The 70,051-nt window shown below is 36.6% G+C and overlaps 4 protein-coding genes across 4 annotated transcripts; 2 read left to right on the top strand and 2 right to left on the bottom strand.

Moving 5' to 3' along the window:
• Positions 1-2,232: 2,232 nt before the first annotated feature.
• On the bottom strand, positions 2,233-3,474 carry LOC146137990 (uncharacterized). Its single transcript, XM_083394301.1, has one exon. It carries the CDS (start codon positions 3,472-3,474, stop codon positions 2,233-2,235), a length of 1,242 nt encoding a protein of 413 aa, XP_083250427.1.
• Positions 3,475-18,287: 14,813 nt separating this feature from the next.
• Positions 18,288-44,715, top strand: LOC146137989 (vacuolar protein sorting-associated protein 54-like). Its single transcript, XM_083394916.1, has 19 exons — positions 18,288-18,592; positions 19,617-19,776; positions 21,201-21,383; positions 26,097-26,262; positions 26,383-26,472; positions 26,598-26,791; positions 26,914-27,108; positions 27,416-27,631; positions 27,835-28,342; positions 28,765-28,883; positions 29,307-29,452; positions 29,968-30,113; positions 31,536-31,645; positions 38,377-38,472; positions 38,846-39,020; positions 39,631-39,789; positions 40,899-41,066; positions 42,904-43,053; positions 43,887-44,715. Exons 1-19 carry the CDS (start codon positions 18,421-18,423, stop codon positions 43,938-43,940), a joined length of 3,207 nt encoding a protein of 1,068 aa, XP_083251042.1. The 5' UTR covers positions 18,288-18,420; the 3' UTR covers positions 43,941-44,715.
• A 1,790-nt stretch (positions 44,716-46,505) lies between these two features.
• On the top strand, positions 46,506-58,633 carry LOC146137988 (uncharacterized). Its single transcript, XM_083393585.1, has 17 exons — positions 46,506-46,797; positions 46,972-47,010; positions 47,092-47,259; positions 47,543-47,703; positions 48,405-48,567; positions 50,002-50,159; positions 51,224-51,278; positions 52,350-52,475; positions 53,274-53,321; positions 54,351-54,518; positions 55,067-55,230; positions 55,720-55,888; positions 56,323-56,480; positions 56,803-56,899; positions 57,241-57,333; positions 57,711-57,839; positions 57,971-58,633. The coding sequence occupies exons 1-17, from the start codon at positions 46,749-46,751 to the stop codon at positions 57,991-57,993; spliced, it is 1,968 nt and encodes a 655-aa protein (XP_083249711.1). The 5' UTR covers positions 46,506-46,748; the 3' UTR covers positions 57,994-58,633.
• A 114-nt stretch (positions 58,634-58,747) lies between these two features.
• Positions 58,748-66,674, bottom strand: LOC146137987 (astacin-like metalloendopeptidase). Its single transcript, XM_083394496.1, has 15 exons — positions 66,603-66,674; positions 66,183-66,213; positions 66,009-66,117; positions 65,536-65,694; positions 64,164-64,289; positions 63,754-63,841; positions 63,393-63,570; positions 62,753-62,896; positions 62,484-62,686; positions 62,088-62,244; positions 61,310-61,474; positions 60,471-60,622; positions 60,188-60,292; positions 59,849-59,963; positions 58,748-58,848 (listed from the first exon to the last, which is right to left on the bottom strand). The coding sequence occupies exons 1-15, from the start codon at positions 66,672-66,674 to the stop codon at positions 58,748-58,750; spliced, it is 1,905 nt and encodes a 634-aa protein (XP_083250622.1).
• Between the last annotated feature and the right edge of the window lie 3,377 nt (positions 66,675-70,051).

The raw sequence follows: 70,051 nt of genomic DNA, 5'->3' as shown, positions 1-70,051 counted from the left end.
AACCTGACATTAGGCCGTATTCGTCGAGAACATTAAAAACTCTGTCGAAATCTACCTGATCACCCTTAAGGAATACCAAGGTGTCATCTGCAAGTAGAGATACTTTAAACTCATTATTAAAAAGCTTAATACCAACAAATTCATCAGCGCGTAGTGCTGAGGCCAGGCACTCTATGCACAGTACAAAAAGGGTAGGGGAGAGTGGGTCGCCTTGCCTCACACCACGTTCGATTCCGAATACCCGGGATAGAAAGTTATTGTTTGTGATTTTACATGATGGGTTGTTGTAGCAGCACCGCAGCCAGTGTAAAATGTTGTTTCCAAAACCAAAGCTTTGCATAGCTTCATATATAAAATCCCACTCTACAGTGTCAAACGCCTTATATATGTCTAGGGATAGCACGGCTCCCGGGATCTCGCAAGAGTCAGTTAGATCCATAATATCAAATAAAAGTCTGAGATTATCTCCTATAAACCTACCCGTGATAAAGCCGTTTTGGTCGTGACTTACAAGATGTTGTAAGTTTGCCTTAATGCGATTGTTAATTACCTTTGATACGATTTTATAGTCGGTATTCAGCAGCGTGATTGGTCTGTAGTTGTTTGTAAACAAATGGTCTTTTTTAGGTTTAGGAATCAACGTTACTACGCCCTGAGATTGCGTTGGGCTGAAACGACCCGTTTTTTCGGTATGCGACCAGGAGTCGAGGAATATATCTTTAATCTCAGGCCAAAATGCTTGATAAAACTCTGCCGGAAACCCATCCAGCCCCGGGGATTTGTTTTTTGGCATACAAAGGACCGCTGTATGTAGTTCATGTGCAGTTATAGGCAGTTCGCTTGCGGCAAACTGTTCCGTGTTTAGTTGCGGAAGATTTAATTTAGCTAACTGTGATTTAATTGCCGGCAGTGAGTATTTATTGTTGTTGGTCTTGTAAAGCTGTTCAAAATAACTTGTTAGCTCTTCCATTATCTGCGTTTGATCTGTGCATATTGTGTCTCCCACATTTAAGCGATTTATTGCCTTTTTAGCGGTGTGTCTTTTTTCGAGATTGAGGAAATATTTTGTATTTTTTTCTCCCATCTCTGCCCACTGTGCTCTACTCCTTATAATAGCCCCCTTTGTTCTAGTTTCAACTAACATGTCAAGTTCGTTTTTACGTTTTGTTAGTTCATCATTTTTGTTGAATAGGGGTTGAGTGGAAGTCGTTATTTCATGTTCGAGATCTCCGATGGCTTTTTCTAAGTTATATTGTTTGGCCTTAATTTGTTTTTTAAACTCAGAGCTATATTTAATTGATACCCCACGTACAACTGCTTTTAGAGCGTCCCACCTAACATGCGGGTTGACATGACCTTTTGGATTGGTTATGTTATAATCTTTAATTGTACTACGAATTACAGTGAGGTACTTTTTATCTCCTAATAAGTTATTGTTAAGCTTCCAATAACCAGTTCCGTGTAGGCTTGGAGCTAATTTAATAGAAATTGTCACTATTTTGTGGTCTGACATGATTCCCTGGACAATGTCGGTGGTAAAAACATCACACATAAGTGTTTGGGAAACCAGAAAGAAATCTATACGCGTTGCTACCTTTGGATTAATTTGAATCCTGGAATATTTTGGGGTTGTTGGATGCAAGACACGAAACGCGTCATGCAAGCCTAGCGTGTTCATATGCGCTCTTATAGTAGAGCGTGAGTTGCGGTTTGCGTGCTGTGGGCCTGTACTCTTATCTAATTTTTCATTTAGTATAACGTTAAAGTCACCACCTATTATAAGGTCAGGGCTGCTTGACGTCATTAGGTTTGAGAATACGCTATCAAAGAATGTCGGACTGTCAGAGTTTGGGCCATAAATATTAGTTAGTGTAATCTTTCTATCCCCAACTATCAACGAGGCAATCAAGAACCTTCCAAGTGGGTCAGCGATTAAATCTGTTACTGAATACGTTAGGCGCTTGGAAAACAAAATAGCCACACCTCTACTACGTTTAGTTCCATGTGCCCATATGACTTCTCCGCCACATTCCATCCGCCATAATTTTTCGTCCGCGGGGCAACAATGTGTCTCCTGCAGCAACGTAATATGATATTTTTTGTCTCTGATAAAATTAAAGATCGATTTACGTTTGGTACCATCACGAATACCGGCAACATTAAAAGAAGCAATGTTAATAGGCATAAGTATAAAGATTAAACAAAAATAAAAAACACTTACATCTAAGAGAGTTACACCCGCTCTACTCCTAAGTCAATGTCCCATTCGTATTCAAAGCCACATGCACATCTATATGGGCACCTAGGTTCGATTTGCTGTGCTGACTTTTGTCCACAGCTACAGTTAACAAGTTTAAACTTACACAGGTGGTTAGTACATTCCTTGCTCGTAGTGAGCTTTGGAACCGCATTAAGTGTTTTGCATACACAAGCAATAGAGTACCTTTCACACTGGATGCATTCGAAAACGTCTCCGTCCACTTGAAATTCCGGCTGGATTTCCTGGCAACATGGCATCCACCGCATGCTGGAGTGGCATTTTGGGCAACAGAATTCCCTTTGCTTGGCTGGGACCAGGTACATAGCATCTTCGCAACAGGCCTTTACTATATTGAAATCACTCTTGCACTTGTAACAGTGAAAGTGCTTGGAATCCGGAGCCATTGTGCTTTCCGTTTTACATTTTGAGCAAATCAAAGATATGGTGTCTTCGCAGAGGCTCTGCGATTTGCTATCTGGCAAAGCTGGAGGGCTCGTGCGGAGACGTTTCTTGAAGTTTGCTGTTGAAAACTTTGTCTTGTTCGATGCTGCTTCGTTTCTTGAATCTTGTTGGGAGTCGTCTTTTCCTTCGCCAGCCTTCAGGTGTACGTTCTTATCAGTTATCATTGGAGCGGCTTGTCCGTTATGCAAGTGCTTATCAGCACAAGTCTGATCTGCAGGTTGTTTTTGCGTCAAAGCAGTCGAACCAGGCGAGAGAGGCGTTCTAATTTGCTGTGCGCTGGCAGCTAACGGCGCTTTCCGTTGTCTGTCTGTATCCTGGTTTAGGAGTTCTGGAAAGTCGTTCAGCCTTTTCGGACATTTTACTTGTTTGTGTCCAGCTTCCCCACAGTATTTGCATGTAAACTGCTGCCCATGGTAGGTTACATAAAATTCTAACCCATCCACGTAAATGTAGCTCGGAATGGGATTTTCTTGTACATCTGCTTTATTCATGGTTGCAATTCTCATGCCTGACAGTAATCCCTGTTTATCTTTTCTATGAGTCATCTTTTTCACCTCGCCAAAATGCGAGCTTAGATTTTCTTCGATACTTTCACTAGAGAAAGGAATTGGCACCCATCCGATACCCACATTAATAACATCACTCTCGAAAAGACGCACATTTCGTAGATATGACACTTTGGCAAGCTTGTTCTGGAGCTCTAGTACATTTTCTCGGCTTGTACACGTTACTTCAATTTGTGTTCCCTTCATTTTAATGATATGCAGACGGACGGAGCGTACCGTTTAATTTCTACTATTGTTGTTTCTTGTTGACAAAAATAAAAATCGCCAACTAATCATGGTTTAAATCAGGGTGGTCCAAGGTTGACAGCATCGCGGGCCACAATATTTCTTTGATATACTTCGCGGGCCACATAAAGCAGGCTATATATGCGACATGCGTGCTAGGAGCGATCAACGATTTTCGTTTTCGTAGGTCATGAAATGTTCAAAGATGACGACAAAAAGCATCGTCAAAAAGTAATGTGATAATGAGAATGCTGGCAAAATGGTGCGCGCGAGGCGCGAAAAAATTGCCTATTTGACGAAACAGAATACTGCATTTATAAGCGTACAATGTTTTTTAACTGGATAAATTTTTCTAGAATTGAACGATGGAAATCCAGGGCATTAACCTTTAGTCACATGCCAGTGAAATCCTGTAAAACAATACTTTGCCGAAGCGCTATATATTTCATCGTTCATTTACCTTAAAGTGATGGCAAAAAAAGTAATTTATATAGCGTCGTACTTTTTATATTATGTTTACTGGTCCATTAAAAAGACGTGAAACAAAACGCTAACGTAACCTACAAGTTAGAAATGTGCATCGTAGTCACTTTAGCTTTGCAGGGTTTATTAGGTATAGAGTTTATAGACAGATCGTCAACAATGCTCTTTGTGGACGCATCCGGCATTTCAAACCTATGCGATAAGCATTTATTACGTCACAGTTAAAACACGACTTTGTGAATTATTTTTCACGAGGACGATCATTTTGTTAAAAACATTTTGAACCATGGATCGTTCAATGTTGAGCTTACGTTATTTTTCTAATGGACCTCTCCGAACTTTCGATTCAGCCTTGGCCTGGGCGCGGAGCAAGGGCATTATAGCAGCACGTATGGAATGTCCAAGCTGTAAGATCCAAATGGAACAAAAAGTTTTGCGATCGTCCCAAGACGGATTGGTTTGGCGCTGTCCAAAACGAGTAAGTTAGTTAATAAGATAACTATTAAATGCCCGTGGTTATTAGACTCTTCAAGCGTATATTTTAAACTTGATTTAATTGTGTCAAATAACTGCATTTTTGGTTGTCATTAGATATAACGAGATTACGCACACTATCCTAAAAAAACATGGATGCTTTTGTTAAACGATGGTATTATGTTCTTGATATCTAGTAATTTGTTATGAATTACATCGGTATCCAAACTATCTTTTTAAAACCTGTACTTTGGAAACCAAGCTTTGTTAGTGTAAACAAATTGTTTTTTTTATAGAATTGTAGAAAAATTTTCTCTTTGAGAAAAGGATCCTTTTTTAAAGGATCCAACGTCGACCTGGAAACACTATTCGAGTTGGTGTACCATTGGTCATTTAAAGCATCAACTATAGATATTCTCCGCCACACTGCCCTGTCAAAACAAACTGTTACATATTGGCGAAATTTCTTGAGAGAAGTATTACTACTATGTTTATCGTTTTGTGTGTTTTTGCGTACGTAGGCTATGTGTGTGTGTGTGTGTGTGTGTGTGTGTGTGTGTGTGTTTGTGTGTGTGTTAAAGTTTTATAAATATTATGTTTTTTACAGATTTGTTCAGAAGATTTAATGGCTACAAGGGCCATGATAGGCGGCGTCGGCCACGTCGTTGCAATCGACGAATCGCTGGTGGCTCGGCGTAAGCCAAGCGCCAATGCGCAGGCACGGCCAATACCCCAATTTGGCGGCGTCGACATTGATACCAAGTGAGTTCATTTAATAACATCAACTTACCGTATACACATGTTTGTTGCGATATCACTGCATTTTATTCATGTTTTTCAAGAGAATGCTTCATGCAAATTGTCGAAAAACGGGACCGCGCCACCCTACAGCCAATTATATTGGAAAAACATCGAGCCAGGCACCACAATATGGTCCGACATGTGGCGCGCCTACGACAACTTGTCGTGTAAGTTTAAAACAATGTAGGGTTTTTAGCTTTAGCTGTTGCGCTATATTCGTTTATAAAAAATAATTGATGAGATAATACTTTTTTCCAGCTATAGGGTTCCAGCACGAGATGGTGAACCATTCAATAGAATTTGTATCACCAGCTGGCGTTCACACAAACCATATCGAAAGTTTGTGGTGTGCAGCAAAACGCTACATAAAAAGTGTGAACGGCGCTCCGGCACATCTTATTCCAGGCTACCTAGATGAGTTTATGTAGCGCCGGCAGCGCGACCCGGATCGCTATTTTGAGGACATTTTGGCAGCCATCGCCAGAAATCCTAAATACAGTTTTTAAATGTGCAAAATTTTGTTTTACTGTCAAACAGATAATCCAACAGCTAAGTTCCATTATAAGGTAGTCAGAGATTTTAGTATAAACCTCAAAATACTTTTACTTGCGCACGTCAATGCAATTTCCTATGCTAGGCGGCCGTAGATATTCCAGCCACATTACCCTCAAAGAATGGACTCTGTAAAGAAAGGCTAATGCACTAAGCACTCATAGTTACGTTTTAGGAATAGAATAAGGCTACCCCAAGACTCGACCAGAGTTTCTGTGCTGCCACCTAGTGGTAAGAGATTTATAATATAGGGTACGCTAAGAGTTCCGCTAGGCGTCGCACCATGCATATAGGGGTTTGTTTTTGCTCTCGCTGTACAGAAGAGGGTTGGCTCTTTCTGACGGTGTGTTTATCATTAGGGTAGACCCAGCACAAGGGCAACTACACAATTCTAAATTTTCAGCTTTATTGTTACCTTTGGAATTTACATTTTAAAACCTAAATTTTGCTACTTTACCTCCTGCCGCTCAAAAAAAAAAAAAAAAAAGTGGTAGGATTCTAGACCAGCGCCAATTTCTCTTTTTGCAGCAATTTTTCAAATTTTTTGTCGGTTTTGTAAAATTTTCTTGCGATTTTTTTCTCTTTTTGTAAATTTTGTTTGGCACTTTTTCTCTTTTTGTGTAAGTTTGATCTCTTCTGAACATAACACTCATGATTTTTTTGAATAAAACCAAAAAAGCCTAAATTTTCAAACTGGCAACCCATTACTCCTCTGATGTCACTTTACACTGAAGCATATCATGTCGCATGAGAGTATTTTAAAACGTATGATACCTAAGGAGGGTTGCAATGAACACAAAATGGCACACTGGACCTTAAAAGCAATACTAAAATGAAAAATAGAACCAAAGGTAACTTGTAGGGGAATCACTAAATACCGAAAGGTACCGGATGGAACCCACAAGATTTCAATAGGGCCTAATGTAACTCGTTGGAGATTCACTTAATACCAAATGCTACTGAATGGAACCCAATAGGACCTAATGTAACTCGTAGGATGATCACTAAATACCGAATGGTACCGAATGATACCCGAATGGAACCCAATGAAACTCAATAGAACTCATAGGAGAATTACTAAATACCGAATGGTAACGAATGGGACACAAAAGACCTAATGTAACTCGTAGGAGAATTACTAAATACAGAATGGTACCGAATGGTCCTGAATGGAGCCCAATTGAACCAAATGTGTCTAAATCGGAATATCTATAACTGGCTTGCTTAGTCCGCCGGGTCTTAAACGAGAGTTATGGCAATACTCTTAAAAATGACCATAGCAATTTTCACTTTTAAACAGGGAGTCGAACCGGAACCGAACCGGAACTTTATGAACCGGTTTTGGGTCAATTTTTTCCGAACCTGAACCGTGTTTTGTAAGATTGTGAGGAGCCGAACCGGAACTGAACCAAATAATTTGAAAGGAACCTTAACCTTAACTGAACCCAACCTGTAAACAAAAGCGGTTCACTCCAGCATGACGCCACAACTAAATTTTACAGAGTTTGTATATTTTACAGAAGTTACGCCATGTTCGAAATTTTATGAAAAAACATGAATTTTTATTAAACAAAACGTGGATTTTTTTATTTTTTAGATATATTAGCCTAATAATGAGCTAGGCTGTTTTTAATACGTCACGTAACTTAGATTAAATGACTTAGGCCTACAATTCAAAGATTATTCTCTACATTTATTGACCCACATTTTTAAATTTCACGCAACTTATATTGTACCCGAACCGAACTTTATGAACCGGTTTTGAAATAACCACGGTCGAACCGGAGCTGAACCGGAACTTTTAAATTGCTCGAAACCGAAACCGGATCTGAACCGGATTCCGAAAAATTCCTTGAACCCGAACCGAACCTGAACCGGAAAAGTCAAGCGGTTCGACTCCCTGCTTTTAAACGGTCGCGGCATGTTTAATCGCTTCTTACGTAAGAAGCATGTTTAATCGCTTAAAAGTTAGGCAGAGTTCTTAAAAGTTAGGCAGAGTTTATCAAAATAGCTATTATATCTACAAAGACCCGACTTCGTCGTTTTAATACGGCAAACTCGAGATTTTATTTCAGCTGCAAGTGAGACTGATCGTTGTTTTGCTAAGTGCTGTGAAAGAAAGTAAAGACAGTTAGTTTTGTCATCAGTTATTGCGTTCCATTCGGTACCATATTCGGTAATAGTGATTCTCCTACGAGTTGCATTGGGTTCCATTCGGTACCATTCAGTATTTAGTGATTCTCCTCAGGGCTGCGGAGTCGGTTTAAAACAACCCGAGTCCGACTCCGAACTACAAAATAAACCCGATTCCGACTCCCGAGTCCGACTCCCAAATCCGACTTATATATATAGATATAAAACCAGCTAACGAAAAGCAAATACCCAATATAAATAACCAAGTTGCCCTGTGCTGTATTTAGTTTTATCGTAACTTTAAAGAAAGAAACAAAAAAAGAAAGAAAAATACAACAACATAGCGATTATTATTCGTTCATACGTAAAAATAGGATAGATTCCACCAGATCTTCTTTCATTCAGCTGCGCCAATCAGACAGGATGAATTTTAATGCGCTGAACAATCGTTCGACGCTCACTTGACTAACTGGTAAAGCTTACAGAACCATCGCCAACTCCTGTAGTTCGTGAGGAAGGTATTGGATTGTCTCAAAAACGGTTTTCCCCTTCATTCGACCCAGCTCTTCCATGGCCGTCCAGGCCTGTTCCATGCCTTTCTCTCCCGTCGCGTGTCTCAGCTTGGCTGTAGAGAGGGCTTTAGCTTATCTGTCGAGAGCCTTTTCAAGTTCATCGCCACTAGAAGCAGTGGAAGAGGTATCTACAGGTTCGTCGTCAACTTCGCTGTCAGATTGGACTGCCGCAGCTGACTCGACACGTCGAAGGCGACGCAGTATTTCCAATCAAACCCGCTTCCCGGTCCTACGCTTTTCATCGCATAACAGAAGCCGGTACCGCAAGTCGAGCGACACAGCTGCTGAAAATATTTCGTTATACTCCAACATAGTTACCTCCCTGAGCTCTAGACTATCCAATATCTTTTGCAACAGAGTGTGTTTGCCCCAACCGACCGAGCTTCATTTTCAAGAAACACCATTCTTTTAAAAACGTGCCGGGAGTCAATTCTGCGGCTTGCAACCGTACCGTTACGTTGTAAGGTTCTTCCAAAAGGCCCTTGAGGGTGGCGACCCGTTCCCACTTTTGTTCATACATGAAAAGAGCAGGAGCCGCGTCGCCAAGCTCTTCGACGACTGGTCTCGTGCGCAGAAGACGCTCTAGCATGAGGTAGGTCGTACCCCACCTTGTTTCCATATCTAGAATTGTCTGAAGGCCACACCTTTTCTTCAAAATTGGGGCTAAGTTGGCCGTTCGTAGTTTTTTCACGACAACTCATACCCTGTTTAAGAGTCCTGCGGTCGGCTCGCCTTTCAAGTCATCCCTTATCCCCAACTGTAGAGTGTGTATTACAAAACGCATGTGATATATTTTGCAATTGAAATCTTCGTTGCTCACAGCCAAATTGAACTCGAGCCCAGTGTCCAAGGCTTCTTCCTCTTCGACAAATGAATCCCTGTTGATTTCCTCGTTCACCTCTACCTCCACCTCTACCTCCACTTCAACTTTTGGTTCGTCCCCGTCCTCATTTAAAAGCTGCACCGCCTTCGTCATGTTTGAAGCGTTGTCGACGACAACCGCTTACACCTGCAGTCCTGCAACGTTAAGCCGATTCAATGGAATATATATATATATTAAAAAAGTTTAATCTCGAAATTTTTAAACCCTGACTGCAATAACAAACTTGTTTTAAAATACAGTCTAACTTTGTATTAAACAAACATCGTCTGTGAGCGTTAAACTTCATGTTTACGAACAACCGTTCGATACGTACGTACGTATTCGAGTGCGCGTTACATGTACATCATAATACAATGCACGCGTCACCATACATTGCACTAGCATGTATACAAGTCTGTAAAGTAGGGAGAGATGTTCTTCTCCTTCCACGGCCGCCAGTTCAGCTCGTAGACGCGCTGTCAGCTCGTAGACGCGCTGAGTTCCATTGGGTTCCATTAAACCGTTCGATTATAACGTCACAATGCACCAAATGTGGCGTGATGTCTGCTACTTAAGGCAGACTATTATTATTCTACATTAAAAGTTACAAAATCAACACATACGTGTTTTTGTGTGGCTAAAAAACAAGCTCAAAACTTGTGTTTAACACTTTTGGGCATTGGCTGAAAAGTAACTTAAAATAGCAGACATCATTGTATTCGCACGACTGACCTGGGCTTTGCTTAAAGAAAAGAGTTGCATGGTTGCCTCGATCATGTCCTTCGTGTCTCGTCCAGTGTGTCTGCCTTCCGAGTCTCGTATAGACAGCGTTTTAATTTTCACTTTATTATCACCCCCAATGTACTGCACATTTACGGCAAAGTAATTTTTTTTTTGGCGGGTGCATCCACCAACTTTAAGAAAAACCAGCCTTCCACGCAACTCGACTTTTAACTCTTGGATTCTTGCGCTGGCTTCACCGGTGATGAGATTCCTGATAGCATCTCGATCTAAAGCAACTCCCAGCTTCTGTGCCATGTCTTCCACAAGGCCCTTGAACCCGGGACTCGAGAATTGTCACCTATGCAATGAAAAGAGTTAAATTTAGGGTTTCATCCTTTTGGGTTAAAATTTTCAGATCAAGAAAGAAAATTACTTCTTACCAGCGGTAAACCGTTCTTCACTACTAAACTTATTATGTGTTTCTTCATTTGGATGTCATCCATGTTTATGTTGATTTTTTTGTTGTATAAAACGACGTCAGCTTAGCTTGCGTCTCCACGGCCCTGCTGGTGTGTTTTATTTTTTTGTCCTTTGTGGACACAGCATTGTACTCTACATGGTGTTTTCTCTTTAGATGTCTCTTTAAATTTGAGCAGACGTTGCTGCTGCTCGCACATGAAATGCTAACTTTGGTACAGCAGCCAGCAACGTCGCGCATCAATTTGTCCTCGTCTTCGCATTTTTTAAAGTAGTTGTAAACAGCACTGGATTTTCCAGGCCCTTTTCTTTTTTCGGTCATCGGTCCTAATATAACAATCAAATATACGAGTTCCATTGAGTTCCATTAAGTTCCATTCGGTACCATACGTTATTTAGTACCACCCAATTCCTAACTGCTTCAGGGTTTGCGATTTTAAATTGACACCCTGTCAGTGTCACCAAATTACTGACACCTGTCACCGATTTGTTAACAGCCTGTCAGTGATTTGGTGACACCATATATAACCAACGACAAACCATTATCATTCTGGGAGGATTTTTTTAGAATTTATTTTTGTCAAATTTTCTCTATTATTAATTTTATGGATAAAAATTGTTTGTTTTGTTTTATTTTGTTTTACCCTGTTATTATTAAACCTTCCTTCCTTTCTTCAGCTTATCTCTGATACCGGTAATATTTAGCCTATTTTTATAGGTTTAAATTTATTCAATAATTAACCAGAATGACGAAAATTAGGTTAACAAACGACATATTTATAGGCCTATCGCAAAATACTTTTTGGCGAATTTTTGGTTAAGCGACGATTCACGAGTTGGGAGTGAATCGTCGCTTAACAAAAGGACCAGCGAATCCCCACCGTGCGCTCGCTTCTTCAGGGGCGCGCGCGCGACATATCGTAAGACCCTTAAATTAAGTATACTGCCTTAATAAATTTTAATGTTTTCAAATATGTTTGACGTACTTAGACCTTGGGTTCCAGCGGCTTGACAGCGGCCAGTTCATCACATGTTTATAAAATATCTTGTTACTGAACGTATTCAACGTTCCCAGTAAATACATAAGCTTAAAACTTATTGCAGTATGTTTAACCATGCAAAATTTAGGCAAACAGGTTTTCGTTATTTGAAAGATGTATGACAAGCTTAGTCAAGTGCTGTGTGCTATAGTCGCACTTTGGTTGCATATTAAATCCAAGAGGCGCGCGTGCGACTTTTCGCAAAACCTCTTGACGTAAAAGGGTAAACGTTTCCAAACATTTATAGGGCAATAACCTGCGTGACCGTAAAAATCACGTCAAGAACATTGCCTTGGTAAAAATAAAATGTCATTTGGCGAAGTTTACACTTTATGTTTAATAGCTTTTTGCAGTTTGTTCAACCACGTAAAAGATAGTCTAAGTTCGCAAAATAATGCGTTTATTGAGCGTTTTCCTTAACATTTTTTCATGAGGCGTTTAGACACTTACACAGACAGCAACCCTAACCGAGTATAAACCAAGCAACTTTTGGATTGAGTTTGCAAAATATCGCGTTTATTGCAGCGGTTTGAACACAAAGTAAATTTACTTTTCAAATGGGATTTTCTTTCGTTGGATGCATGGTACCTACCGTGATTACGTATTTGCTTAAATTTCGCGCAATTTAAACAAATCATGCTACGACTTCAGGTTTTACGTTTGTTGATGATTTCCGATCGATATATGTCACGGGTTTTCGTTACGTAAAATATGCGAGACGTCACGTGTTTAGTCAAGGTTGTGTTTTTAGTATCTCTATTTAAAAAAGCACAACGTTGCAATTTGGTTTGATATTAAATACCCCAAAATTTTTAAAATGACCGGCTATAACATGCGGCTTCAGCAAGCTTATACAATGCCAGTAACACGTGAATTAGTGATTAAATAATCACAGCGACACGCGACATGACAGGATTCAAAACACATCACATGATTTGAAATTTCTATTTAGTGACACGTAGTGCAAAAAGGCATAATCAAATTTGTTATGCCATTTAAAAAAATATGTTTGCAAATAAAAAAAGTTTTTCGTAACGTTCTTTATTGGGTCTATGCTTTTTACCACATTTATCTTCCATAATCATGGGCTACAACAAGAGGCTAGTAGTTTAACGTAACAACGTAATGTGTGTATATTTCAACAGGTGAGACATGACCACCGTGCTATCTGAACCCCACTAAATCGAAACTAAACATAGCATTTCAAAGTGTATACTGTCAGGTCGCTTAAAGATTTATTGTACATTCACATAATTTAGCATAGCTCGCTTTCAATAAAAGAGCTTACAGCGCAGTAAAAACGGGTCTCGCAAGTAAGGCATGCATCAGTTGACTGTAGTGTTTAATCCAACAGCAGCGTGAAACTACATAGCACAAGAGCGACTGCGATGGAGATTAGCTGAGTCGAATGTCGGCTAGATTTGCCAGAACGGCCACGAAAGGAAATGAGTATCTAGGTGAAATATTTAACACTTTACCAGGCGAACACGCTATAATTACAAGCACAAACAGACATGCGTCGTTTCTCTACATGTGCAATAGTGACAAAGAGCCCACAGTATGATGGATTGTTTCATTTTGCTTAACCAGACAAAAGTCAATTAGACTTCGAACATTATTGTGGATATTGTCGGTGTCATTAATTTTTAACCAGCAAGAATGGCTCGTAAATATTCTATTTAACCTGGGCAACGCCGAGTATTTCGTCTCGTAGCTACGGTATTATATATATTTGGGTTGGCTATAATTTCGAACAGGAAAAAGTAGTTGCAAAAGTGTAACATTTGCCGTTTTTAATTGTTTGTAAGGATGTTGTTCACAATTTCGTCTGGTACTCATTAGAAGTTTCGTTCTAAGGTTCTTCTATTTATGTTCTCACAGATTGTTCTACTTCAAGCGACAAAATGTGGGTATCGAAAGCTAGAAACGCTTAGATCTGTAGGACCAAAATTTGCCAGCTATATAAAATTGTAAGCCATATAATTAGACTAACTAAAGTAAAAAGTCAATTATTTTCATTAAATTTTGAAATTGCCTGTACGCTCTGATCTGTTATCTGATTGCTCCAAAAATGCGGACGAAATGAGATGTTTTAAGCTTTACAGGCAAATAGAACAGTTCGAAATGATTTAATTGTGGCGTACCAATCTCTTAACTGCATTTTTGGATTGCATTTTTTAGAACCTTATACCTTTGTTGTAAGACTTGATCGAAATCGTGCGAAATATTTTCCTAAAATCTAGTCTAAATACGCTAAACTGCCAAAAAGTGCTGTCATTTACAAAAAGAGGACTAATTCTGTTCAATTTTGTGATTGTGATTACGAAAATTGCTGTGAAATAGTTATCGTATAGAGGCTCACACCAGAATACATTAATTTTGCAAAAGTCCAGTAGACACAAATTACATTCTAAGGTTATACTCGTTAATAGACCAAAAAAGGCCATTAGTATTTGTCTATTTTTGCGTTTAGCTACAATGAACAATATTTATTATCTAATTTTATACAATACATTGGGTATCCGCCAGGGGATTACTGCATTATATAGTATAGTATAGAAAAAACATCTGCAACCTATAGTAAATCCATCTCCAACCAATAGTAAATCCCTGTAAAATATTGCTGCTGCCACCACAACACATCTTTGGCTAAACAAGCAGAAGTGAAGAACCTGGTTAAGCATTAGTCATGTTTTGAATAATGTGGAATGATAGGTTAAAAAGCGGAAATAATTGATCGTCAAAAATAATACAGCTAATTTGAAAAGACAAAAATAAATTAATCGTATCTGTGAATCAAGATAATGAAGAAGGGTGGTTTGTAGGCTCCCGGTTGTGGGGAACGTTTTGAGTAGCCCTACCCGACCACTGGATTACAAACAACTATATAGGCATAGGTGCTTACATGAGTGCAAACTTGCACTTTCTGTATTGCCACTTGTATTAATTTAGAAAATCTAGATAATCTATAAGTTATAAGAACATTTCCATCAAGGTGTAAAATACAATGGAAAATGTGATACTGATATGGCAATAGTTTGGTTACTTTTTGCTCTTTCTGGTTGTTTAGTTTATTATTTCACAGAATGCCACAGAGTAGCAGTGAAGAAAGACACCAGAGACGACACGTTCACAAAATCTAAAAAAAAACATATTTACACAACCCCAAAATGATTTTTGGTTTATTATTGGTGGTGTTTTTGTGGCTGTCAGGTCGAGTTTTTTTTATTTAACTTCTCGTGGGTATAAAACCTCCGACTGGTGCAATAAAAAATCCACATTATCTTGTTTTTCAATGGCCAGGAACCCACCCTAGAGGAGTGACAGTCCTTCCCAACCGATTTATTTACTACCGCTTTCTTTGTCATGGCAGATTCTTTAAACGCCACCCATGTTGCAACAAACACATGGAGTCTGGGATGGATTTAAGATGGTTGATTTGGAGGCTACATAACATCTAAAAATATGAAATGAAAAATCAAGTCATAAAACATGTAGCCTATAGCTCAAATCGAGTTTAAATAATTTCAGAGCATTTCTGTCGAGGCTTAACCAATTCCGCGCGGAGAAAGAAATTGAAAGCTATATGTGAAATAGCCAAAGATTTTAACTTTTAAGCAAAAACATGATGAAAAACACATTTAAAACTTAAAGCGAACAGAAATATAAGCTACCATAAAGTAAAACAAGATTAGCACGAGGCGAAATTTTATACAGAATTTCGTTAATTGGCAAAAAAACAGAGCATGGCCTGTAATTTAGTGTTGATCTTGATTATTGGTTAATAAATATATTTAACAAAATAATGTAAATAACTAGAGGCAAATAAATACTAATACCAACCAGGGGTCGGCAACCTTTTTGTAGTCGCGGGCCAAAACCAAACTCAGAAAGGTATTTGCGGGCCGCACAAAATGTTAACTAAGATTTGTGTTGTTATTAAAATGTTAGAATAACTGTGAATCCGGCGGGCCTCGGATCTTTTTTGCACTTAAAAACGCGTTTAATTACACTTAGGGAGGCAGTAAGGTGTTGGCGCAAAGCGTGAAAAAAGCGTTTGTTTGGTTTAAAATTTGAGTCCACACGTCGTCATCCATAATACTAATGATAAGTGTAATAAAACTACTTTGAAGAAACGTAATAACTTTAATACTTTAGGGTTACCATTTTTTCAGCACCTAAAAAGAGGATATTTTTTTGGCCGACAAGTAAAACGAAAGTAGAATTGTTACGTTTGAGTTTAATGATGTTTTACATTTCCTTGGTAGTTGCAGGCAAAAGTTACAAAAACAGAAACAAAAAAAAACAAATAAAATTTATTTTCTAGATTCAGCTTTTGAGCACTTTGCGGTTCTTTGAACTTTTGCCAATAAGGAATGATAATTTTTAACGAGATCGTGAAATTGTTTACACGAAATATTATTGGAATTTTATACAACCGTCAAGATGCTCCAAACTGATCCAACTAATAGGCTGTCTCTTACTTTGCAACAATGTGACTGCATCAAAGAAAAAATGCGTTTGCTTTAAAAATTGGCCTTTTTACATGTGACGTTGTGTTGAAATTTTTCTAGCGCCATGTTTGCAATAACATTTTTTTTTTTTTGGTATAACAGTATTTATTTAAATTTCTTGCAAGTTTTTATTACATTGCCGAAAATAAAAAATAAAAAATGTCAAAAAATTTAAGCAAATTTTACTGCGCAATTTGTCTGGTGTGGCTGCGCAATTGCGCAGTTGCGCACCTTAGAGGGAACACTGATTGTGAGGAACGATAAGTCCAAAGTAGACCCTTGGGAGAAAGTTTTTATGTCAACTTTTTCCTCAACCTGTTAGCTGATGGCGCCCTTCCGATCCACGGCAAGGCTCTCGAATAAAAACTCTTTGCGTTATATAACACCCCTTGAGGTGAAATGATGTATTTCTACCTACGTTCTGGGGATGGGTGAAATACATGGCTGTGGCGCACGGCACGGGCTTCGGCCAATTTAGCTGGAATTTCTTTTTAGAAAAGAAGTTGAATGTTTAAGTCGTATTTGGGTTGTTTTTTAACCGACTCAGCAGTCCCTGTTTTTCAGCAGTCTCGAAAAACTTTTTGCCAAATCAACACCATTGATGCGTGTCAACAAAAATGCAAATGTATTTTACTTCAGATTTCCAAGAAGGGTCATTCAACCATACCATTGTCCAATCGTTGTTTAACTTTTTTGAAAAGCAAGTATATTTGTTATTTACCTTTAAACGTTTTGCAATAAATTATATATTTGACAACTGTATAGCATATTGACCTAAACGAATTTTTTACACTACATTTTTTAATAATATCCTTGGTTATACGACGTTTTATATTTAAATAAAATAAAGTTGACTTTCTTTAATCAAATTCTGAGATATAAAGCAGGGGCCGGCAATCTACGGCCCGCGACCTCTTTTTTAAACTATACACAAGGCCATGCGTCATACTTTTAACTTTTAGAACCATACGAAAATGCAAAAAATGTTCGCGCTTCGTGCGAGTCGTCTTCTTTCACTTTAAACTACATGTTCCTTTTGAGGCAGTCTTCTAAGACCAAAGGGTCGTGCGCATAAAACCTATCTAAGTGGAAACTAATCGTAGCATGGAACATTGGAACACTGTAAAATGTACGTTTCTCCAACTTAATCTTTATAATCCTTTCTCTGATGAATTCCGTCTTTTATGAGAAAAATTACACCAAAGGGTATCAGATATGTGTCTAATTTTAATTTTGTGTGTGCGCAATGCGTTACGTCTTCTTGCAAATTAAAAGGCAATTTAAAGTTTTTTTTAAAAAAAAAACGCATATTTTTTCGCGCTTTGCTCGTTAAGTTTTGACTCTAAAATACATATTTGTATTCAATTGCATAAAACATTTAGGTACGACCTCGATTCAGAGTGATTAAAAACCACACGTTTTTATAACAAAATTTTTGTGAGAATTTATTACGGCCCGCCGAGAACTTGCTGAGATTGGTTTGGCCCGTGACTAGCAAAAGGTTGCCGACCCCTGATGTAGAGACTTAGATTTAATAATAAAAAGGCCAGTGCCATAGTCTGTATAGAGACTTTAGCCGGTGCCAGTTTTGAATCCAATACCAACAAACATTATTTGGGTTAGGATGCAGGTTAGTGTAGCGTTATTTGTTGTCAGCTGGACAATGCTTTCGCACTTATACGTGAATACGTCTGTGTTTTTGCAAATACTGTGTCGTGGCAGATTTATTTATTCGCATTTTGCATCAAAGCAATGCTAATCGCACTCCAGTGTTGTTATTGGCATTTCGTTTCGGCTTCATAAAGTCATCGGGATTGGATGTCAGTTCCTTTCGGGACTCACTAGAGTTACTTACGGCTACAGGCTGAGACCGACTGACTATTGCTATTGTATCTTAACTTGGCCCAAATAGAACTTCCTCTTAGCTATCGACTTGTACTGTTTACAGCGTTGATTATAGTGATTTTACATTGTAGAATATAGTGATTTTACATTGTAGAATAGCAGTTTTGGCATATAATTTTGTCTGAAAATATATTTATTTTTGAAGTCTTTGGCAGCCACAAATTGTGCAATTTATTAAAGTATGTTAGTAGTATGCTATGAAGCTTGACAATTTTATTATTGTTTTCCCAGATTTAGAAATTATCAAAACCATGGTTCAGATGAAGTTATGCTTACTTTACTGTTAAGCAGATATTTATACTCAGTGCGAACAAAGTTCATAAATATATACGGAAGGTAACCTATTTTGTCTTATCCGACTTAATTCAAAGATGACTTCTGGTGGGTCGCAGAAAAAATCTGAGAATGTAAATGATAAACCCTGGACAGTTCATGATGCTCGTGTTAACTTGGCAGCTCTTCTGAATGATCCTAGAAAGTCAAGAAGAGACTATGATCTATTTACAAAAACATGGGGTGAAACTTTTCGCGATTTACCACCAGGTAGGTGCACTTTGGAGTGGACAAATAGTAGAACTACACTAATAGTGTAGCTACTAATATCACAAATTTGCAGTTTAGCAATATGGCAGTGCTGAGACTTGTTTAGCGATTAGGGTTACTAAGTGTAAGGCGCTTGCCCATAAGGCGTAGACCGGCCGCTGCCGAAGTGTCTTATGCGTTTCTTGTATAAACATTAAACACCTGACCTTATTACTTCTTGAACTCTAGACAAAGTCACTTCACTTCATTGATATTGCTTATTGAGGAAATTGACAGTTACATTTCAGTACACTTAATAAGGTAACACAATGATTTAAGCCCTTAAAACAGGGGACAAAGATGAATATCAGATTCACCCCCAATATATAAAAATCTATAAAAATGGAAATAAATAATTACATCAGGTATAATTAATGCAACGGGTGCCTTTGCTTTTTGACAACGGGTTGTTGTCATTCCACTTTGGTCTAGTTTTGTCTGTTTAGACTGGACAGTTGTGACTTAAATAAATTAAAAAATATTCTTTTCCAAAATTAAAATAATTTTTCTGGTACTTTCTCTTCTTTTGAATATGACATTTTTAAGAATAAATTTTTATAATCTTCCAGGGCCTACATGCACAGAAAGGAAACTTTAAACACACTGTCTGCTCGCAGACATGTTACCTAAATCTATGCCGTGACGGCCGAATACGCTGATGAATCGAAACAGCATGTGACATAACAATAAAGTAACTAAGAGATAAGGTTGTTGCCAATAAGCTAAAAAAAAGTTATTTAGCGAAGCATTACGCTGGCGATACATAAAGATAAAAATTTTTTACCCCAGGTTAGGAAAGGCTGCTTCAGAATAAAGCCAAGTAGAATGGTGCCAATTAAAATCCCATGGCAATTAGCAGAGACTGATCAATTTAATTATATATATTTCACATGCCTTGGACACCAGTGACCTGCTAAAGTAATTAATAATTGCTGTAAAAACTCTTTATATTATTATATACTAATATCTATTGTTTTGTTTATAGGATCGACAATCAGAAGATCAAAATGGGTCCCTAATGTAGTAAAAGGTCATTTTCAAGATTATCTGGATAACACAAGTGACAGATTGTTACGGCACGACAGTCAAACACTTAAATCAAGTAAAGCAACCAGTAATGAAGAAAATTCTTATTCACAAACAGGGTTAATATTACCATTTATTCAATAGATATGACTAAAATTAAATTATAATTTGTTTTGTATGTTCGAAAATAGAAAAGTATGCCATTGTTATTTTAATTGGATTTGTATAAATATCTAAGGAAAAATATATATACTATAGTATATACAGTACTAGCTGAAATGTCCAATGGTGCTTAGGTTAAATAGAGTATTTACCAGTTTAGTTCTAATTGTTTTATTACTACTTTAGTTGTCCCGGCGATATAAGTATATCCATGCAATAAGCGTGGTAATTTGCAAACTTAAATTTTAAGTGGTTAAAGTAATTTTTAAAAACCCGTTACTAGAGATCAACCGATATCACTTTTTTGGACCTATACCGATACCCGTTTTTTTACAATTTTTGTCAACCGATACTGATTTTTTTATATACCTGGGAAATGTTAAAAACTTGAATTAATTTAAAGTAAAATCCAAATAACCTTTTTGATTTATATATCTTTATTAATTATTAAACTAGTATTTTGCATATTAACTTGGCGTGATGCTAAAATTTAATATTTTTTTTATCAAAAAGTTATTTGTTGTACAGAAAAAATTAAATCATATTTTTGTACTTTTTTTTTTTTTTGTATTTTTTTGTAGCCCTTTAATCGCTGTAGAAATATGGCCTGTGTGGCAGCTTTTGTAACAAAGGGCTAGCTGCATGGGGCTTTGGTCATATATTCAAATGTTACGGATAGCATAACATCTTTGTCAGAGAAAAAATGGCTAAATAATGCATAATTTTTTTTGAAATGCAATAACAGCTTTACTTATGCCTAAGCGTTTTACTACATTGCGCTATATATGTTACACAGATAAAAATTGCAAAACATGTGATGTGTTTTTTGCAAATTGCGGTTATTGGAAGGCGTGATACCTTTATTGTAAAAATGCAAAGGCCCTGTCGTGCGTATCGTTGACTAAATGCATACCCACAATAAGAGTAACACCTTACAGGAGAAATTTCAAAGCATGTGATGTGTTTTTTGTATTTTGTGGTGATCAGAAGGCATGTAGTCTCCGTTGTAAAAAATGCAAGTTGCTGGTCAGCCTTGTTTTGCGCAATTTAAGAAGAGCCACTTACAAACTTGCAAGTCGCACGTTGGCATACCCGTGGATAAGCAAAGCACAGTGTAATACCGCCGCTCTTTGTTCAGTCCCTAAGAGAAGACTAAAGCGCACCAGAAGCGAATACATGCTAACCGACCTCCTGACTGGACGACAAATAGATATAAGATATATTATTCATATTAACAAAAGTTTTCTCTAGGTGATTTAATGAATTTTTTTTAACTTTTTTTTTTATTGTTAAATATAAATACTTAAGTTTTTGACATTTTTTGAGCTTTTGTGATTTTCAGAAATTTACTAAAATGTTCTCAATCTGTCATTTTTTCCAGAAAAAACAAAGTGGTGATGAAGTCTGTTATAGCTGCTCAGCATGAGAGAGATGCTATTCTCAAAACACGAGCAGCTGTCGATGCACTTCCACAAATATTTCTCCAATCTGATTTTGCAATGGAAAATCCACTCACATTTACAACAGTATTAAGTTCTAACAAAGCCTCAACTGATTTGACAAGGTTAGTATATTGTTTGATTTACTTCAGTACTTATCCACAATGTCAAGAATAGGAAAATATGTTAAGAATAATTCGAATTGTACACATCAGTTTTTATTTGTAAATTGTGATATAACAAATTTATATAAAATTCAAGTGTCTTAGTTTTGTATCAAGCACAAACTATTTAGTGCAAAATATCTTCTTTCAAGTTTTACTGTATAGTAAAATGGTAAAATGTGTAGCCTGGCTCAGTTGGTATATTTAGAAATGTTATTTTTCTTCATTTTTTGACAAAAAATGCTGTTTCAAAGAGTTTTAGACATCATTTTCCAATAATATTTTATATAGTGTTTCCTTAATGCAAATCATTTTCCTTAAAAATAAACCATGTTCTATTTTTTGTCTAAATTTAATTTGTCATTTCCTTTCGTATTCTTCAATATTGTATGGTTTACAGCAGTGGTTTTCAACCTGGGGGTCGCAACCCCCTAGTGAGTCCTTTGCCTTTTCTCTGGGGGTCGTGAAGACGACAATTAAATACAAATCATCGTTGATAGAAATGCTGACTTAAGTGAGTGTTGTTGACAATGAATGTTCAAACAGTGAGCCGCCGGGAAGCAAGTTGCGAGATAGACTTTGTTTTTTATTTTAGCAATATAAGCTAACTATTGAGTTCCCGATATTAATCGTAGGTAGCCTACGGCAGTGCTTGTCAACCTTTTTTGGAACAGTACACACGTCATACTTTTAAGTTCAGAACTTGTTCACATTAGTCCTCGTAATTTGTCAAATAACTATGTGAAAACTTTAACCTATAATCAAGTTGCACTTATTAATACTGTAGATGTTTATCCTCAGACTCATTAAAGACAGAAACTACAAGCTAAAAAAAACTACTAACCGTTGTGAAAAAAACATAGTTATTATATCACAATAATGATTGTTACATCACATTAACGATTAAATACTAAACTTTAGTCTAATAGTGTTATCGAATAAAATCATAATGCAACAATTAAATATATATTTTAAACAAATTTTAAAACAATCGGTCAAGAATTGTAATCGTTTTAATTTATACACTACAACTTAGGGGTCGCGTAAGTTTTCGAAAACTGGAAAAGGGTCGCGAGAACAAAAAGATTGGGAACCACTGGTTTACAGTATAAAGCATAAGAGAAGTTATTATGATAAATAAGACTTTCATAATTTAAGATATATTATAAACTGAAAATTTACATATCTGTTTGAGTATGTCCACAAAAGTGTCTGTATATATATATATATATATATACAATGTAGCACTCAGGGCGTATCTAGAAATTCAAAAGGGGTGGTCCCGAATTTTTAATTTCCCCACTTTCCTTCTGACATTAATGACTAATGACTTCATAAAACAGTGATGGTATTGACGTCATAACATTGGTAAAACCCTAATAAGGAACAGCCAATTAATGTTTAGCGAAAGCAAACCTTAAAACTCAAAACTAACACTTTTTTACTAACTTTTATTCGCGTTAAAGCGATACATAGCAAGGCGAAGATGACCAAAAGAAATAAATCAAAAATATTCACATTATTTCTTGGTATGCTTATCCATATCCAAGCATTTGCTTCCTTTACATGCAACATAATTTGATATTTAGTATACAGTATAATATTTTACAAGTTCTGTTTATGAACGCGATCCACTGATGCCAAGCAGCAGCTCAGTTGATAAAATGCAACATTTATTTATAGTGTAGTCTTGCACAAAGCCACAAGGTCACATCCTCCCAGAACTAGTATATAACGGGGCACAATAGAAACAATTTTCAAGCCATAGAGTTGCACATTTGTCACTATATTCTGTGGTTAAGTTTTATTTGTAAGGAATTCAGCTGGTGCAGCTGCAGTGCTACTTTCTGCTTGCTAGACAGCGTTAGCTGGATTTTTAGAAGGTTGTTGTCTACGCTAAAATTGGGGCAGTGGAAAATCTTTTCACATATCTGCTTATGACTGTTTTCTCTGCAGTATTTGTAAGTTATAACTTGACCATGATATATGTCACTTAGCATTCATTTCCATCAATCATAACATAACTTGGCATATGGTTGGTTTCCAGATCGGATTTTGGAACCGTCGTGTTCTTATACTAGAAAATAGCCTCTTTTTATTCTTTCTGTGCAAGATTTGTTGCACCGTAATGACGAATTGCCCTTCGATCGCAGTGATATGCGATATTCTAATTTACAGATGGTAATTGGACCCAGCCGATTGCAATGGTAATATCTACGCTTTAGTAGTGTCTAACAGATTATATTTATGAGCCTTTGCAAAGTTTTTCGTATTACTCCACGCTTAGTCTAGTTTTATAAGTCATCAAGCCTTTCATTTTTGTCATTCCATACACTTTTTCAATAAGAAGGTTGATTTATTTGAGCAACTTTCACTGTCCGTCTCTTCTTAATGCTGCTTGTGCATGTAAAACCCTTATGCAATTGTTAACTTTATTTTAAACTTAAAACCTAAACCAGTGGCGTATCCAGGGGGGGGGGGGGGGGGGGTTCCGACCCCCCCCCACTGGTTTAGGTTTTAAATTTAAAATAAAGTTAACAATTGCTTAAGGGTGTCGTAGCTGGCTCCTGGCAGAATTGTCGCCAAAAATTTGGGGGCTTTTTTTCTTGTTCCTGCACTCTAAGGGTGCAGACGCAAAAATCTCTAAGCCAGTCAGCTAGATGAAAAAAAGGATGCTTCATCAACTAAGAAAAGGTTGCACCATTATATTTTACATGCACAAACAGCATTAAGAAGTTTTCGTAAGTGACATTATCGTTTTTTGTTCGTTTTTGGCAGAGTTTTACTCACCGTCCGAAGCTGCGTGTTTTAATGTAATTGGGTCACACTTCTTAAGCTAATCGAAACCAAAATCAAACGCAAAACGCCGTTTTTCGTATTTTGTTTAGTCGACCGTAAACGCTAGATAGTTTTTCTCTTTCGCCTTTTGTTAATCGTTCGGGTTGGCTAATCAGCAAGTGTGTGTTCGACAATTAATAATAGAAATAAAGCGGTTTCCACTTATTTCTCCATGAAAACGTCGAGTTAGACGGTGCAACTAGATCAGCGCTTCTTTACCGTTGCGCCGAGGAAAGCTTCCAAGTGCGTCGCGGACAAACCAAAAACGTATTAAAAAATATTGACATATAACATTTTTTTATTTTCGGCAATGTAATAAAAACTTGCAAGAAATTTAAAAGAAATGCCGTTATACCAAAAAAAAAATCACGCTTGCGTCGCTCGCCAGGTGCGACCATACTTACAACGGTTATCAAACGTTGAACTAGATTAACTAATATTAAAGTTATACCGTTTCTTCGAAGTAGTTATATATGTCGCGCTAATCGAAAAACACCTGGGAAAAACGATCTGTGTTTACTATTGCAGGTGGCGACAGACGTGCTTAATTTAGCTAGTCCCGTACATGGATCTACCAAAATCAATCACACCTTTTTCACGGCCTTGGTTTAGTTTTTCGCCTTAAGTTAACGATTGCACACTAAGCGGTTTCGCAGTTGGCGCCTGGCAGGATTGTCAACAACGCACGTGATCGCTTTGCGTCTAAATGTTCGCTTTTGCTGGACGTTAATTGGCTTTTTCGGATGTTTTTTTTTTCTTGTTTATGACGTCATTACCATCTCTATTTTATGACGTCATATCCGTCACTATTTTATGACGTCATTACCGTCAGACGGAAAAATAACGGGGAATTCCCAAGTTGAAAATTCTGAACCCCCCCCCCCCCTTTTTGAATTTATGGATACGCCCCTGACCTAAACCAAGACCGCAAAATATGTTTGATTAAGTTTGCTACATTTTAATTCCACCATTGGCAGCGTAGTTTCCTAAGTTCAATGCACATACTATGCAAAACTGCACGCCTTTTGCCATATGCAATACAATTAAAAAAACGAAGAATAATTTTCCTGGGTGTAATGCCACGATTATCGCAACATCTGCACCGCAGCTGTGCGCCAAGTCAGTAGTTGAGGAAAAGAATCATTTTCACGTTTGTCGGGTGGTATTAGAAGATAAAAGCGACCCCGAAATGTGTCACAACGGTCAAAGTTGGGCCACTTTTAAGAGAATTTGTCTCAGTTGAAGAGGCCGTTGTTACACCAACACCAGATAAGCGCAGACAGCGAACAGCCAGGAACGTTAACAGAGCCTAACTCGACGTTTTTAACACAGAAAAAAGGAAGAAGTATTTAGTGTTCTCAATTATGTACTGTCGTTTGTTTATTGGTTTACATGAAATTTTTTTGCGAATCGATTAAACGATTCTATTCGCTGAAGTGTCGCATGTGCACTTCCCGATCAACCAACCTGAAAGATTAAAGGCGACCAAGAAAAAAATTATCCTGCATCTATTGCGTTTTAGGTTTGATTTTAGTTTTGCATTAGCTTAAGACTATTAACCCAATTGTATTGAAAAACATTCCTGCTTTGGACAGAAACCTGACAAAACCACCAAAAAACGATTTTAGAACTTGTCAAAAGTGGGCGTCTGACCATCAACCCCCACCTGGATACCCCATTGGTAGAACTAATGTATGTGCTAAAAATATATGAGCTATGAGCTATGGGTATTGGGTAGCAGCTCTTGGTGTTGGAGGTCATAAGTTAGAACATCACTGCTGGCTGGTTTTTCTAACATGGCCTTACTGTTAGATTTTAATTGATTCATTTATACAGTGCTTCAAGTGATACTGTAGCTATAAGAAGAGGAGTGTCTTCATCAAAGTTGTTGCAAGAAAAATTGAGTCACTACTTAGACATGGTTGAGATGGCAATTGTTCGACAAATTTCACTTAGATCTGACGCATTTTTTAAGGCAATGTCATCACATGAAAAATTGCACGTAAGCTAAACATGCTTTCATTATTTTTTTTAATTATACAGGTATCATCAGTTATTTGCAAAATTCTGCAATGATTCCGGACATATTTTTTAGATAATTTTGATATTCATTGAATTGCAGGAATATCTAAATGCTACTCAAGTGAATGTCAAGCATCTTCTGACTAAAATAAAGCAAGTTGATCAAAATATAGTACACAATTCTCTTCAGGTGATTTTGGTAATGTAATTACATGTAATTATGTAAACTTTGTCAATTCCCAATTTTGATTATTCAACATGATATCGTTACTGTAGTACTCCTTTACTAACTACATGTAAAATTATTGTGGTAAGGTTGTTAATCTTCATCAATCAAAAGAAAACTTGACAAGCCTCATGGAGAGACTCCAAATGATGGTCACTGTTCATCAGACACAGCCAACTATTCAGCTACTTCTTTCAACCAACGAATATGCTGGGTCTTTGGACCTAATCCGAACCACCCAAGAGGTGCTCCACCAAGAACTAGCTGGTCTACAATGCTTTAGGTGTTTTTTTTTGAGTTATTAATTATATTTATAAATCTACATATAGATAAATACTCTGTAATCATTTGTTTTATTCGGAAAAATATATTTTTCCAAATTTCCTGTTGCACCCTTCAATACAGACATCTAAGTAGCCAGCTGACTGAGATGGAACGTGTGATTGGTCACATGATGCACAAAGAGATGGAGGAATGCATGTGTCGTGAGATCCACCGACCAATAGATGAGGGACACGTGTGCCTGGAGCCGCATCGCATCACTGCCATTACCCTGGGGCTTCTAAGACAGGGACAATATGACTTCTTGGACGGCATGAGGTTTTCAACATGTTTTTGGATATCATTGCAAAATGCTAAGTTTATTTTTTAGTAAAGGACTTCTTATAATCATCTTTAAATATGCATTACTTTAAATATGTAAAAACTAAACAGAAATAATAATTAGCTAACATTATGGGGATCAGTGCTATTTCATATTGTTTTAAGATGACTAATATATTGTGCAAATACACAAATATAACTAGTTTTAAGACACAATTAAAATAAGAGACTTGAATGGCCATAAGCTCTTTACTATTAGCGATAAAAGTAGGCTTGACCTTATTTTAAGAGAAATTTGTTGCAGAACTGAAATTGAGGCTGCGGTGAAAACCTTGATCAAACAGTCAGTGCTACAGGCAGTGGAGGCACTTCCAGTAAGAAATGACCAACCAGAGGACGCCCCAGTGGATACTAGAGATGAAAGACAAGAGACTCTTGCATCAAAGATGAGAATGCTCATCTTCTCTGACTGGATTGTTCTTCTCAACTTGATTTTCGACCGGCTACTAGTTTTGCTAAGGTGTTTGATTTTTAACAATTTTTACATTAAAGGAATTTCGCGATGAAAAAGTTCTAAGTAACAGTGGTAAATTCTGTAAATTTTTAAGATATTTGGTTTGTATTATGAACCAATCATAAATTCATGCAAATTTGAAAGATACAAAAAAAATAAATAATATATATATATATATTTCCAAATCAATTAATATTTGCCCACCGCAGACGCGTCAAATCGATTCTAAACCATATCGGCGCTGTGGCGAACGATTCGGCTTCGTACGGCGGAATTATACAGCGCAAACTAAAGCATCACAAATTACCAAAGGCCAGGACGAAAAAAACACCAAAGCGAAGAGAAATCGCCACAGCGTCTGACGAATCGGCCGCATCCGATAAACTCAATCCCTTCCTTAATGAACCGTCAGCAGTCAGCCAAGAAGACCTACTGAACCCGTTTCTAACGGATACACCAGAAAGCGCCACTCCAAACCCTAGGCAGCAATCTTCAGTTAAGTCGGTCGACACTCCAGCCCTTATAGACGCTACGAACCCCTTTGCCGAAGATGTGGAGAACGACGCCATGTACGGCCTGGCGAGTTACGAGGACGAGCTCATCTCTTCAGCCGCCGACTCCTACAGCGCTCCACCGCAACCCACTACGGAAGACTGCAACGGTTACATGTCCGACGACAAGACCTCGAGTGGACAGGAAGATGCATCGGACATCAAGGTTAAATGATATGACTTGTCTTTCAGATTGCTAGTTGGCGATTAACGCACTGACCTTAAACAAAGGCCTTCATTCTCGTCATTTGTTTTTAATGGAAGCTACTTTTTCTTATTTGATTATTATTTACTGTGCCTAGAAATACTTTACAACAACATTTAATTTATATTGATATATGATGCCCGTCTAAAAGTAAATTCACATAAAATTGCTTTATTATTATCTCTTTAAGATATTAAAATTGTATATCAATTTGGATATATTGACTGATCGCTGCATTATATGTTATTTTAAAAAAGTCCTTCCAATATTTCTAAATCCAAAGTAAAATTTGTTGAAGAAATAAAGGAATAAATGCCAATTGTCTAGCGGTACTGATTGTCTGAAGTAGCAATCCGCTAATGCTGTGAAATGTTTTGCTTTAGACGGAATCGGACGCGACGTCTTCGTTTATTGGCGAGGCGATGAACCAGGAGGACCTTGACAACTTTGCTCGCATGCTACGGGACCTTTCATGCTGGACATGTGACTTCCAGCACGACAGGTTGGTTAGTTTTTATACAGCCTCAAAATGTCGTTTGTTGAAGTATTAAATGCATGGCCAAAAGTTTTATGTCTGCAATGCACTTTGGCGTATTTATTCTAGTTTGCAATTACTTAGAGTCCTATAAACATTTTATTTTCAAAAAAATAAAAAATGAAACAGTTTGTATAACCCCATTTAAAACTAACGCACCCGCAGTCAGAAAGTTTTCAGTAGATGTTAGATCGTTAGATATCTTCAATATTTCGCTACGTAGAGATGAGCGTTTCTGCCGTGTGCTTAAGACACATAGTCAGCAATCCTCATTTTAAGGATTGTTTTGCAGTTTAGGCGATTTGAGATAAATACCTTATTTCCATCTCCTAAATATGTTTTATGTGTTAACCCTTTGTTAGTGGCGCTTAATTTCACATGAATTTTCAGATGTGTAAAAGTTCTCATTGCTAAAGGCAAAGACAGTTCATTGGACAAACTCGGATCGAGCGAGTTCTTACTACTCGCAAAATCGGTCAAGCGTTTTACAACCGAGTCGGAATCCGTTGTTCGTCGTCAAAGCGGCGGCGATTCAGGTATTTTGACAAATTGTCCTAAAATAATTTTTGTTTTTCAATCGTCAAACACCTTAAAACCACTGGGAGTATTGCTAATACTCCTAAAATTATTGGGAGTATTGCTAATACTGCTAAAATCACTGGGAGTGTTTTTAATACTGCTAAAACCACTGGGGGGTATTGCTTATACTGCTAAAACCACTGGGAGTGTTCACTATACACCTAAACTCACTTGAAGTATTGATAATACTGCTAAAATCGCTGGGAGTGCTAGTAATACAGCTAAATCTCTGCGAGTGTTGGTAATACTGCTAAAATAACTGGGAGTGTTCGTAATTCAGTTTAACAATTATTGAATGCATATTAAACATAAATCCGGTGGTTTACGCAAAAACATAATGTTTTCTGTTTCCCAAAGGAATTTAATACAACGTTTAGTTATATACTTTTAAAATTAGTCTATTAATCTGAATTGATTGGAGGACCTTTTGTCTTATGTTGTAAAATAACAAATCGAGCTTGATGTTTTGTAGGGCGACCTCTTGAGGACAGAAACCTCAACTTAAACGGGTCGCTACGTGGCGCCCTTAAGACACAAGCCCACCGCTTCGTGGCGCGGTTTCACGAGGAACGAAGAAACAAACTGTCGCTTATTCTGGACAACGAAGTTTGGAAACAAGTGAGAAGTTGTACACATGTTTAACGGTGTTTTTAAACAGCTTGATGTAGTACAATTTAATTCCTTGGTAATATAAAGAAATCAGGTGGCACTGTATAAAGACAAATTGTATTTGATTCTCGACAAGCTTTCGCACAACCGTGCTTCATCAGGTCAAAGTATAAATGAAAACAATTAAAATGCACGTAAAAGCACAGGCGCAAGTAAAAGGCGATAAGAATGGTGACGTCTAACATATCCACAGGCACATGCTCGCAAAAGCGTGTTACTGACGCAAAAACAATTATGCTACGATGCCTGCGCTTCAAGGTACGATGGGTGGTGTAGTACAGCCTGCTATGAGGTGTAGTGTGACATAAAGCCCAAATCCCGATTGAGCCCCACATTAATGGCATCGAACTTTCTTATTATGTTTTGTTCGACTGTGAGCCTCGCTTGGGTGCCGTTACTTACTTTTTTGATCACCGAAACTCTAAGGTCTTTTACACTGTGTGATCCTTTGGTTAAAATGTTCCTAAAACCGCTTCGATATTTCCTTTAAAGCCACTTATAAGTTATCGGCAACCGCGCAACATGCGCAACATAGTCGTCTCCAGCAAATTTAAAGACGAAAAGCAAAACTTTGGTACCCTGCCCTGCGGGAAAAGTCGTTGTGAACTGTGCTCACATATCAATAGAAGTCACATCATTGAAGGACCGAACGGCAGCAGCGTTGAAGTCGGCGGCAATTACAACTGCGATACCATCAATGCGGTTTACGCAATCACATGCGTAAAATTTCCCCGAACCATATACATTGGAGAAACTGGACAAACAATCAGAAAGCGCATGAATGGACATAAAAGTGACATAAGGCATGGACATATGGAGAAACCGGTCGGCGAACATTTTAACCAAGGATCACACAGTGTAAAAGACCTTAGAGTTTCGGTGATCAAAAAAGTAAGTAACGGCACCCAAGCGAGGCTCACAGTCGAACAAAACATAATTAAAAAGTTCGATGCCATTAATGTGGGGCTCAATCGGGATTTGGGCTTTATGTCACACTACACCTCATAGCAGGCTGTACTACACCCATCGTACCTTGAAGCGCAGGCATCGTAGAATAATTGTTTTTGCGTCAGTAACACGCTTTTGCGAGCATGTGCCTGTGGATATGTTAGACGTCACCATTCTTATCGCCTTTTACTTGCGCCTGTGCTTTTACGTGCATTTTAATTGTTTTCATTTATACTTTGACCTGATGAAGCACGGTTGTGCGAAAGCTTGTCGAGAATCAAATACAATTTGTCTTTATACAGTGCCACCTGATTTCTCTATTTAGAATTAGGACAAATACGGCCATATACAAAGATTGGTAATATAAGTACTCTATATTTAACACAACAAGGCTATCATATGTAAATACACATATATTGTTAGGCTGAAGTTCCACCCGAGCTTTCTCGCCTTGTTCAGAACTTGGTCGATGGACACGTGACGTCACAACCCAATGACTTAACCAATGGTCACGTGACAAATGAAGATCAAAGGTATGCAATCTACAATAAACATTCGGTTAAAACCTGGTTGGCAATATTTCACTCGATTTCGAAACTATTTTAAGCACACTTTGAATGAGAGTTTATAGAAAAATGAACAATTTGTGTAGATAGATAGATATTTTATTTGCACGTTTTGTAGTGATTTTGGAAAACAAATACAAAGAAACGAAGAAATAAACGTGCAGGGTGACGAAAGACCCGAAGGTCACCAAGTCAGCCACCCCTTAAAACATGATAGATTGTATAATATATACGGGTACGGGTACTGCCAAGAAACACAAAACTATAGAAAAAAAACAAAAAAAACATCAAAGAAAACTTGAGAAAAAATATATTTTCGATAAAACACAACAATAATTCAATATTACGAAATAAGGAGAGAGAAGCAGCATTAACAAAATTTGCGTTGTCGCATAGGATTTTTTTAACTTGCGCAGGTTTCCACGACAACACACGTGCTCACATTGTGTTTTTACGAATTTTAATTATTAAGAAAGTCATATTTTATAAAGGAAATAAATTTTTTGTATGGTAGTTGTTTGGCCGTGTTGGGTATGAGTTTCCATAGATTAACTGCAACAAATTTTAAGCTTCTTTTCCCTGCATCGGTTTTAATTTGGGGATGGAAGTAGTTTTTTGATTTATTTTGCCTTGTGTTATGAATTGAAAACTAAGGTTAAGCCTTGTTTTTCAAATTTATACATGAACTTAAAAATTTCTAATTCTACTAACTGGTAAATTTGGAGTATGGCGAGTCTATTGTAAATAGGTTTGATTGGCGTTGTAATGTGGGTGTTCGTAATTATTCTTATTGATTTGTTTTGAAGTGTTTGGATGTGGTTGAGGTTTGTAGTATAGGTGCGCCCCCAACTGATTACGCAATATTGGCGATAAGGATGAATTAATGCATAATATAATGTTAGAAGAGTAGGTTGATTAACATATTTCTTTATTTTCACTAATATGCCTGTGTTACGGGCTATTTTGGATGATATATATGATATGTGGTTTTTCCAAGTTAGTTTTTCATCTATATAAAGTCCGAGATATTTAGTAATGCCTATTTTGGTAATTATTTTTGTTCCTATTTTAATTGAAAACTCTTGTAAATCAGGTAGCCGTGTGTAGTGAAATATCATGTAATTGGTTTTGCTGTAATTTATTGATAATTGATTACATCTCATCCATATGTCTGCATGTTTTATTCCAATTTGTATTTTTGTTTGAAGTTCAGTTAACTGTTTGTGAGATTGAAACAGAATTGTGTCATCCGCAAATAGTCTACATTGTAAAGGATTGGTTTCTGGTCAGTCATTAATATATAGTTGAAATAAAAGTGGAGATAAAATACTGCCCTGTGGCAAGCCATAGGTTGGTGTTCTGGGTTTTGATATTATTCCATTGACTATTGTGCATTGTTTTCGTCCAGAAATAAAACTAATTAGCAGTTCCAATGGTCCATCCCTAAGGCCATAGTTTTGTAATTTGTGTTCCAGAATTTAATGGTTTATTGTGTCAAAAGCTTTTGATAAGTCCATAAATATGGTGCAGTGATATGCTTGTCTGTCTAGGCCAGGGGTCGGCAACCTTTTTCTAGTCGCGGGCCAAGACCAAATTCAAAAAGGTCTTTGCGGGCCGCTCAAAATGATAACTAAGAATTGAATCAGCTGGGGCTCGGATTTTTTGTACTTAAAAACGTGCTTAATTACTTTTACAGAGGCCGTAAGGTGTTGACGCAAAGCGCGAAAAAAAAAACGTTTGTTTGGTTTAAAATTCGAGTTCATACGTTCGTTGTCCATACTACTAATGAAAAGTGTAATAAAACTAATTTGAAGGAACGCGATAACATTTAAAGTTAATCTAGCTCAGGGTTTGTTAACGTTTTTAAGTCAAGGCAAACCTGGCGAGCGAAGCGAGCTCGATTTTTTTGGGGGGGTTACACCGGTATTTCTTGCAAGGTTTTATTACAATGCCGAAAATAAAAATAAAAAATGTCCAATATTTTTTTTTATACGTTTTCCGTTTGGGGCGACGTACTTGCCAGTGTTCCACGGCGCAACGGTAAAAATCGCTGGTCTGGTTGAAAAGGCAGTATCTAAGCGTAAACAAACTGGACGTAGAATTAGCATTCGCGCGAAGCGCGAAAATTTTTCGCAATTAGGTACTTGAAATAGTCGTTTGTGAAATAGAAAAGTTTGTGAAATAGACTCGTGTCTAATTTGCCAAAGAGGCGGCGGGCCGGATGAATAACATCGGCGGGCCGGATCCGGCCCGCGGGCCGTAGGTTGCCGACCCCTGGTCTAGGCTGTGTAAAATATTTTCATAAAAGTGTGCTATGAGAAGATCTGTGGAATGTTTTTGGCGAAACCCAAATTGGTACTTTGTAACTGTTTTATTTTTCTTCAGAAAACTTAACATTTGTTGCAGTAGAATTTTTTCAAATATTTTACAGAATATTGGAGTGATAGATATTGGTCGAAAATCATAACATTTATTAGGGTTTGTAATCTTAGGTATTGGTGTTATTTGACTTATTTTCAAACATTGAGGAAAGTAGAACAAAATGACGCAGTCATTGTATAGAGCAGTTAAATATGGTGTTATAACTTCAATTGCCATTTTTATAAATCGTACTGGAATGTAGTGCGGGCCCTCTGATTTTTTATTATTAAGTTGTTTTATCTGTATTTTTACATCAAGTTTTGTTATAGGTGCAAGGAAAGGGGAGTTTGAGCAGGAATGTTGTAAAAAATCACTAAAATGTTTTTGTGTTGGTTCAATATTGTCTGCCAAAGTTTTCCCAATAGTTGAAAAGTGTTTGTTCATTTGCGCTGCTATTTCCTGGTGGTCTGTAATTAGCTTCCCATCTTGTGTAATGTTGTTTATGCTAGTTTTATGTGTTTTGTTGTTAATTATTTTTTTTATGGTTGACCAAGTTTGGGTTGATGATTTACTTTCTTGTAGTTGTTTTTGAAAGTACTGTTGTTTTGCTATTTGTTTAATTTGAGTTCATTTTTTGCTATACTTTTTGTATTTACTTATTTTATTTACACTTTTGCATCTGTAGCACTCTCGAAATAATTTATTTTTTGTTTTAATAGATTTGAATATTGCTTTAGTTATCCAGGGCTTTTGTTTAAGTTTTTTTTTCTTCTGGAAAATGATCTTAAAGGAGCATGTTCATTGAGAGTACTTGTGAATATATGCAGGGTTGGGCTTAAGCACTCGCCCGCTCGCCAATGCGAGTGCAATTCGCTCCGTTTGAGTGCTGATTGACTTCGGAGAGGAATTTAATTCGTTAGTGTAGGGCAATTTGTGCTAAACACCACTAAAGCAAAATATCTCTTAGCGCCAGTTATTTCCTTAAACACTAAGGCGAAAATACATTCAACACTACACAAATAATAAGGTTACTCGAAGTCACGTTCGAACCTTGTAATAAAGACTCTTTGTCCCGTTTTAAAAAATCGTTTACCGGCAAACAATCAAAAGACGTTGCTGCAGTAGTAAATAGTTATGAGGTTTTTTGTTTAACTTCAACGTTTGTTAATTTTTCAATGTTTAACCCAGTCGTTGGCGCCTTTCAAAAAGTTTATTGCACTTGCGATGTACCCAGCGATACGAATTTTACTTTACTGTATTTATTGAATTGTTTGTATACGAAAATTATAAGCAATTGCTGAAGTTAGTTCATGTTGGACGTCGGTCAACCAAGCCAAAGCCTAAAATATAACTGTCTGTAAATATTTTATATCGCAATTATGTTAATATACGAATCGAAACCATTGCGTACGCCCTTGGAAAATTGAAACAGCCAACTATAGGGCGTCGCGCAGCACATACCCTCTGGTGCATGTTTTTCGATTGAATGGTTTAGTTGTAAATTTACAATTATTTGGACATTATTTGCTGTTAAACTAGTAACTATAGTGTTAGGCGAAATGTGGCGTTTCGTTTGTGGCGTTAAACAACCTGCGCTAAAACGTCCTTCAAGCACAGAAAAAACAGAATACGAAAAAAAGAGAGCGCAAGGATTTTTAGAAAAATGGAGGCAGGCCGTGGCTACTAAATTGTCAGTATTAATTTTTTCACGAAAGATTGTTAAACATATTTCGGCAAAAAACATTGTTTTAAGCGTAAACTGCTTTATGGGTCATTAATTTGTTGATCCACGCATGGACATAAACGTCCAGACTTACTAATGTTTTCGTATAGAAACTATGAGACAGGTTAACGATAACCCATGATATGACCCCGCTAGGACGGAAATTTGCAGACGGCGTACCAGCAAATTTGGCGAGTGTTATTTCGTCCGGGCGAGTGCTGATTCATAGCCGCTCGCCCGCCTGGCGAGTGTAAATTTTTGAGGAACAACCCTGATATGTGTAATTTAGTTGTTAAAGGTTGTCTAGGCATTTTACTACAGCTATTTCAAAGTCTTTAAAATTATTATTAGGGTGGCGGTGGATTACCCCAACTAGCATGGGTTTTTGGCTCCCTGTATAATTGGCTTCCAGCCAAAGGTCTTCACATTGATTGACAGTATTTATGTGCAAGTCATTTCTTAAGTTAATAGATATATTGTCTTTTACATATATACCGACACCTCCTGCATTTGTTGTAGAATCTGAGTGATAAAACTCATACCCATCTATGTTAACATTAAATGGTGTTTGTAAAACCAGGGATGGGGAGCCACCGTAAAATAGCATTAGCTCCGCCTCCAGCTCCGGAGCCATCAGCCAATTATTAAATGGCTCCGGCTCCAGCTTCGGAGTCGTAAAACTCAATCCTTTGGCTCCGGCTCCAGCTCCGGAGTAGTAAAACTCATATCCTTTGGCTCCGGCTCAAGCTCCGGAGCCATCAAACACACACCCAATGACTCCAGCTCCAGCTCCGGTGCCACCAGTCACTTATTCAATGGCAAGTTTTAAAAATTGCTTTAGGCTAACTAACATTGGAGATGAAACAAAATATAATTTCTTAGCTTTAGCACCACAAATTGAAAAATGGCTCCAGCTCCACAAAAATAATAAAAAAGGCTCCGGCTCCGGCTCCAGCTCCAGCTCCACAAAAATAATAAAAATGGCTCCGGCTCCGGCTCCAGCTCCACAAAAATAATAAAAATGGCTCCGGCTCCAGCTCCAGCTCCAGCTCCGGCTCCACAAAAATAATAACAATGGCTCCGGCTCCGGCTCTGGCTCCAGAGAAAATGCTTAGCTCCGGGCTCCAGCTCCGGCTCCCCAGCCCTGTGTAAAACATTTATTTTTTGTTTCTGATATTAAAATAAAAGTGGGTTGTATTGTCATTTTAGTCAAAATTTCCTCAAGTTTATGCTTGTTTTTTGTCAAACTTTGCATGTTACAGTGAATAATAGTAAGTTGGTCAAGGTGTTTTAGAAACAACGCGTTTAAGTTGTTACATCATGAATAGTTATTTTCTTCTTAACTTTCATAAATTTTTTGGATAATGTCCCAATCAATCTCTAGTCCAGTATTCATTAGATCTTCTGGTGATTCAATTTGGGCCATTTTCCATTAATTTTTATGCTCACTTAAAATGATTTGTAAATCGAGTTTAGTGTTTGGAAATCTGGGCCCTAAAGTAATAATTATTACGATTTGTGTGGGTATGAGCTGGGAAAATTAAAAAAAAGAAATACACTTGACGTTTTGAAATTGTTTATATTGCGGTTGCAAACCTTTTGTTAAATTGTTCGTTTTGTTAATGCAGAGTTAGTCTATAGATAAGTGGCTCCCAACCTATAGGGATCTCTAGAGGTTTGTCTGGGGCGTCGCCATGTACTATTTGTGAATCGACATGACAAGAAAAACAGACAATATAAATTAAAAATTTTGCAATTGAGGTAGAATGAACAGTGAACACCCGCGAGGTTTGCAATTGTGGTACGGACATTTGTTTTAGTTGAATCAGTTTTGTTTATGACGTCACCATTGCTCCACTTACAACCAACGGCCGAAGCATAACTCCCAGTTTAGTGGCCTACCTTGTCTTATATACATAAAAACGTTGCCATTCGACCACCGAAGGCCCGTTTTGCGACACAGGGTTAAACTCAACAGTATACACAACTGAAAGACCTGTAACAATATTTTTCCAACTTTTTAAATAAAAACGAAATAATATAAAAAAATAAAAAAAATACTGCTTTAAAATATCTCACACAAGGTGCCTTAGGAGAGGCTTACCGAAATCAGGCAGTCTGATCGATTTCGGTAAACCTCTCCGCAGGCGTCTTGTGTACTATATATGGGTGCCGCTATCTTATCGTTGGCCAGTAGGACTCCAGAAGGGCTTTATAAGTTGCTTTACGAGTCTACTGAAAGTCAACTTTCAGATTTAAAATTTGAGAATCGCGTTGTGATTTTCGAAAACAGGAAAGGGTGTTGTGACAGAAAACAGGTTGGAAACTTTCTGATTTTACCTAAGCGTGTCTTAGTTTAATATGATAAAACAGGTATCTTCTTAATTTTCGGTCTTAGGTTTCCGACAATCGTGCTGATAAGCAGCCTAATTACCCTGTACATTGTTTTTTTTTGTAATTTTCACAATATCAAAACTTAATTTTTCTCAATTTTTATCATTTTGATTTTTTAAAAGTACGTAAATTAGTCCAACCGATATTATTTCTGACAAAATCTTATACCCGGATCCATAAGATTGGAAATGTTTCACCATTTATATGTTCTACGCAACAGCAAAAGCAGCAGCGAGTGTCTCGAAGTTGATGGCGAGAATTACGCAGTGGTTGGAACCGTCCTCATTCTGCTTAAGATGGTCACCGAATACTGCAAGTAAGTATTTGCCGTGCCCGCGGTCCGATAGTTTAGGCCTGTTTCGAAAAGCACACAATAATGATCTGCCTTTTTCACATTCAGGCCCGCCTCTAATTTTATGAGAAGGTTATCTGTTGCATAATTTGCATCTTGTTTGCGAATCTCGACAGCAAAAGCCGTTGAGTTTTATACCAAATTATGTTGTCGTTTTTACTCGCCGCTTGCAAAAGCGCCTGGATAAATATAGCCAGCGAAAATCAAGAATAGCCCTTTGTAAGCTGTCAGATGTAATTTCTTTCATCATTAGATTTGCCACTGTCCTATTAACAGTCTACAACGTATTTTACATTGTGAATTGGCATCTTCTTGAATGCTTTATAATTGCACACAGATGCTCCGACGACCTTCCGACCTCAACCCCGGATTTGGTTCACCGCTTGCGTGACCTCCTGACCCTGTTCAACTCTCGTACTTGCCAACTAGTGCTGGGCGCCGGCGCGTTGCAGCTTGTTGGACTGAAAACGATCACGACCAAAAATCTCGCGCTGGCTTCAAGGTGTTTACAGGTGGGTACTTTCCGGGCGCCGCGCGAAACTGTTTGAATACCTCAAGTAATTTGTTGGTTTAGAATTTTTTAAATAAACAACCCTTATCGGTTGTTAAAACCCGGTAGCAATTCCAATACAAGTAAAAAACGTTTAACGCACTCATTTTTTGGTTAACCAAATAATTATTTAAAACACTTACTATACGCATTGTGGTCTAGCTTGAAGCTGACTACAAATCAAAGACTTTAAATCAAATATTTTAATCAATGTATCAAGTTGTACACAGTTACAAGTGGCAACTAACCCGACCTGCAAAGGATTTACTTGTTCGAACACAGTATGTCATTATAAAGAATATTCAATAATATAAAATGCTTTCTGTGCAGATTTAAAACATGATTATAAATCAGAAATTATTAAACAATCTTGCAAATTTAATGTGCCATAATGTTGAAAAAGCAGTTGTAAAACTTTGCTGAACACATTTTAGCTGGTAATTGTGAATTACCCCTTATTTTCATATTAATAACTGCACCATATGAGTTTGCAGTTGTTCTTATGTTTGCACGTTGGTCTTGTTTGATAGTTTACCGACTTAACAAGCCTTGTATTTTCCTGTATTATTTAGCTTGTCCTTCACTGCATTCCGTCGATACGAACTCACTTTGAGGGCAAGCTGATGACGCACGTTAACCTTCAGTTACGTGACACCGACGACGATATAACCTTGCCACACAAGCACCGATCGGTGCTGCGTCATTTTGATCACGTCACAAAAGACTTTCAGGTTCGGGTAATTATTTCGCTTGCAGTTTTTCAACAAAATTGTGTCGAGTTGGATCGATGATTTGCTAAAAAGGGTTTAAATATGATTTGAAAACAAAGTAGCGTATGGGACCAATTGCTGTAGAACCATGTATGCATGAAAGCATGTGCGTTAAACCGTGGTAAAGAAGTAGGGCTAAAAAAACAAAACACTGCGCTTAAAATTTAGCCTATACCCCTTCGGGCACGCGAACCGAGTTTGAACATTTAAACTGCACTAGTGTGTGTACCTACTTCCTACCGAAACTTTGTTTGTCGCATTCCACGTGATGACCCGGAAAAAAAAGGTTGTCGCAGTTTCTCTTTTATCTTTATTCTTTAGTCTGATTGCCATAAAGTAATCGGTTTGAACTAAAAGGTTGGCTCAAGGTTAATTGCCTGTTTAGGTGCAGACCTTACGATTTTACCTTCCACTTGCAATATACCAAGTCTGTTGTAACTTTACAAGACTCGAGGGCTGCTCTGTGTATTTTAATAATGCTTATTACAAAAAATTGTCAAGAATTTATACGTTAGGCCAATATTTGTCAAACTTCTTTCAAATCCAACTTGATGCACGTAAATCGTTTACAAAAATGAAAAAAAACTATAGTCAGCTTTTTGAAATTGTCATTCAGTTAAAGTGTTATAAAAAAAAATAGTAGTAAATTATATTCAACGACATTGTAACTGTATCATATGTTCATTAGAGCAATATACTGTATTCGCGAGCCGGCTTAATTAACCTCCCAGGCCTAGTTTGTCGCATTAGGATCAGCTCGAACTTCGTTTTTGCTTTATATAGTTGTGTATCTATGATGTGGACTAATGTATTAAAAGGTATTTGCTGTATTTTTTGCGCTTGTGATTTTCTAATCACACATTTCACGTTTCGATAATATATTAAGTCTTATTCTTACGTTGTATTTTAACTGTTTACACAACATTTCTCTAAAATAATCAGCTTCTTGTTTTTCTTCAGAATTTAAAAAGTTGTTTGTCTTTTATAAATTACAATTTTAGGACGAAATTTCTCATTTTTAGGTCAAAAATATCGCCCTACTAACAACTGATTTGTGTTTTCGTTTGCAGGATCACGTAAACGAAATCGAGCATAAGCTGGTGTCGATAGTGGGGGGAGTTTTTGACCGCCAGCTCGGCCGGTGGGAAGTAAAGGCTCCAATGCCGTCGCCCGCCTTCCGACAAATCTGCAAACAAATCAACAAGTTCCACGAAACCGTCAGCGCGCTATTGCCCCAGGTGGGGAAAACTATTTACCTGATAGTGTCTGTATCCCCGCGATCAGCTACATATTTACTAATATTCATGTTAGGGTTATACTTATAAATGCCAGCATAAGGGGTTCCTGTGCCAAGGGAGAAAATGTTATTTTGAGATATTTGTTGTTGATTTTGTGCAGTAATTTTTGTTAATTTATGTTCAAAACTGAAGGGCAACGAAACCTTTAAACAGGGTCACCATTCTGTGCATATTTCTAGGATATGTGATTATTTTTAAGGGCGCTGTCTTACAAATTACTATATTGTGCTTATTTATGAGAAACGTACATACGTTTGAGTTATGTGCCTAGTTTCTCTAATTTTTTATAACGTTTTTATTCAATTCAGACACTTTGGCCGGACGGTGAAAAACTTTTTTTAATGTTTATTCAGTTATTATCTTACTGAGTTCTTCGACCAAAATATAAAAACAATATATTTAGTTAAGCAACAACAATGGGTTGATTGTTTCAAAAACGATATTGTACTTTTTAGTAAGTTAACTTTTTCTTAAAAGCAACAACTAAATGGAGAAGCGCATAATAAGCCGACTATAAGCTATTATCCATAACTGTTGTAGTCGATATTGTTTAACCAAAGAATTAAATCACAAAAAGCATTCAATGAACTATTGTTACGTTAATGTTCAACTATTTCAGGACTCCCTACTTCACGGCCTGTCGGATGCCTGAGCACTACACGAGACTTATCTGTGTTGTATATAATATAGGACGACAGAGGCGAACTAACATATAAAACATAAAACAATGAAAGCGCGTAATATAAAGCGACCAGAGATTAAAATAGGGAGTAAACGACGGCGATCTAAACGGATGGTTATCCCAGGCTTGCCCAGCCTGACTGTCACCATTCGTTTTCCACTACGCTAAACACAACAACGAGAGAAAGAAATGGTGTTTGTGTCAAACGTAACTAAGTATTAGGTGCCAAAGAAAAACGTGATAAGATAAGAAATAAAACGTGAAAGGTGAGGTGCAAAAGTGGAAAGGCAACAAAAGTTAAGTGAGTGACAACGCAATAGTGAACATAAGGCGAAAACAACACACAACAAACGATAAAACATTTTGTGCAACACTATAACGCCTGATAAACTACTAATCAACACAAAGCAGCGTGCTTGTTTTTTTGTGAAACAGACGGCACCTTCTTACAGGCAATAATAAACCCAGTGATCTATAGTTGAGTTCTAATTACTTATTAAATAGCCCTTAACCCATCGGAATAAATTCAAAATCGTCTAAACAACATCTATAATAGCACGAAAAAGTACTAGGTTGGTTCTTTGACACCGTCCGTTCTGACATTGTGGTTTGAACGCTGCTGTTGATGCCCCGATATTTTAGCATTAGACTATTTTTAGTAGTTGGGGGAGGAGTTAGTGATGAAGTTTGGATGCGTTAAGTGGTATTCTGACGTTTTAGGTTTAATTTTGACCGGTTCGGTCGTGTTGCCATGTAGCTTTTATTCCTACTAAAGGTCCTTTTAAACAAGACAAAACTATTTAATGTAACTGTTTTAGTGAGTCTGTTTTGAAGATTTACGATATGTTTAGCTTGTGACCACAAAACAAGATTATCAGTGTTACTGATAAACCTCTAATAAATTTTAGCAAAACATGTACTTTACAATATACATGCTTCGCTACTGTTATCAATTACATATCATATGTTGCTTTTACGAAAAATTATGTTTGCCAGTCTTTATAACAGCAAGCCGATTAAAGGAACTCGATAACGCTTCGATTGCTTCAATCTGTTAAATTAACGCTTGGTTTGCTGCAATGTTTTATGCTTCAGTGCCAAACACGCCGCATCATCTTAAAGCTAAACGAGGACTTTCGCCAGCGAATGCGTAAGCTGCTGCATAAGTTCAATGTACGAAATGACGGCGGACCGCAGCATGGTTTGGTGACTTCAGACCTGAACTATTACGAAGCAAATATTAAGGTGACGATTTGATCTATCAGTATCTTATTTTGACATAATTCATAGATATTTTAAGTTTACCTGGATTAAAAGTGTAACGCATAATAAAGTCCTCTTAAGTTTTATATATTTAATTAGGCGTTACACTGCACTTATTGTTGCAAGTGTCCCCCCCCCTTAAAATGTCGTTCGATTTGAGGTAAAATGTCAGTATATCAACGTGTAATCTTCCGATTAGAAATATGTACATAGTGAAATAAAAAACGTTGATAAAATAGTATTTTGTAATGTCAATAATTTAAAAAAGAATGGTATGGTATTTTTTATGGAATGTAGGTCAACTGTTCCTGATAAAACTGATATCCCTTGTTTAAGCTACTGTCCTCACTGTTAAAGCTTTTTGCTGTCTAAATGGGAACCGGCTGTTGTCACATAGTTCAGCCTAATAAATTGTGACCTTCCTGATTTCCAACTAGGAAAAAAAGCCTGTCTAGTACTAGTAGTCGGTATAGATATTCGAAAAAGATGAAAAGCTAACCACCAACTAGCAACCTGAACTTGGTTTACTGTGATGAATGTTTATATAAACTTTTGAGCAGTATTAGCTGTAACAAAAAAAAACTGTCTTTTGGCCAAATGCGAAAATTGACCAGAACGAACACCAGGCAACTGAGAAACATCACTCAACCGCTGAAACCTAAAAACGATTAGTGCTGAGGGTGCAAACGAAAAATGTTGAAAACGTGAAACAGATGAAATGAAGCGAAGAATAGTTCGACGAAACAATCATCTAATCCGAAAAAAGAACACGAGGAAACCAATAACGTAACACAATGCTTTGCTGTTTTTTGCAGAACTTACGTGCAATGGAGAAGGTGGACTTAAAACTGTCGGCAGTTTGGATATAGCGGGCAACACCAAAAATCCCACTTCGGGTTGGGCAAACCGAGAAGCGTGGCATGGCGAAAAAACGGCGCTTCGAGCGAAAGAAAGAAGTGTGGCATGCCTGTTCGACCTAGCTCTGGTGTGCCAAAATAACCTGTCTTATGTGTAGCGAGATTTGCCTTAAATTGGTGCTGTTAATTTTATTTATTTTGCCAAATGGTACTGGCTGAATTACCATCAAACCCCAAGTTAAGTGACAGTGTTGTGTGATAAAGCAAATTTCAACTGTCTTTCGCATTAGCTTTCAGTATAATAAATGTTTGCACAAGTTAGATATGTTTACAGGAATTAATTGTAGTTCTTAAAAATGGAATATTTCCATTAGTTGATTAAATTATCAGCAGCTTATTTAGATGAAATCACATAATTATGTTGGGATTTTTAATATTTAAAAGGTGTGCAACTGTGCACGCTTCGATGGTATCTGTGGTAAAGTAGCCAACAAGTTACATTTGTTAGCGCTGTTCGTTTATGTGTTCAATCACTTTTATCTGCTTTACTGTTTACTAAAATTATACAAGTATATTTTCCTCCAATTTTATTGACTGTGCAATAAAATATGTTCTATAATTTGGTTCGAGTTGTTTCATTCCGTTTGAATAGATTACTTGCTATGAGTGTTTTTGGCTGTCGGATCTGTCAATCAAATTTCTGGAGCACACTGACTCAATTGCAGCTACAAATTGATTTAAAAACTTCCGTGCCGTTGAGTGATTATCTCGTTGTAAATATGAGATTATAGAAGCGCCGAAGGCAAAGTTGTTTACACACAGCCGACTCATGTTACTGAGGCTTTTTAATGCATATTCCAGAGTTAACTGAAATCTTTAAAAAGTGTAATACTGTTTGCTATTTAGTAAACTAATTTAAAGAGAAAGTTCTGATTCACATTTATATCAACACCTTGTTAATTGACTCATTGATATAAGCTACTTATTTCAACATTAGGATTTTTCAGCACTATAGGTGTGGTTGAAACAATATTATGACATTTCCAAAGCGAAATTATATTTCTAATGTAATAATTTAAGTGTTTGAATAATTTTGTCCGAATCTAACTATATCGCCGATAATAAAATGTCAATTCTTGCCAATATATGATTGAATTTATATTTTCTGGGATCCCTTATTAATAGCCTCAGAAATAACGAACTTTTATGTTCTTAATATACCGGTATCAATAATTTTATGCGCAAATTATTATTATAGTCTTCATATTGTGGTTGGCACTTGGCCATGCCCTCCAATATTGTATTTTGCTGTTTCAACAACGTAAGTGCTAATTTTTGTTGCGCTCCGCGCGAATCTTAGGGTCCCCGATCGTCCCAAACCTTCTATACACACAGTTTCAGGCGTTATTTAGGTCTTATTTAGACGATTTTAATCTTATTCCGTACTGAGTATTACTCGGTATTTTGCTTTATTATGTCGTTGGTTTAAATACTATGGTTTCATGCATTTTTCTGCTTTAGGTATTGTTGCTTTTTAAGTCTCATTGTGTGTTCCCATGCTAACCAGTTCGCTGATCTCATACAATTTCGCAAGACGGTTCTATGGAACCGGCTAAATCCCACCACTGCCTATACATAAATGTGTTAGGGCGTAGAATATAGCCTTAAAAGTTTGTTTTGCTAGACCTAATTGAATATTTATGTCCTACACAGTAATATTTCATTTTTAAATCTTGTAGAGTAAACTGGGTCTACTCTGCACTGTATGTATTCGTGCATATGCGACCTTTTGCTGTGTTGAGACGTATTATGTTACTGCTTAGCCTACAACTAGTCTTTAACTTATATGCCGCCGATAAACGTCAGTTAGTAGGCAAAGTATACGATGAGTTTCTGTCGTAACGCCATTTGTGGAGCACTAATTGACGACGTTGTGACCCTGCTAATACTGCCGCCAAGGGAATTTTAGAATATAGAACCTCCGGCTTGACTTATGGTTGCAGGCCGCAATCTGAGATACAATGCAGCTTCGTAATGTTAGTATTAATTCAACTGTTGTGGAGGCAAACATTTACTGTCGCCGAGGGAATTTTGGAATATAGAAGTTCCGGCTTGACTTATGGCTGCAAGCCACAATCTGAGATAGGCCTGCAATTTAGCTTCGTAATGTTAGTATTAATTCAACTGTTATGGAGGCAAACAGTGTTAGTAGTCTAAATGTTATCCTGTTCTGTTAGTAGCTTAGATTTTGACTTGCGGACACAGCACAACGCCGGCGGTGTTTATTGACTAAGCAAACAATAATTTAGTCGAAAAGTGATATACATTTAGCTTAGCTCGTCTTTATCGAATGCGTTGAAAAGACAGATTGCCGCCGCTTAATTCAAAGCTATTTCTATATAACTGAAATAAATATCTGTTTTACTCTTGCGCTAATTGGCGCTGAACCGAACATGTTGCCATAGTAACAAAGCATACAACGCGCGTGTAATGAAACGTTGCTGCATTTGTTAATTATAATGCATGTTATTTATTGTTAAATTGTTTCTGATAAATTATTGTGCTAGTGCCCTCTTAAAATTTTATCGACATTTGGAAGATGCGTACAAAAAAGTTACGTACATACAGCTTACGTTTTCTTTCATTATGGAAGGGAAATTAATGAGGAGGCCTATAGTAAAAGAGATTGGGCGACGAAAGTGTGGCAGTAGATCAATTTTCTTAAATGATTTGTTTTGCGTTTGGACGTTGTTTTCTGTATAGTTTTAGGTTATTCTGAAGTTCTATATATTATTTTTTCTTAGATTTAAGTGTTAAAATATGTATTTCACACTCCTTTGCATTTGGTTTGGTTTGTTTGTTTGTGATGGTAAGTACAACTTAATAAGTTTGGAGTTTAATATTATCTACATTATATGTTACTTTTATTAGAATAATTACCATGAGATGTTAAACCAAACTTGTCTAAATTTTATATACATCTAGAACAATTGTTACATATGTACATATACCCTTGTTATTTTATCACAATTGTTTTTTTTAGATGTTTCTGCATCAAACTGGAAATACAAAGGCAAAAGTGGTTAGTAAAAATAAATTTTAGATTTCTTTTTAGCGGTAATTTAATAGCATACAGTATAAAGTTTTATTTTCAAAAATCAAGGTCCACAAGATTGGGATGTGTTGAACCCAGCATGTGGCTTGTCTTCTCAATCTCCAATAAACATAATGACAAGCTCTGTGGTGCCAGATGACAAACTTGGTTTTCTACAATTAATGGGTTATGACCAATCCCTGTCCGATGGACAGTTTATCAATAATGGCCATACAGGTTATATATTTATAGTAAAATAGTAACCACCAATTTGGAATTCTTTACTTTAATCTTGTTCAGAGATGACTAATGTTAACATTTAATTAGCTGCTTCATTATTAATTGATATTGAATCTCAAACAAGTTATTAAGAATGTTAACATCACATTGCCTGTGAACTGCAGTTTTTAGCTTTAGTATTTAAATTTGTATTTTTTTTAATTAGCACCCTAGTCAATCGTAGTGTTTTTGTGTCAATAAAGCTACAGTTATTAATTGTTATTTACATCTCAATGTTCAGTGCAGCTCAATTTTCCCAAGGGAAAGGTATTTCGTTTAAGTGGGAGTGGCATTGATGGCACCTATACAGCTCTCCAGCTACACTTTCACTGGAGGGCTGCCAATTCATCTGTTAATGGTGGTTCTGAGCATTCTGTCAATGGCCACTTCTTTGATGCTGAGGTTGGTGTACATTATTTTTTTTAATTGTATGCAAAGTAACAAAAATGTCGATATAGGCAGCATGACAAGTCAAAATGCATTATTTTAAATATAGTTTTACTCAAAATTATTTATTACAATGTTTACTAGACTAAAAATGTATAACTTTAAATTACTTTGAAATTAAAAGCTTTAGATTAATTAATTTAATTGTGGAATAAATTGCACTGCTTTGAAAAGGATAAATCAATTGAAAATAGGATGAGAGTCAACAACAATTGATGTGGTACGGATTAGAGTGACATATCCTCTTCATGGTTCCATCATATATGTACTTCATCTAAAATGAGCTAATGTTAACCTTCATTCATTTATATAATTTTATAAACTCAACAAGCAGATGTTGTATTAGGTTTGTTGGAACGTGGCTGACACTTGCCAACCTATGAACATGCCATACTCTGCTTCCTGTTTTAAATAATTAGTCACAGTACTTTTCCATGCTGTGATGTTACTTTTTTGATGAACTAACATTAATAAACATTAAACTACCATTTTAAAATCTTGGGGCCCTATGCACTTACATGAAATTATGCTTTGTTGTTGTGCATGAAAATATTTTTATTCTAACCTATTTTTTTATTTAAATCTAAAGTTTCTAATTTTAAAATTTATTAAAAAATAATGAAAATGGTTATTTGAACAAGTTATTATTTGTAAAGATGCACATTGTCCACATCAAGGACCCATATACCAGCGTTGACCAGATAAAGGATATGAGCGATGGTTTAGCCGTTTTAGGAATTTTTCTTGAAGCAAATGGAAACAAAAATAATGCAGCTTACCAAACCTTGTTGGAAACCGCTGCATTGGCCAAGCAAAAAGGTGAAGTGGATAATTAAATTATAACTGATATTTTAATAATCTCAATTATTCGTTAAATTGTTCCTTAACTGTTACCCACTTAAAATACAAGTACATCAAATGCCCTTTACTGTGCTAAAAATATCTTGAGTTTTTTGTCAGATGCGATTGACACTTGCTTTTGGTGACACCCAATCAATTGCAATTCAAACTGGCAAAGTCCAAGTTCCTTCCTAAACTGAATAAGAATGTATAGATGTGCTCTACTTACTAATTTACCAATGTGTCGTGCGGCCATGCAGGTTTTCTGTGGACTTAAAACCTGTTCCATTATTAGTAGGTTATGTCAAAAGCTAATAAAAATCATTTAATTTTTTCATAAAACAAGCTTATCTGTCCTTGAACTAGACGTTTGATCTTTGAAGTTTTGCACTTTTCGCCAAATTTACACTCTGATTGATGCAAAAGGCCCCACCCAAATGCTTTCGTTTTTGGTACTTCTTCGCACTTTTATCGCAAAGAAATATCACAATGATGAACTAGTAAAATATTTTGCTCGTCAGGCAAAAACAAAACAAATCGCGTGAAGAAGTTTTGCACCAAATGTTATATATTCTATGAAATCTTAAGTAAGATTTAATTGTATTGTTGGTCATTTTTTAGTTGAACAAATTGCACGAAAATGTCATAGCGGTACAGAACACAAATGTTAAACGTTTTCTTTGTGTGCGAACAACTCAATAAAAATCTGTCGTGACTTACCAATTACAACGACAAAAACTTGAACCATGCTCCTTTACGCAATTTATTAAAAAAGTAATATTTTTGTATAATATTTATCAGTCCGTGATGATGCATTGTGGTCTATAATCGCCGATTGTCTGCGGCGGAATATAACACGCAACGTAATACAGTGTTGTACTAAACTGAGTCAATGACTTGACTTAAGTAACTGATTTTTAAATTGCTTGACTTGACTCAAGTTATTTGGGAAAAATGACTTGACTTGACTTAAGTCTTTTGGGCAAATGACTTGACTTGACTAAGTCTATCAGACAAATGACTTTGGTTAAAATGAGGAAGGTTTTTTTTATAAAATTCGTTTATATATCTTATTTTTCTAATTTTAGTAAGAACTTGACTTGGAATTTACTTCAAGTCATAAGCTATAATTATGACTTGACTTGATATAATTATGCTGGGACTTTACTTGTGATTTAATAAAAAAACCTTGACTTGAACTTAAGTTATTTTCTGAACGATTTGACTGGGACTTAAGTCCTTTTGATTTAAAATTACTTGTTTACAACACTGACTTATTGCTATAATTCGACAAGTAACATTTATGTTTAAAAGTGGTATGTGTTCGGTTATAATGATTTTGGATTCTCTGCTCTATGTCCAATATTTTAATATTATGGTAATTTTAAACACCAAAACAAACTCCATTTTTAGGTGACTCTGCCGACCTCAGCAAGAACGTCAGCCTTGTGTCGTTGCTTCCGGTTTCCGGAAGTTATTACCGATACTCTGGCTCGCTCACTACCCCGCCTTGCTACGAGGCCGTTCAGTGGACAGTCTACCAAAACCCAGTAACAATCTCGCCTGATCAGGTAAATTTATTTCAAAACAGAAAACTCTTTCTACAAGCGTACATGCCGTGTATCCAAATATGGCAACCGACACTGCTTACGCTGTTTCCGTTATCGCATTGCTGAGCCATGTACTGCGCCGTAATGGCCGGAAAAAGCACATGCACTAATCGTCCTAATTTATGTCAACGGTCTAGTTCACTAACAGACTAGAACAGGGGTGCATAGCCAGTCTGAGACCAAAAGCAAGATGGTATTTCTTGGGTAACCACAAAGAGCCTTATCTTTTCATTCACACTGTAGGACTTAAATAAATGCAATCAAGCATTCAAAATTTCCAAAATCTGTTTTACTTGACTTTACAAAAATAAATAGAATCCGAGCAGCGGCGGATCATTGATTTGTTTATGGCGGCTTGGCAAAAATGTAATATGCCTTAACAAAAGTCTCGTATGCAATATGCAATTGGAATCAAGCAAAATACCTTGGAGCGTACAGTGCGACAAAAGACCTTGCCCTTAAGATTTTAGCTAACTGCCATGAGACGCACGGCGTGTTTATGCTAACAAGATTTACCAAACAAAGACATATTGGAATTTTAACGATATTTTTGCATTATGTAGGTATAATAGGCAAATATTAAATAACATGAAAATTGACAGTGTCGATACTGAAAAAAATAGCCGTGTTTGGCCACACCTTGACTTTAGTGTTTTCCAGGTAGTCGAGCGTTTTCCATTAACCGTCCATATAAATGATAAACTGAGCTCAAACACATTTTATTGGGGAAAAAGTTTCTGGTTATCGCTAAAAAGATATTCTTTAAATTTTAAAGAACATTGTACAACGTTTCGTGAATCAATTTGTATGTGCAATTTTACAAGCTTTTTATTGCAATTCTGACACTAGTGTGGAGGCGGAAAGTCTTCACGAAATAAACAAGAAAATGTGTTTTTATATTTTTGACAGTATACGACAATGTTGTATCGTGTGCTTTAATGGAGATTAAAATGCCTGGTACCAGTTTCTCAAGTCGAAACACTTATTTCAACAAATACTGATATGTCTACCCTTTTAATCAACAGCTCAAAATACTTCAAAGTCTGAAGGTGGCACCTAAACGAACAACCCCGCCCCCAGGTATGCACTTGCCTTTGATTGTTTTGTAACGTGGATTTCATTGGGTTTCCTGCTTGACAGTCTAGCAAACAGTTGCCTGACGCTTCATGCAAAGTCAAAAAGGGCGACAGTTAAACGGTAGCTGCGACACACAGCACTTTATGCTCGTGGTGCTTTACAAACAAAACTAAAAATAATAAATTGTTAACAGATTTAACGCGAGTGTAGATGTAGATATTTGCAAAGTTTATGTTTAACATACAAATTAAAAGTCAAACTAGGCCCAGCGCCATTCTGAAAAGACTATAAAAACGTTTAAACAATGTGCGTTGAAAGCATAGTTCTGAATCTTAATACTACAACGAATGTCTGCTCTTTCATATATTGTGCCCAACCCAAAAGTTGTTTTAAAAGTAGGGTATCATCCACGTACAACAAGATTTAACTAAAAGTATAAAAACGAATCTAAAATGTATTGAGTTTATGCTATCTGTTATAAAGGCAGTGTTGCAAACCAGCCTTTTTAACATATCTTAAGTCCAAGTCAAGTCTTTTTCAATAAACTTGTAAAGTTGGTGATTTAAGTGCACCTAAGTCATTAAACTCATTATATATCTGAATAAAGTTAACGTCACGTTTTATTTACATAAATTCAATCTGAAATGGCTTTTATTTACTCGAAATGAAATCCGATTTGGCTAATTACTTATTTTGAATGGAATTATGTAAACAATAATGTAAATTGCAATCAAATTTTTAACAAACGAATTTCAGTCTATATTTTTGTATTATTTTATCACCGCAAGTTGTTTTGAAGCACGGCTTCTATTATGACTTTCTTATGACGTTCATTTAGTATAATTTGTCCTTCATGTAAACACAGTGTGAGTTAGACCACCACAGCAACAAAGTATATATGTCGAGACCATGTTCTGATAGGATGCGGAAATACTCAGCAAGTCTCTGTTTATGTACTCTGCGTATAGACTATGTACGTCAATAAATGCTCTATTCAATCGGTTGTGTCTTGCAGTGCATAGGGAACTGGTCACTAGACTGGTGACTCCTGTGACCCTGTCCTGTTTTAAACAGATGCGCCCGACTCACACGAGTCAAATCACGCAATGGAGGAACAAGACGAAGATGAGGAAATGAGTGACAACTTTCGGCCTACCCAAGAACTCAACGGAAGGGTCGTTACCGGATTCTACGACATCGGTGAGTGTTATGCAAGGGTTTATGTTTCAACGAACCTGCACTTATGCTCTTGTGAAATACTGTTTAGCAAACCGCTTTCCCCGAAAACGCTATAGGCAAGTGCTCCGCAACCTTTTTTCACTTGCATCAGACCTAAAAACGGCGGCGGCACAACAACAAAGTATATGTCTATTGACAAAATACTGATGAGCAAAAAAGGAGCGTTTTATGATTAAATACGCCGAAAATGGACGTTTTACATTTCTTATCTTTTAGATTTTCAGATAAACGGCCCCCCTAAGATATCTTTTACTCCCTTAGGTCTGATTTTTTTTTTTTTCTTATTCAGACGATTTAATCTTATTCTGTCGTGGATATTACTAAATTTACCTGTATTTTGTTGTTGGTCTAAATACTTTGGTATTATAGATTATTCTGCTTTAGATATCGTTGCCTTGTAAGTCTTATTGTGTATTTTCCTATTAGTTGATCGCATTTGCGTGTTCCCCCTCTCAGCTGAACTGACGAAGGACCAACTCCTAAGTGAACCAAGTGTCATTTGACAACGTAGAAAGACTGGTGTTTGGGAAATATCACAAATCTATTTTGCGCATTGTTTTGGACTTCCGCGTTGTCTTGCACTTACAATTCATTTTACTTTTCTTGCATTTCTAAATCATTTTACTTTTTCGCCCCTATAAGCTTTAATTTATACAAGATAGACGCAAAGGTTCGCCTAAAAAGTTTTACTGCAAAGTCTGCTTATCGTCAATTTGAAACGATACGTAAAACCGCTGACTTAAATCTCTGTTTATGCAGATGTTCATGTGACGTCAGCAAGTGGCTGGCATTACGACGGCGAACACGGTAGGTTTTGCAGTTTCTGCTGAGGTATGCAAATCTTTATAGATTACTTTGTGCTGCGCTTCCTAATAGAGAATGAAAGTGATTTTCGCTTGGAATGTTAGGCACGTTTTTGTACTACGGGTCGGTAATTTCAGTGTTATCTGGCGTGTTAACTGACGGCACGATTACTGCTTTCTATACCACAAGTTTTAGCTACGCTTTGGGACCTGTTATGTGTTATGTATACACGCATTCTGGAGAAACGTTAAATCAGTGGTTCACTTGCCTTTGATTGTTTTGTAACGTAGATTTCATTGGGTTTTCTGCTTGACAGTCTAGCAAACGGTTGCCTGACGCTTCATGCAAAGTCAAAAAGGGCGACAGTTAAACGGTAGCTGCGGCACACAGCACTTTATGCTCGTGGTGCTTTATAAACAAAACTAAAAATAATAAATTTTTAACCGATTTAAAGCGAGTGTAGATGTAGATATTTGCAAAGTTTATGTTCAACATACAAATTAAGAGTCAAACTAGGACCAGAGAAACGTTAAAGGATAGATCAGTGGTTTTTGCCCTCCTTAATTTTTTTAAGGAAGCCCTAACTCTTAAAAATTGGGGAAATAAAGCATATCAGAACAATTACTTTAGGCTTGAAATCATTACATAATTCGCCAAATGATACAATTATCGTTTAACTCACTGGGAATTATGTAAAATTAATAATACTTGATTTATCCGTTAACGAATTAACCATGATTTATCCGTTAACGAATTTATCCGTTAACGCGGTTGTGTGTACGCCACATAACTTCATCACGTCAAACGGGTTATTAACCCAAGAAGCAGTTGAATATACGTGTACAAATTGTCACGATCAACAGGTAAAAACAACATTTTGGCCGTGTCATACAAAAATATAATTGTTATTTTTTTACAGTCTAACATTCAATTCTTAATTTTCTATTTGGTCTTACTGAAACAGGGCCTTAACATTTTTTTCGTGTAAAAACTTTTTTCAATTTTTAACTTATAGCGTTACATTCTGCAAAGGGCCCAACCATTGGTCAGACACTGAGAAGGAATGTAGCGGAACGAAGCAATCGCCCATCGACTTTGCCACCAAGTCAATCAAGGAGTCGGCTGAACTTAAACGTCTTTCTTTTTCTCCGTCTTACAGCGAGCAAACCTATGGCGAACTGATTAACAATGGGCACACAGGTAGACCGGAAAAAACGTTAGCCTTCTGTGGTGTTTGCGTTTATTGTAAAATGCTAGCGAAAGAACATTTAGATTGTTTTGAGAACTTTTTCGAAAGATTGGCGAATTTATAGACCATGCGCATTTGTACAAAACTTTTTTGGTGTAATTTCACGCCAAGAGTACCTTTTCAAGGTATAATTTGCTACTTTCCTCTGTTAAGATTCGGCAATAGTTTTGTTATTTTGAAAAAGTACGTCTAATTCGATTTGGAGTATTATCATACGCTATTTTTTTATCAGTTACGTTGGATGTCTAATTTAAAAAACAATAACTGTGCTTTTTTAGAAGTCCTGCACATCCACTAATTGTTTCCACTAAAAAACAAAAAAAGTAATCGTTACTTGTATTTAAAACCTTTCGAGAGATAGTGCTTTCAGCATTAAATATTATAATATTATTTTGGGGTGCGTAAAAATGAATCGTTAAAATTTAAATGCAACATAATTCAACAAGCGTATTTCTTTTAGTGCGATTGTATTGGACTAAAAGTCGTTTTGTTTTGTCAGTGATGTACAACCTGCCGGAAGACTTGTACTTTGAGAACGCAGGGATGCAGTTTGAGGCACATCAGCTTCACTTTCATTGGGCCAGGGCTGTCGTGTCTGAGTCGGGCGTCACATCAACTGGTGGCTCCGAGCACACTGTAAACGGCCAACACTTCCCAATCGAGGTAACTTCCTGGCGCCAGCTATGTAATCCCATTTCACATCCTAAATGTGTTTTCCTGTAAATTTGCGTGTGTTATGCGTCGCAGTCTTTCTAGTAACAAAATATAAAACAAGTTTGACCTCGTCGTTTTTTGCAAATTTTATCCTTTCAAAAAAAAATATTACCTGAAATAACTGACCCGGGATTTGAAGAATTTTAAATCTGAGCATTTCGTATCGGATTTTTTAAATACACACGTGTAAGTTTAATTATTACCTAGGAAACTGCAAATATACTTGCATATTTATTTAACGTAAACTGCGAATCTATGGAAGCTCTTACCGAAATCAGTCGGCATTTAAAAGATGTTTGTGAAGGTAGGGCACAACAAGTCGGTGGTAATGTGCTAATATGTTTTGTGGGATCGCTTTGTTTGCGAAAAAAACAGTAGATTTTTTGCCACCCTGAAGACACCTGATGTAATAAATTAACCTTACGAATATTTTTTAAGATGCACATTGTCCATAAAAAAGAGGATGATGGCGATGACGACCACACAGATGACCTTGCCGTGCTTGGCGTATTCTTCAAGGTTGTTGACGAAGGGCAGCTGCCATCGGATAAAGCTGACGAAGCACTGGAAAAACTTACCGAATATTTTGATTTGATCCAGTACGAAGGTAGCCTGAAGTAAACCTAATTAACACCGTTTGATATCCAATACCAATACTTAATTAAATAATATCCAATAAAAATTCTTAGTCAGTGCTTTAGTATGGTTTAACGTCGTTCGCTTAAATTATTAATCATTTTATAGCATCTGTTGTATATTGTTCCCAAAATTGAGTCTCAAATCAGTTTCGAATATATGTATTACACAGTGCTTATTTTTTACGTCCAAGCTCAGTTTACACACAGGGCAGTGGAAACGAATCCATCCATTTTTTCCAATAAAAGTAGCATGTGTAATTGCGTATATTGCACACAACTGTTTAGCTGATATCTGGTTTACCGTACTTTAAAAAAAAAGGTTAAATATCTCTCAATCCAAGACCTGAAGAATTCAGAGCTTTTCACAATCGCCTGTGGGATTAACTATTTGTTTGTTTTACAGACGATGAATTTCCCGTTGTCAATGGCCCGGATCTGATGGATCTACTTCCCACCAACAAGTCGTATTACCGCTACTATGGCTCTCTTACGACGCCTCCTTGTACACAATCCGTAATGTGGTCGGTCTTTACTCACCCCATATCTGTCAGCAAAGAACGAGTAAGCCTTTTTTAAATAATGCAAAACGTAAAATTTTCATTGTCCACCCATATGCACTTTACGATATCTACCTGCAAAAATATCATCAGATTAATTGAGATAAAGTTAGATATAGGAAACTTCATTGTTGTATGTGCCCGAGCAAGAGTAGATTCGAAAAAAGCTTAACTTTAGAAAAACGTTATTGTAAAAAGCTTTATTTAAAACGAAATATATAAGCGTGTATCCTACTCGACTTGGCCGGGTTAATGCTGCTAGTCGTAATAAGTCAATACGCTTGCTTCGCTTGTTTAACGCCACGATTTTTCTGTTTTTCTGTCAGTTCTTAGCGTTTCAATCGATCTTTAAACTACACCATCTCGAAATAGTGCAGGGAAACGGAACGCTGGATGCATCCAACTCGCTGCTAAAAGACACAGGTAATTTTTTATACTGAAGGAACAAGCATGTCTATTTTTTTTTTTTTTTTTTTTTTTTTTCGTATTCTCGCTTACCTAGCAGTTTTGCCAGTGATAATTTTGTTAACAAAGCACATTTTTTATGTTTTTCGATGATTTTCACGAGCGCTTCACGATTTTATTTTGTAAAGGTCCAATCTAATGATTCTGAATACAAATTTTATCGTTTAATTTAAATGATTCGGATTTAGGGTTTGTTTTAGTTTTTATTCTACGAATACTTTGTTCTTAAAGTTTTTATTCTCCGAATAGTTTTTTTAAAGTGTAGCAATAATGCTAAGCAACAGTTATTGTTCAACCAGATGCAGCGGTTTCTGAAGCTCTGCTTTCCGGTAACTTTCGTCCTGCGCAACCACTTGAGGGCAGGTCGGTTTCCGTCTACAGCGACCTAGGAGGTAAACCAACCCTGTAATTGAAATAAATTAGAGTTGTTGTGAATGAAATGTGGACCCTGGTTCGCTTTAAACCATAAATGGTCTAAACCGTTAACACGCCTTGAATTGTGAGACATCTTTGTTTGATTTTCCAAATTAATTGTATTCACCATACGCTAACGTTGCGTTTTTTTTTTTTTATTTCTAATCTGTTTATTTACTTTCTTTTGTTTGTGTCCAATGTGTTTGGCGGAGGTAATATCCTAGCCTTTCTTGTTTCTGATTTTTATGTTTGTTTCTGTTAAAAAAAAATTCGTAGTAGCCGTCTTATCCGATTAGGTGAACGCGCTTGTCACCTTGTTTAAGGATTGTCTCCTTAACACTTATCCTCTGTACAGCTCCGTCGACTAGCCACACAACCGAAATCGTACTTTGGACGCTTTTGGGGCTGGTAGTTTTCGCCGCAATCCTCGGTGTCACCATCTATTGCCGCCGAAAACCAGATGAAAGAGGGGCATACGAAGGGGGTAAGTGCTTATATAGACTTCAGGAAAATTGATTTATTAGAATAACGACGACAGATTTGAAAACGTTTTCATAACAAATGTAGTTTGTGGGAAATGCGTTTGCATTATTTTCATGCTTATGTTTTTTACAGGAAAACTCACTTCTGAAGCGTAGACGAAAATTACCGACATAATGGATATCTCTTTTTTTCTAATTAAGACGGAAATGTTGATTTTTAATTAACGAGGCCTAACTAGCTGAAAGGGTAAACTAACTGCTTGATCAATTGTTGTGTTGGAGTTTTATTTCATTTTGTTCTTTCTATTACCAAATATTATTTCAGGGTGTTTACGAGTAATTGTTAGCTTTTTGATGTGTTTAAACATAACTTTACAACAATCCCAATATATTGTTCACAATTTACACTTGTGCCTTTTACGTTCACCGTATTGTGTCTTGTAGGATCCAATCTTTATGCGCAATTTCAAGCTTTTTTATTTTGCACCAAATAAGACTTTTTATTCGATTTTTTTATTGAAAAGTGTATAGTAGTAAAAATATGATAAATAGATCTGTATAAAATTTTAATCTATTAAAAAATGCATTGGCTAACACCTTAAGAAACACTATCTGTTTTTATTTCCAGCCATTATCTGTTTTATGCATGACAATTCAATAATTTATTTCATTTTGCACTCTTATTATTCATCGTTATCTTGAAGAAACACAGCCGTTAACTCCGATTTCGGAAAATCAGGTCCCGCGTTTTAATTCCTTCCATGTGTGCTATCTCGCTAGCTAATAAAACTGCTCGCGCTGATTGCTTTGTTTATTCATTTCCACATTCAATTTAATCACAAAAACAGAAAGTCACGCGATTTTTCACCATACTAAAAATCTACAAAAAAAATTGTTTTAAGAAACTGGTTTAAGGCAGTCCTTGGTTTTGAATTTGAACCTCCGATATTTCTTTGTAGATCGTGTCCATTACATGGTAGGATTCCCCCTTTTGTGACAATTGTGGCCAATCTAAAAACAAGAAAAGTGTTTATACAATCTCAAACTGGGATTTGACTGGCGTGTATGTACTAAAAAATATTTTGTTTCATGTGAAGGAAGTTTTAGTTTAACCATGTTCCCATGCTGCAGCCTTCTAGATAATTCTAATTTTTTTAATTCAATGAATTAGAGTAAAACGGGGCTAAATATAAGTCTAATCTAATTTGTAACTTTGCTTGTGTGTTCTAATTCTAGTTTTACTTTAATTCGGATTTTACCAAAAAGAAAAAATCTACGTCCAACGGCATGTTTTATCTCTCAGTCGAAACAAAGAACTTAAATTAATACTGGTCGCAACGACTTGTAGGCGACTTTTACAGGCTGAAAAGCATTTGCTATGCTAAAACGTATAAAATAGAACACAAATATTTTTTAATTAGATTGATTGTGAATAATAAAATGTAGTTCCGGTACAAATTCTGGTTTTCAAGAATTAGGTAATTTTAATTCTAATCTAATTTAAGAAAACTAAAAGCATCCAATTCTAATTCCAATCTAATTTGGGAAAAATGCTTTAAGTTTAATTCTAATCTATTTTTGTCAAATAATAAATCTAGTTGTCCACGTCTGCCATGATGGTATAACCAATAACCATGTTTCCATGATTAGATTGTCACAATAAGAAGACGAAATTTTTCGCAGATCGTGACCTTTCAAAGAAAAAGATTTCCCCAATTGCGTTACAAGATGTAAAAGTCAAACATCGCGACATTTCACGACTCTCTTTCTAAAAAATTAAATTAATGACCCACAAAAAGCACTATGCAACCACTTTACCTATAAACCACTTTTGTTTAATCACAAATGTCACACTATTAGACCATAAACATTTATTCGAAACTGTCTGCCTTTCTCTTAGTTTGTCGAACATTGTCCTTGACCTGCTTTTTATATCAAGTGTCAATACAGATAAACTTCGAAAAATATAATTCAAGCATGCTAATAATCAAATGTAGTTGCTTCAGTTTACCTGCTGGGATGACATTTCCACTTCCTTCATTGTCGCAAGCACCTGGAAGAATTACGACGTCGTCAATTGATATGTCACCTTGGTAACTAGAACCACGTGTTCCTTCAAAAGCGATCTGAAAAAACAAATTAAATAATTTACAAACGAATCCCATTCGTCACCGAGGTGTTCTTTTTGTTCCGAAATCTAGTAATCCGTTTTATAATATTCAAACAGATTGCTAACCCGAATTTAAAGATGTTATTGCCGTATTGTTTAACTAAAGTTGCCATTTACAAAATAGGGTTGGAACAATTGATAAACATGCAATGTGCCGTTTTTCTAACTGACTTGACCTACTTGATATTCGGTGTCTCCGAAAACACTAACTTCTCCCTCCAACCAGTCGTCATTGCCATGATTTCCGTACTCCGAAAAAACAGCTGTACGTGTGTTGCCAACCACCTGATCGCATAAGAACATTTTTTAAGGCCATTTGAATTACAGCAGCGCATTATAAGCCTTGTCGCGTCTAGTAGGCAATAATAAAACGATCACGCTTTAGTACACAATAAGAATAATATGCAAATCGCGTCGTTTTTAATAACTCTCAAAGGTGTGAAAAAAGAGGCAATCTTATCACCTGGTACACAGTAAGAGTGTGGATGTCTTTGCCAAACATGTTGTACCAGAAAGTTACGCAGTGCCCGCCTTTGGCTGGCGGAAGTACTGGTGTCAGGATTCTTCCTTTCTTTCCCGCAGCAAAGTTTGAAGCTTCAATGTAAAGATACCAACCTGACAACAATTCGACCAACTAATGCAAACAATTGGAAAGAAATATGCACATACAAAGGTAGTGTTCGTGGGTTATTCGCTTGTGAAGCAGAATAAAATATTTAAACAAATTAGAGTTCTTATCCCGCTTCTGTCGTTAGCTCTATCTGCATTGTAGCATTTGGTTCACATTGCCCGTAGTTTACTGCTGCGATGTGTGACCAACACCTAGCGGACGATATCGGCTATTGACGATTCATTCTGCTTTATGCTGTTATCTTCTATCTATTCAGTAGTGGCTTGAATTAGAGCGCTACGTTTTTGTATGCCCCGACATTTAATTGCCAATATACACAACGTGCAACATTAAACTGAATGAAGTGACTCTGTCTATTGTGAGAGAAGTTATGAGGATTGGTGTTTTCGCGGCCTGTTTCTTTGGATTCAGATATATATATACAAGAAACGTGTAAGACGCTTAGACTGCCGTCGGTCCCTCGTTAACGACCATACTCTGGCGGCAACTCGTAAATTACCAATACGAACTTTTTAAAGTTATAGTTTGTCTGGTGTAATGTTTCCTGAAAAGCAATAGTTTTTAACCACTATATTTACACTGTAAACCATTAACGTTCTCGACCGAAATTGGAAGCTCAGCTTATCTTAAAATGAAGTTCCAAATTAATTAGGCCCTGTTAGTTTGTTGACCTTCAGGTTGCATCGTAGTGTGGTCGTATGAAGGGCCTGAGTTAACAGTTGGCGTGGAACCCTTTCTGTGAAACCACTTAAAATCGGACGTCGCGTCATGACTCCAACCACAAACGTCGATTTCACCCTCAAAATGGCACACGTGAACAGCAGATGACGAGGAAGCTGACAAAAGAATATCTTAAAAAGTTATAAACATATAAAAGCTTCCGAAAACACCTCGTCGGCTAGCAAGTTAACGAATAACAGAGTAATTAGCAACTCTTCTAACATATACAGAAAATAATTTCTCAAGGCTACCCGAGTCTGTTGTTTTAGTAGTAAAAGGCACCATTAATTGATTCATGAACGCTGTTTTTAAAGAAGTTATTTGCCAGAACAACAACAAGCTATTCGCTACAAACAACCAGGTATATTCTTACTTGTCAGGAAGGGTTTTAAAAGATAAGTTATTTAACATATAAAAGGATATACCGGATGGCTTGGGAAAGACTTTTACCAAAATCAATTTGCCTAATCAGGAGTAAAGAAGTATTTTAGAAACGTCGGTTTGTACAACTTAACCATAGGTTATGTATGTTTAACATGACTCAGTACATAAACAGATTGAATAAAAATATAGACAATGGGGTCTACAATTAACGAGATGAGTGATTACGTGTAAATCCGCAACCCGAGAAAACATTACAATCATTTCGCAATTATTTCTCTTCAATAACCCATTGTGAAAAGCGTGAAAGAGAGTTGCGATGCCGTATTTATTGTGTGTTATACTTACATGTAGTGTAATCAGCAAGGAATCCTCCTTGCGTCACGGAGTAGTCCGAGTAAAAAAGCACGGTGAGCGAGTTGCCGGTTGATTGTATACTTTGAGGTACGGATGAGCCGCAGAAGACTCCAAGAAGAGGTGAGTCTATATTATTTCCGTCGTATACCTGTATTTAATACCAAGGGTTTGACGAAATTAGGCGGTAAAAATCTAAAATGTGCGTAAATCATACGTTTAACACTAGTTTCGTATAGCCGTGATTTTTTTGTTCTTTAATACAAAAAAGTAATATAATGTGAATATTTATTATAAATGGTATTAATTTTAAAAGTGCTATTGATGAGATTAAAAAATTATATTTACCAAAAAATCCGACCATCAAGCTTCTAAAACTAATAAAACTACCTTGATCCAGTCATAATAGCAATTTTCCTGATAATGTTCGACGTCAACTGTTTCAAAATTTAGCGACACCGTCTCCCCAGGGCACGTCACAATAGTTTGAATGCACTCCACCTCTGGCTTGTAGTTGTAAGGATACAGAGGCGATTTCAGAATGCCGTGTGACGTGGCGGAAATTCGCGAAGAGCAGTCACTGTCGTACCCGGCTGAAAATATATTACAAGAAAAATCAGAAAACATTTTCTCGAAAAAAGTTTAATTGCGAAAAGTACCAAGGCAGAAGTGGTCGCATTCGCTCCATTCAGTTTCGCTCGGCTCCGGACATATGTCGTCCTCACAGAATCTTTTACGATATCGCATACACGTGATGTCGCACTCGCTCCACTCCGTCCAGTCACTCCAACCGCTCAGCTCAACTTCTGCAGACAAGGACGCTTTGTTCAGTTTGTCTATAAACCGACGCAATTGGCCTTTTTGTTAAATCAGTGTGAAAACCTTATATAAGTAAAAGTACTAAAGGCTTTTCTTTTGCACATATTGTTTAAAGAGCTTTCGCGTCGCTCAAATATACTTTTGCTTCCCGGATATAAGTTGTCAATTCTGATACGTATATCCATTTACATTTAAATTAATCACTGAATAATTTTAATACCACTGATATTAACTTGTGTCATACATTTACAAGTCGCTCCCTAGATGAAAATGACAAAAAGGAATTAAGATGGTGATTCCTAGAATTGTTACTAGAATTAAAAGATTATCTATTTGCAAGAAAGTTTCATTGATATTTTAAATCTATTTTGCTTAAAATGTTAATGTTAAACTTGTACAAACAAGAATAATTGCTCAATGCTTTAACGAACAAATATAAATATAATTACGGTGCACAATAGTCATTAGAGTTTGAAATACCGCATCCATAAAGCTGTCGAACCCTCCTCCAGTCGGACTGAGACATGTCCCTTCTTTGACCCATTTCCTCTCCGCCTGGATGCAATGCAACGATCGTCGCTTCTCCGTTGCTGGAGAACGCAGTCGGGCCGTAATGCATCACAGACGAGTAATCATATTCCTCCCCAAGTGTTGTGATCTTTGAAGAGAAAATAGTATTTTAAAACTCAAAATATGCCGTTGTGACTTGCCGCCCACAGACACGTTTTATTTCAAATACTCGACACATTTTGTTTGCTTTCGTCTAACAATATATTTTATTGTTTGCGTATAAATAAGGAAAAACACTAGAGGGTGAAAAATGTTAATTTGAAGCATATACCTGATCTTTAGAATATTTGTCAAAGTTGTAGGCCATACCGTCCTGTATGTTTTCCCATTTGATTAGAACCCAATAGTCGCGATCATATCTGCAATGTTCAAATCATCAAACGAATGTTTAATTTTACTGGTAGTTTAATACATTTGTTTAGGAATTTATTGCTGACAAACTGAGCAAGTTAAATAGCATCCGATAATGGAATCCATTGGTCAGGACAACAGCAATTCGTCGATTAATATACTTACGAAATTTCGGAAACAAAGAAAATATACATTATTTTTTGTTTGTGAAATGTTGCATTGCAGTAATTAACGAAGTTTTATAATTAATTACAACATTATAACTAAGTGCAATAAATCTTAAGCATGTTTTTCATGTTAAGTACTTATAATATTAAACTAAAACTAGACCTTGATTGTTCATGCCAGAATCCTAGTGCATGTAACGTCTCATGTTTGACCACACCTCTGGTTTCGCAACCGTATCCAATGGAAACTACTTGGGAACCTCCGACTTGACCAACAGAGGAATAGCATCTATGAATAAGAATAGTTGCTGGGCGCGATTATTAAAAACATTATTCCATGTAACAAACCTTTTTTAATTTTAAAACAAACAGACTAGTAAGTACGAGTCTTTTGAAACATCTCGACAAGGATTGAAACCATTAGTTTCATAATGTTTTTTTTTTGCAACAAATGGCGACACATTTTTTACACAAAATATAATAACTTGTCATTCGCGCTTAAGAGGTCAATGAAATAGGTATCATAAAATTACTAATTTCTTATCGATAACGTATGCATTCCATTTCACATATTTATTTGTAATACGTATAGAGAGGGGCAGAATAGGATTTTTGTTCGGCCATAAATTGTTCAAAAACGACCGCAAGGTAGCCTACGTCAAAATTGACACATAAAACAATAAACTTTAAAAAGCAAAAACAGAATTTTAAGAGCAAAACAAGGCCTATTTAAGTTGCAAATTAATTAAAATCAATTTTCAGATACAGTCTTCGATCTTTTGTTAACCATCCTCAAACGTATACAGGTGAGTTTTAATTGATTTAAAAGAGTTGCATACGGCTTTGGTATAGTATGTTTATCATGGACAACTCTGCTTTGCGGGCCGCATACTGAAAGTCAATATTACTTTTGTTTGTGTAAAGTGCAACTAATGTTGTCGGGCGATTCCGTGCCCAAATATGCACTTGAAAGTTGAAACCTACCAATCGCGCGAAGCGCGATAAAATAGTTTTATTTCGTTTCAAAAGATTTATTATAAAAAGGTACGTGATACATTAGGCACATAATGAGGTTACATATTTTTTCGTAAAACAGACAATTTTTTTTTAAATTAAAAAAAAGTATTCAGTTGAGTTGGAAAAAATGCAATATTTTGTGCTGGCCTACAAGTTTAATATTGGCAAAGAATAAAAAGGCCAAATAGATCGAATAAATCGATATTATCTTTAGAAAAACGTTTCGATAAGTAGTTAGAATTGTATCGAAACACCTTTCTAGAGATGATGTCGATTTACTTGTCCTTTTGGCCTTGGTATAAGCAACATTACAGATCCGTGCATAGTTGACCCATATATTCTTATTGTTATTATATTTGATCTTTCCGAATTTTTTCGTGGACTTTAAACAAACCTAATAATTCACGAGCATGCTGCTGGCTTAGGCTTGTTTCGGAAATGTTTATTTTTATAGGATACCCGACAAAAGAACAAAATGTCACACCTCCAGTATTAATATAGAACTTATACGCACGTACCCGTTTCCCCTTGTGTACATTAAGTAGCTGGCCTCGTTCTCACGGGGCTGGAATCTGACGCACAAGCGAACGTTGAGTTCGCGGAATACGTCGGCGATTAGCTCGCGCGTGTCGAAATCATACTGGTCGTGTATCACATATGGTATGACCGGCGACCATCTGCACCACAAATCACAACTATTAGTCAGCGAATAAGCTACCTGGAATAACAAACATGTAGGCTACTTTGAGCTCTCTGGAAAAGGCACTGACGCATGAGCTCTAAATATTTGGAGGTGTCGATCAAAGTAGAACTAATTAAGAAAACAAATCTCCTAAAGGAGTGTCTTCTGAGAAGGTAAAATTAACAAAAGTGCAAAAATTAGTAGACAAGATTTTAATGTGATCTCCGGCCTGCCTTGAAAGTTTAACTCCGTATTTTTTTTAAATAGGATTGAACCAGCAGTTTTTTTAAATTAAAAGCGTATACTTACTTTAATCCCTCATCTGCAATTGCATTTTTTTCGGTCGAGTTATGGGTAATAATATCTCCTTGAAAATAGTTAAGACCTTTGTTATTGTCCAGAATGGCTTCCATGGCTCCTAAATATTAAAATGTTAAATCGTTACTTGGTATAATGTAAAAACGGAATAAAAGCACTAGTTACCTTTCTGCTTTCCGCTGTTTAGAATATCCTCCTAAAAGACAAACATGGTTATTAATCTGTTTTCTAATTCGTTTGTATACGTTGAACTAAAACCAGGTGTATATCGCTAGTGCATAGGATGGGTATGATATAAACCTCAATTATGCCCACTAAGGTTGTCATAGATGTGGCAAAATATTTTGGGAAGTCTTGCCTTCGATTGTCATTGAAATCCAACTGACGTTGTTAGCAGTTTACTTAATAAAACAAAGCGATTATAATTTTTTTTTAGTTTTGATGATAATAACTTTTGATTAAAGTATTTTTAGCATCGATATTATGTATGAACAGGGTAATTCTTATTTGGTGAATCGCATTCCCAGCGCAGAGCCATCTGGGCAAGTTTATTTTCAAATGTTTAATGATGTATAGGCTACTTACCAAGGGCAAAGGCAGGGCGCACACATATTGGCACAATCCAAAGGCAACGGCGATTGCGTACATGACACTCATCGTTAATTGATGCATATTTAAAGAAAGCTACATCTAAGATATATTACCATTTTTGAGATTTTAAAGAGGTAAATTATGTCAAACCAAGTCCGAATAATAGATCAAAAATTCCGATATAAAATCAACACTGTTTGCGATGTTTGTTCTACTCATCCAAGTTAATTTGCCGTCAAGTCTTGGCCTAATTTTCTTGAACACAACTTTTTGATTTGGGTTAGTTTTCTGCGAAAAATATCAAACTAAGCACTAACTAATCTATTTATCAACTCGTTGTAAACTCATTGAACGCTTGCTTATTACAAGGTTATTGTCAGGATATTGATTTGGGTTAGTTTTCTGCGAAAAATATCAAACTAAGCACTAACTAATCTATTTATCAACTCGTTGTAAACTCATTGAACGCTTGCTTATTACAAGGTTATTGTCAGGATATTTTGGATTTGCTCGGTTAAAGATTTTTGATGGTAAGATGGTAACAAACAGTAATTAAGACATATAAACATTATTTACAGCTGAATGAGTAATAGCATAGTGTTTTATAAAAGGCCAATGGCATAACACGATCAAAGCGTAATACTTTCAACGGAAGAACACCAAAACCCGCCTGGGCGCCGATATTCGAAAGCCAAATTTGGGGTATCGACTCTATGACATTGTTTAAATTTAGGGGTACAAGTGGATATTCGGTAGGGTTAGAAGTTTTGTTAAGGGTGAAAAAATTTGTAGAATTATTGATAAAGCCAAAGTTTGGGTTTGGAAAAGTTAAACGGTTGTATACAACTTGTTATGTCGATAAATCAGTCCAATTATTTTGGGGAGGGTGGGGGTTTATTACAATACTTCACTTTCAATGGTTTCAAGCTACTCTTGGTATCAATTCTACTTTTATGCTGTCCTAAGCTTAACATCAAAATTGTAGCCACAATCAATTTCATGGTTTATAATTTTTTCGGATTTTAGGCCCAATTTTGTTTAATATTAACTATCTATCCTAGAATGTAGCCCCGAATTAAACGTTGACACTGAACACCGCTGAATCTGTTCAACACCATAAGGTGATCAAAACTCAGTATGAATTGCGTTCCACCTTTTATAAGTTAGGCTTGAATAAATTTCTGTCATATTTACTGATGATACAAATGCGTAGGCTATCGATTTACTCGACCTGTTTTACTTTGACATTCATTTCCAAGCTGTTTTACATGGTTTATATGCAGCCTTGTAGCTGTGGAGTCCATAACCCTCACATGTTTGAAAAAATCATCTTCAGAATATTCAGTAAATCAAGAACGAGCAGTGCGAAAACTTTTTTGAGTGCCTAAAAAGGCGTTGTCTTCGAAATTAAAGTTTGGCTATTTTATTCCACATTAACGATTTTTTTCGCGCTTTGCGCGATTAAGGGCCGCTCCAGATTATTTGAGGGGTGCAGGGCACAAGGCAATTACTGGGGGCTCGATAGAAAAAAGCTTAAGAGCCATTGTTATATACAATCTTTATACAACTTTGACTTACGGTTGCAATATATAAATGTCTTAGTATAATGAAATGTGCGTCGGATAGTCTGTTTTCAAGGCGCATATGTTTACTTTGATACACTTTTAATACAAATAGATAGCTTACCACATACAAAAAAAACGCGGAACACTAGCAAATCTCTCGAGGCACACTGCTGTGCCGCGGCACACAGTTCAAGAAACACTGCTCGACAGGATTTACTAATTGTTATAATGGGGTATTATTATGACTACGAAAACGGAATGCTTACGTTTACTGACTGATTAATTCTCTTGCAATTATAAAGACTGGCAAATTTAAACACTGGACGAAAGTTATTTTGGTATTTTTAACTAGACTAAGTTAAGCTACTGTTGCTGCAAGGCTACCTGCTGGCATACCTAACTGATAAATATTATTTTAGCTGCAATGCACGATCGGGATTGTTTTTCTCCTATTGCAAACAAGCTGCATGCACTGTCATAAATCCACCTGTCCATGGGATTGAAATTATATGTTGGACAATGATTAATGTTGCTGGGTAAGTACCCCGTTTTATCTTTTTAAGGTTGTCATATATGGCGTTGTTTAACAAATGACGCACATAAGTCGTGTTGAAATAAGATGCCTACCTTTATTAATAACTTGTTTGCCAACATTTTACATGGATACGATATCGCTTAATGCAGGGGTGTCCAACACGCGGCTTGAGTGCCGAATGTGGCACGCGACCTAATAAAAAATGGCACGCAAGCCCCCTAAAAATACAGCCAATTGTCAAAAAAGCTAAATTTGTTATACAGCCTTTTGTCATTGTTTATTCGCAATACAAAACAATCCCAGCAATTACGACAACAAACAATTACTTCTGATATTATAACATTATACTGTTTTATTTTTTGTATAAAAAGCGCTTTTAATATTAGAAGAAAAAAAATAGTTGCTAAACTTTCGCACGGGAGGAAGTTATAAGATAAAAATTGGCACGTCGGCATGTTTGAGTTGGACACCCCTGGCTTAATGCCTATTAAAGAATTCAGCTTTATTGAACCTATATGTAAATGTAACTTGTTTTCCTTTGGATTGTTACTATATGATTTCTTCTGTTTGACTTGGAGGGTTGGACAAATAAAGGAGAATGTTTTCCATAATTTATTAACTAATGAAGTATTTAATTACTTTTCCTCCCCAATCCTATCGTCCACATACTTGATTTGCAAACATTGCCATTAGGAGTGGGTTAAAGTAAATAACTATTAAATATACTTAACAACTTTTGTATAACTTACTTCAATAAATTTTCATTACTGATTAATTTTAGCTATGCAAACACTGTGTATTTGTAGCTACGCTTCGTTACTACTCTAATAACTTAACATTTCGTAAGGTTATTGTCATGGCGTTCTGTGTTTTGTTATCGCTATATAAATCTACTACCCCGCAGCAAGCACGTCTTTGTCTTATGCACGCGTTGTTCGCATTGCTATTTCGCTAGCGTCACCAAGGCGCAGTAATTATTGGTTTACGTAGAAATGGTGATTGCATTCTGCGCCCTATATAACTGTTCGTACCTTTCGTTTCTTTGTAAAAATTTACTTCGACGCTCGTGAGTAATAAACTTTCTACGAATACAACAGACGAATTGGCGACGAAGATTGTATTGCGGAACGACTAACGAGGCAACTATTGTCAAACTACATTTGTTCTAACTGTCGAGAAGGTTCTGAAGCACCAAAAGCAACAGTAGAAACTTCAACAAAGCCAGCTGGGATCACAGGAGCGCCTCCACGCCGAACAAATGAAAGTCATTCAAGAGTTGGCAGCACGGATCCGCCAAGACCCCAGCACGTGCGATTTATCCTCCATCCAGGATCCATTGATCG

The sequence above is a fragment of the Ascidiella aspersa genome, chromosome 7 (genome assembly GCF_963924565.1).
Source record: "Ascidiella aspersa chromosome 7, kaAscAspe10.2, whole genome shotgun sequence".
Lineage (NCBI taxonomy): Eukaryota > Metazoa > Chordata > Ascidiacea > Phlebobranchia > Ascidiidae > Ascidiella > Ascidiella aspersa.
This window is presented reverse-complemented; position numbering and strand designations above follow the sequence as displayed.

Coding starts and splice junctions, on each gene's coding strand:
- LOC146137990 (XM_083394301.1), bottom strand. CDS start 3,474: ATGAAGGGAACACAAATTGAAGTAACGTGTACAAGCCGAGAAAATGTA.
- LOC146137988 (XM_083393585.1), top strand. CDS start 46,749: ATGTATTTCACACTCCTTTGCATTTGGTTTGGTTTGTTTGTTTGTGAT. Junction 55,889..56,322: donor TGATTTGATCCAGTACGAAG/GTAGCCTGAAGT, acceptor TTTGTTTTACAG/ACGATGAATTTCCCGTTGTC. Junction 56,900..57,240: donor CTCGCTGCTAAAAGACACAG/GTAATTTTTTAT, acceptor TTGTTCAACCAG/ATGCAGCGGTTTCTGAAGCT.
- LOC146137987 (XM_083394496.1), bottom strand. CDS start 66,674: ATGAGTGTCATGTACGCAATCGCCGTTGCCTTTGGATTGTGCCAATAT. Junction 62,687..62,752: donor ATGCGACCACTTCTGCCTTG/GTACTTTTCGCA, acceptor ATATATTTTCAG/CCGGGTACGACAGTGACTGC. Junction 60,623..61,309: donor CACTACGATGCAACCTGAAG/GTCAACAAACTA, acceptor AATTGTTGTCAG/GTTGGTATCTTTACATTGAA.
- LOC146137989 (XM_083394916.1), top strand. CDS start 18,421: ATGACTTCTGGTGGGTCGCAGAAAAAATCTGAGAATGTAAATGATAAA. Junction 26,473..26,597: donor TAGTACACAATTCTCTTCAG/GTGATTTTGGTA, acceptor TATTGTGGTAAG/GTTGTTAATCTTCATCAATC. Junction 28,343..28,764: donor AAGATGCATCGGACATCAAG/GTTAAATGATAT, acceptor GTTTTGCTTTAG/ACGGAATCGGACGCGACGTC.